This window comes from Aegilops tauschii, chromosome 3 (genome assembly GCF_002575655.3).
Source record: "Aegilops tauschii subsp. strangulata cultivar AL8/78 chromosome 3, Aet v6.0, whole genome shotgun sequence".
In the NCBI taxonomy this organism is placed as follows: Eukaryota; Viridiplantae; Streptophyta; class Magnoliopsida; order Poales; family Poaceae; genus Aegilops; species Aegilops tauschii.
In genome coordinates, this window is record NC_053037.3 from 63,792,035 (window position 1) to 63,864,123 (window position 72,089).

Genomic DNA, 72,089 nt, shown 5'->3' on the forward strand with positions numbered 1-72,089 from the left:
GACGGACTCCATCTGAGCTACGTCGCGACGTGGCCCAATATATGGGGCGCGCACACCCACTCTGCTTCAATGATGAAGTAATGGAGCATGAATTCCCAGAAGGGCTTAAACCCATGAATATCGAATCATACGATGGAACAACCGATCCCGCTGTGTGGATAGAGGATTTTATTCTCCACATCCATATGGCCCACGGTGATGACCTCCATGCCATCAAATACCTACCATTAAAACTTAAAGGACCAGCTCGGTACTGGCTAAACAGTCTGCCAGAAAATTCTATTGGCAGCTGGGAGGACTTGGAAAATGCCTTTCGCGACAATTTCCAAGGCACATATGTCCGGCCACCAGATGCCGACGACTTAAGTCATATTGTCCAGCAGCCCGGAGAGTCATCCAGGGAGCTCTGGACTAGGTTCTTAGTTAAAAAGAACCAGATCGTCGACTGTCTGGACGCGGAAGCCCTAGCGGCCTTCAAACACAGCGTCCAGGACGAATGCTCGCCCGCCTTCTCGGTCAAGAAAAACTAAAATCCATGCCCGCCCTTACTTCTCTGATGACCCGCTTTTGCGTGGGGGAAGACAGCTGGCTCACTCGTAGAAGCAGCTGTGTCAGCGACCCGGGTACTTCCGAAGTCCGAGACGGCAATGGCAAGCCACGACGCAGCAGGCACAAACATAATGAAAAAACGTACGACACAGCGGTCAACGCTGGGTTCAGCGGTCCCCAACCCGGTCAGCGAAAGAAGCCATTCAAGGCAAACAGAGATGAACCATCTACTTTAGACAAGATACTGGATCGGCCCTGCCAGATTCACGACCACCCCGATAAGCCAGCTAATCACACCAACAGAAGTTGTTGGGTCTTCAAGCAAGCCGGCAAGCTTAACGCCGAACACAAGGGGAAGAAGCCGCCCGGTGATAGCAACGACAAGGGGACTCGCCGACCACATACTAGGGGTTAGAAGCAATTTCCCCCCAAAGTAAAAATAGTGAACATGGTATTCACGACACATAACTCTACAAGGGAGTAGGAGGAGCACTCTCTCCGGACTAGGAGTCATACTACGGCAACCTCAGCCGAATTACAAAGCGGTCTTATTAAACCGCATACCCTGTCGGCCATTAAGCCACCAGTCTCCATTCAACAGGATCGACCAGATTCGGAGCGGGACTAGCAGTTCGGCTTCCGCCATCCACCTTGTATACCTGCGAAATCTGTACCGCGCATACATAACTATGCACTTAACATACCTTGGGCATCGGCGGAAGCACAATATGGACGAGCCCGCAAGTGCTCCCATAACCTCTGTTTTTTATATAACTACTCTTTCTTTTTCATTATTCTTTACCTTAGTTGGCTCAAAGGATGGCCATTTATCGGACTCCATCGGGGTTCGGGCTCGCACATTCATCCAAGGGCCATTCCCATCAAAGGAGTCCCCTAACCGAGGACAGGCAACGTAGACGTGCAATAGGAGGTCCAAAATAACTTTTTCTAGACCGCACTCTATATTTCGAGCCTGTAAGGTGCCTTTTTCCTCAGCCTCCGACCCTGGCATGTCAAATAGCCGGGGTCGTGGCGTTTTTATAAACATAACGATTGGCATATCACTCAGGTCCCAGTTAACATAATTGGTATCCGGTATTCGCTTCTTCCTAAAGAACTGAATTTTGCTCTTTTGGTTGTTTCACACACCTCGGCATAACTTGCCAGGGGCTTCGGATAAGAACAAATGAGTTGCCAACAAAGTCCAAACAGCTCTATAGCGTACTTCGGCGTCGCGAGTTTGGCCTTATATGCATCAGCTCCGAATCATGTCTTGGGTCAATAGTTGGGTTGCCCGGCTCCTGTGCTTGCTACCTTACGTTCCGCTCTACCGGCTAAGGTAGTAAAGGGAGTACTACTGCGATTATGCTTCCGGTTAATCTGGTCAAGCACCTCAGTAGAGAAAGCCGAAAACTGACTGTCATGATGCGGCGAGACCTGGTCAACCACTTGATGGCTTATCGGGATCTATCGCGATTCCCTCCGTATTATACGAAGGACCTTTTTCTTTAGGTCACATATGCAACACACCATATTTGGAATAAGCTGCGTGCATACCAGGGGCTATATCGTAGAGCCACCATAAAACTCCTATGGCTAAGTGAAAGTGTTAATGCCCTATAGTCCAATTGCCTGGTTCGCCGCATTGACACCTCCTTAATGGACCAAGACGTTGGGTTAAGAGTGATCAAATGCTTTTCCGAACACCCCCATAATTCTTTCGCGGGGGCTGAAGTCGACGACTGGAAATCTTTCAGATTATGCAAAAATGGCCACACAGGAGGAATAAAAGTTTTCAGGCTAACTAAAAACAAAACTAGCCTTATCACAATACACTCGAATATTACATCTTTCGAGCATTGACCCTCAAGAGGGCACCTTCTAGGACATCCTCGAAATAGTGCTCTGGCGCGTGATGATCCTTGCCCTTGGGTGGATTCTTCGCTGCAACATCGGCGGCCTTCATATTCGCCCAGTATGTCTTGACACGGGCAAAGGACATCTGTGCACCTTCAATGCACGTTGATCGCTTCACAGCATCGATACGCGGCACCGCGTCAGCAAGTCACTGCACCAAACCAAAATAACTATCCGGAACTGGCTTGGTTGGCCACAGCCGGACCACGACGTCCTTCATGGCTGCACCGGACAGCCTATGAAGCTCGGCCCATTGGGTCATCCGTTCGTTTAGCAAAGGGGGGTGCTTCGACGCACCGAATTGCAGCCAGAAAACCTTCTCCGTTGCATATCTTTCTTGCGCTTGGTAAAACTGCACCGCATCAGCAGCACTCTTCGGCAAGTATAATAACGCGTCTAACTCCACACTTGGTTAAGGGGGGCATAATTCGGACCGCCGAACTTAGTTTGCAATAAGAAGGGCTTAACAGCCGCGATCTCCCCAGCTTGTCGGGTCTCCTCTCGGGCCGCTCTAGACTCAGACCACACTTCTTTTGCCTCTCGTAAGGCCTTATCAAGATCAGCCGCTTTTACTTTGTTATCCTTCTCGAGGAATTCGCAGCGGCTAGCGGCACTTTCCAGTTCACGCGTCATCTTGGAAATTTTCTCCTCGTCTTGACGTCGAGCAGCCTGTTCGGACTTCAATTTGGCCGATGCCTTTTTGGCAGCCGCATTACTAACCCGGGCATGTTCCTTGGCCCGGAATAGTTCCGCCCGAAGAATTTCCACAGCGGCAGCACCATCTGCAGTTATGCACATGTCAGCATACACTCCTTCACGTCCCGCTTATATCATAAGCAAGTGCGTATAATGAACCCCCAAAATAGATACCTTGTGACTCATCAAGACGCCTGTTAATAAGCGCGATGTCGTCACCCGCCATACCAAGCTTCCTTTCAAGCTCAGCGACTTCTGTAGTCCGGGCGGTCACTGAGGGGGAAATTGCCAGTGTTCCAACTTAATCACGTTATTCCCTGAGCATGTGTCTTTTTGATCCTCTGATCAACCCATTGGGAAGCCAATTCGAGTCTCAGGGGCTACTACCTATATACAGGTGCATTTTGCAAATAAAACACAGTCGAAAATATTACATCACAAACCTCGAAGCCTCTTAACAGGCTCGTGAAGGCTTCATGCAATCCGCTCTTCGTGGACAGAACCCTCTAAACAATCGTACCCATCAAGGTACGGTGTTCCCTCTGAGACGGATGCTTGTCGCAGCATGATCGTCAACATGTCCGGTGCTTCCAGATCTTCGGAAGTCGCCGCGGGAACACGGCATCCCTTTGAAGGAACCCGTTCACTCTTCCCTACGATCATCTCTGGCTGTACACCGGACAGTCCGGGGGCTTCATTGTTGGCCCCCGAACCCTGGGCGACTTGGGCATCACCTCCGGGTGATACCTTCTTCATCCCCCGCACTGCTCGCCGATCGGGAGAGACCCTCCGAGACGATACTTCACAGTCGTCCGCCTTATTGAGCGGAGAAGTTGGTGGAGGTGTTTCGCTCTCCATCATCTCCAGAAGAAGGTCCCCCGAGGAGGAAGATTATTGAAGAGGACGGTGTACCGAACTACAAAATATATTCCCAATGTTACCTTGGTAGCGGGAAAGGAACGAGATATGTTTAGGAATTCCCTTGTTCAACTTACGGCTTGGCCAGGGGCTCATCCTCATTATGGAACTATGTGACAATGTCGTCTATCAAGCTTGAGCCGGCTGATGATGGCATCTTGCCTCGCTTGGGAGCCTTTTCCTCCCGATTTTTGGAGGCGGCCCTTTTCTTACCTTGGGGAGAAGTTGCCTTGACTTCTCCCTCACTTTTTTCTTCGGACGATGGAATTTTGATTCCCCTGGACGCTGTGCCTAGTTTACCCTCAGGGTGGGAGCCGCTTCGTGCCTCCCCACTTTCTGCTCTGTCCTCCTCTACATGCATCTGGAATGGTGCCGGGGCCAGCATTCTTTTTAGTACGGAATCTGCTGAGCCTTCGGGGAGGGGGCCGAACACCTGATTCGCTCCGCTTTCTTTATCTAGCCCTGGGAAAAGGCAGTTTTGGTTTGTAAACATATTGTAGCATACTCAACTACAAAGTATTCGGGAGATAAGCGCTTACCGGGGTATCCGGATGGTTGCAGTCAAGGCCGATGTCCTCGGTGGTGTCCGGCCACTGTTTCCGTTTCCCGAAGAACAACTTCCACATTCCTTCGTGCGTCGTGCCGAAGAAGTGCTGAAGCGTTCGTCGTCCTTCCGGATTAAACTCCCACATATGGAGAGGCCGTCGCTGGCACGGCAGTATCCGGCGAACTAGCATTACTTGGACCACGTTGATGAGATCGATGTCCTTCTCAAGGAGACTTCGGATGCGGCTCTGCAGAGTCCGCACTTCGTGAATTGATCCCCAGTCTAGCCCCGTATTAATCCACGACACAAGCTGAGTCAGAGGGCTAGACCGAAACACAGGCGCGGTGGCCCACTTGGAACCCCGGGGCTTGGTGATGTAGAACCACTCCCGCTGCCATAAATTTGAAGATTCTGTAAAGGATCCTTTAAGCCAAGGGGCATTAGTAAGCTTGCTCACTGTGGCACCACCACACTCCGCCTGTCTCCCCTCGATCACCTGCTGCTTCGCATTGAAGGTCTTGATCCATAAGCCGAAGTGTGGAGGGATTCGGAGGAAGGCTTCGCACATGACGATAAATGACGATATGAGAAGGAAGGAGTTCGGGGCTAGATCGTGGAAATATAACCCGTAATAGAACATGAGCCCCCGAACAAAGGGATTAAGAGAAAACCCTGAACCTCGGAAGAAGTGGGAGATAAACACGACCCTCTTGCCGGATCAAGGGGTGGGAATAACCTGCCCTTCAGTAGGGAGTCGGTGGAGGATTTCCGCAGTCAGATATCTTGCCGCCCGGAGCTTCGCAATATCCTCCTCTGTGACAGAAGAGGCACCCACTGACCTCGAAGGCTGGAACCGGACATGATCGAGGTTCGTGGTAATTGAAACCCGGTGTTGGAGCTCGAGGTGGGAAAGGTTGAAGAAGGAGGAAGCGTGGAGGAAAAGGGGCGGATCTGTACCCCTCTATAAAGGTTGTGAATAACAAAATGCCTCCTCTCGAGCTTTAAAGCTTGCCTATTCCCAAGGAATCATACCAAAGAGACAGTTGGGTTACCCAGTCCATGTTGATAAGAATCCCGTAATAAGGGGGACACGATCTCTGCTTCGATAAGACGTACCAATGAAAACCACGCCTCGAAACATGGAGCGGCAGGACAAGGAACGGTTTGAAACAAAGACCGGGCAAGCATGGTATCGCGTGGCCGAAAGTTGTCAGCAGATTGGACTCGTGAAATATTATATTCTCTACGACTGTATATGTGGTATGTATGTTGCAGATCCGGACACATCTCTCTTCCGGAGACTGTCTTGAGGTTCGGGAAGGAGGAACCTGCCTTGCAATGCCGAAGACAATATGCGCCGGACACCTCGTCATTGAAGCCTGGTTCAGGGGCTACTGAGGGAGTCCTGGACTAAGGGGTCCTCGGGCGTCTGGCCTGTTAGCCATGGGCCGGACTGATGGGCTGTGAAGATATGAAGACCAAAGACTCCACCCGTGTCCGGATGGGACTCTCCTTGGCATGGAAGGCAAGCTTGGCGATCAATATGTAGATTCCCTTCTCTATAACCGACTTTGTGTAACCCTAGATCCCTCCGGTGTCTATATAAACCGGAGGGTTAGGTCTATAGGACCGAACACTCATTACCATATTCATATAGGCCATACTTCTAGGGTTTAGCCATTACGATCTCGTGGTAGATCAACTCTAATAATACTCATATTCATCAAGATCAATCAAGCAGGAAGTAGGGTATTACCTCCATAGAGAGGGCCCGAACCTGGGTAAACATTGTGTCCCCCGCCTCCTGTTACCATCAATCCTTACGCACAGTTCGGGAGCCCCTACCCGAGATCCGCCGGTTTTGACACCGACAGAGGGGCCTGTGAAAGAAAAGACTAAAAAATGGTAAAAAGGAAAAGGAAAAGTATGTGTGGGAGCCGTATGATGGACCACAATCAAGTTACACCTCCATCTATGCCCATGGTATTTTGAGTGCGTAGTTATGTATGCGCGGTACATACGCCGCCATTTGGTCGGGACTGAGACGGAGGCCGAATTGCTAGTCGAGCTCCTGACGAGCTGGACTGTCCTGCTCCAGAGTAGTCTGGACTCGTCTGACAGTGTCTTGGAGCTTGGCCGCCGAATTAAGGTTCTGTTTGATAAGGCTGCTCTGTACTTCCGCTGCCAGGGCCGCGGTGTGCTCCTCGGTACGGAGGGAGCGCTCCGTGTTTCCATTGACTGTTATGACACGGCGTGGTCCGGGCATCTTGAGTTTGAGATAAGCATAGTGTGGCACCGCATTGAATCGAGAAAATGCAGTTCATCCGAGCAGTGCGTGATAGCCACTGCGGAAGGGGACGATGTCGAAGATTAAGTCTTCGCTTCGGAAGTTGTCCATGGATCCGAAGACAACTTCCAATGTGATTGAACCCGTGCAGCGGGCCTCTACACCTGGTATTACTCCTTTAAAGGTAGTTTTTGTGGGATTGATCCTTGATGGATCGATGCCCATTTTGCGGACTGTATCCTGATAGAGCAGGTTGAGGCTGCTGCCACCATCCATGAGGACTCGCGTAAGGTGGAATCCATCAGTGATTGGGTCAAGGACCAGTGCGGCTGAACTGCCATGACGGATACTGGTCGGATGGTCCCTGCGATCAAAGGTGATCGGGCAGGACGACCATGGGTTGAATTTTAGGGCGACTGGCTCTATCGCATAGATGTCCCTGAGCGCACGTTTGCTCTCCATCTTGGGGATATGGGTGATGTATATCATGTTCAACGTTTTAACCTGGGGGACTTCTTCTATCCCCCTGTGTTCAGTGGACGGGGCTCCTCGTCGTCGTTCTCACTTTGCGACCCCCTCTTATTATCGTCGGCATTTAACTTGCCGGCCTATTTAAAGACCCAACAACTCCGGTGGTTATGATTGGCTGGTTCATCAGGGGTGCCATGGATCTGATATGGACGATCGAGTATGTGGTCCAAGCTGGAAGAGCCTGGATTGTTCCTTTTGTATGGCTTCTTCCGCTGACCGGACTTGGAGCCACTGAATCCGGCGTTGACCGTCGTGTCGTCCGTATTGTCACCATTGTTTCGACACTTATGCATGTTGTGTCGGGGATTTCTATTGCTATTCTTGGCTTCAGTGGTGCCAGGTTCGCTTGCATTATTATTGCTACGGGCTAGCCAACTATCTTCGCCCGCCATGGACTTCGACTTTTCTTGGCCGAGGTGTTGGGCGAGCCATTCGTCGTGGATGCCATGCTTAAAGGCTGCTAGGGCTTCGGCATCTGGACAGTCAATGATCTGGTTCTTTTTCGATAGGAACCTAGTCCAGAATTTCCCGGCTGACTCTCCAAGCTGTTGAACTATGTGACTTAGGTCATCGGCATCTGTCGGCATTCTGGGAACGGGGGTCCCCAGACTTGCCTGCCTGCGGCCCACGGCGTGGCTCCAAAAGCGGGCCCGTATGGCCCATCTTCACCAACAAGCAGTCAAGACCCTCGCGAGGCGGACGACACAAGACCTCCTCGGGAGCGGCCTCACCAAGCTGGCTCACGAGGGGCGGAGAGATCAAGACAAGGCAAACCTTGCGAGGTTCTCATGATGTGAGCCATGATGACAAAGACCAGGCGGGCGCCAGCGCGCACAGTGTCCTTGCTTCCTCTTTGGTACTAAGGAGGCAAGCGCAGGCGAGGAGTTCCGAGGCATCAGGCAAAGGTCTCCATATCGGTGCAACGAGACCAAGACCAGCAGGATGGCAAGATGGAGGTCACCGTGGAGCCCAAGACGGCGTCACCACCAGAGCCTTTGGCAGGCGAAGACTACTTTTGTCAGGATAAGTTGTACTAGTTGTCCCCTTCCAAATTGACCGTTGTTGGCTCCCTTCCCGCTCAATATTTGGGAAGAGGACCAGGGCCTCTATAAATAGGGTTAGCCACCACGATAGAGGGCATCGGATCCTCACCTACGAGAACTCACCTGGAGCGATCCTCACACCCACCAAGCACAAGAACACCTCACCTCAGGAGGTTGTTCTTCCCCTTGTACTGTTCATCCTCAACCCAAGAGGCAATCCACCACCACCACACTGGAGTAGGGTATTACACCACAACGGTGGCCCGAACCAGTATAAATCTTGTGTCTCTTGTGTTGAGAGTTCGTCGTGCTTAGCCCAGAAATCGTGAAGCGTGTGAGGGAGTGATCGGTAAGGGGGAGATCTTCGCGTGCACCCCAGTGTTTGAACCTTAAGGGTTTTGCCGGAACCCGAAATTCGACGGCATCTGGAGGTCGGACGTATGTGCCTTGGAAGTTGTCGCGGAAGGCGTCTTCCAATTCCTCCCAGCTGCCAATTGAGCTTACAGGCAGGCTGTTCAACCAGTGCCGAGCTGGTCCCTTGAGTTTTAGAGGGAGGTATTTGATGGCATGAAGATCATCCACTACAAAAAAAATACACATCCGTGATATTTTGGGCCGAACGAATTTTTTTGTCATACTTATGACACTTCTATGACGATAATTGTGACAAAACGCGGTATGATCATAGATGTGGTGGGGTCCTACTTCTATGACAAAAAATCATGACAGAAAATGGGCTTTTCGTCCTGGGCGAGCCGGAGACGCGGCTGCATGACATTCTTTGGGCCGTCCATGACGAAAAAACCATGGTAGAAGCGAGGGCGAGGAAAATATCGGGGTGTTCCCTCTTACGGTGGATGGTCGGGGCCGAGCGATGCAAGTTTCTCTCATACACGCACGCGCGTGGGTGCGAGGCGTTGGGCTCTAACTGAATCTGAGCGATTGCACTGCATGCTACGCGTTACTGAATCCGAGTGATCGATCGATGGCTGTTAACTGAACCCGATCAAGCGATTCCTTTGCTACTGCTGCTAACTGAAGCCGATCGATGCTGCCTATGGATGAACAGTGAGTGTTGCTGGGGGATTTGGATGAACAGTTCCCGGTGGGGGTGGATGAATAGGACCCCGTGGTGTTGCCTCTGGATGAACAGGACCCCGATCGATCGAGCCGGTTGGGGCTGGATGAACAGGACCCCGTGGAGGGCAGGATGAACAGGACCACCCTGTGGAGGGCAGGATGAACAGTAGACGGTGGAGGGCTGGATGAACAGTAGCCCATGGAGGGGTGGTTGAACAGGAGCCTGTGGAGAGGGATGGTTGAATGGTAGCCGGTGGAGTAGCGCGCAGTGGAGGCTGGATGAACAGGAGCCCGTGGATGAACAGTCGAAGGTGGAGGCTGGAGGAGGTCGACGGTGGATGAATAGTAGCCCGTGGAGGCTGGAGGGGGTTGACGGTGGAGATGAACAATATCCCGTGGTGTCCCGTTTTGCGGTACGCCTCACCCCTCCCGATGAACAAGACCCACGTTTCGACCGTAGCGCTCGAACACAAGTCCGTTTCCTCCGTTTTGTGGTACGCCACACACCTCCTGATCAACAGGACACCCGTTTCGACCGTAGGAGGTCCGTTTCCTCCGTTTTGCAGTACGCCAGACCCCTCCCGATGAACAGGATCCCGTTTCGAACGTGGCCGTTCGAACACAAGGCCGTTTCCTCCGTTCTGCGGTACTCCAGGCCTCGTTTCCATCGGCTGTTCCGTCCAAGCCCTCCCGATGAACACGACGACGCATTCCATTACGACCCAGCCGGTTGGCTCCCCATGAACACGACGACGACGTTGTTTCTCCGTTCTGACCCAGCCATGTACACGAGCCCTGGCCGTACGTATGCATGAGTAGGCGTTCGAGACCCTGCCCGTATGTAGGTACGTGGTCGTATTTTCTTTCTTGCACACTGGACATTGTATGTACGTGTACATGCTACGTGCGTGCCTCTACTATGACACGTGCGCGCCTCTACATCGACTAGTATGTACATACACGTTCGCGACTAGAATGACAACGCTACATACGCTTCGACCAAGTGGGTCCCGACTGCCAGGCACTTCCTTGCGTGCGAAGATGTAGCTGGTGGGTCCCAGCAGTCAGGGGGGCGAATCATTTTTTTGCCCGGACGCACTTCCTTGCATGTGAAGATGTAGCTGGTGGGTCCCAGCAGTCAGGAGAAAATGTTTTTTTCGTGAAATACGGTGGCCCGTCCGGTGGTCCCCACTGTCAGGTGGAGGAATAATTATTTTGCGCGTAATAAGGAGGCACTTCCTTGCTGCGGTCGTGGACCCAGCTGTCAGCCTCTCCACGTACAGTACTCTTCAGATGGAAGTCGTTCCTTGACCACGTGGACCACGCCGCGCCGAGAGCACCAAGGCGGTGGACGAAGGCGAGCCCTAGGAAGGGGACAACGCGGAGCCGGGGAAGACGCGGCAGTGGAAGCCCGCGCGGAGAGGAGTACGAGGGTTCACTGGTTCGGCTGCGGTGTGAGGCTGCCGTTGCCGCAGGGCCTGGCGAGCGGTGAGAATAGTAGGGGGCGGTGAGGCCTCCACGGTAGCACAGCCGGCCACGGGAGGCAGGAGCATGCGGCACGACGGGCGCTGCTTTGGGCGGCTGGAGCAAGAAGACCAGAGGTTGAAGAAGCACTACGACCGTTGGATGGACATCGTACGGTCACTGGAGGTAGAATCGTTCATATTGACTAAGTTGACAAAGAACTCCGTCCCTGTCAACTTAGTAGGCCCACAAGTCAGCCTCCCACCAAGGTGGGTCCCAACTAGCAGGGGGAGTATTCATTTTTTTGTGCGTAATAAGGCGGCACCTCCGGTGGGTCTGAGCTGACAGCGGGGGGAACGTTTTTTCACGAAATACGGTGGCCCATCCGGTGGGTCCCAGCAGTCAGGGGAAACGTTTTTTCGCCAAATACGGTGGCCCGTCCGGTGGGTCCCTGCTATCAGGTGGAGGAATAATTATTTTCCGCATAATAAGGAGGCACTTCCTTGCGGCTGCCGTGGAAGCTGTCAGCCTCTCCACGTACAGTACTCTTCCGATGGAAGTCTTTCCTTGAACACGTTGACCACGCCGCGCCGAGAGCACCAGATCGGTGGACAACGGCGAGGCCTAGGAAGGGGACGACGCGGAGCCGGGGAAGACGTGGCAGTGGATGCCCATGCGTAGAGGAGTATGAGGGTTCACTGGTTCGCTGCGGTGTGAGGCTGCCGTCGCCGCAGAATAACAGGGGGTGTGGGTGAGTAGAGGGATGGCCTAACCAGCGGTGGATGTAGTATGGGGCGGTGAGGCCTCCGCCGCATCGTAGCCGGCCACGGGAGGAAGGAGCACGAGGCACGACCGGCGCTGGTTTGGGCGGCTGGAGCAAGAAGAGCAGAGGTTGAAGAAGCACTACGTACGGCCGTTGGATGGACATCGTACGGTCACTGGAGCTAGAATCGTGCATATTGACTAAGTTGACAAAGCCCTCCGTCCCCGTCAACTTAGTAGGCCCACAAGTTAGCCTGCCACTGTACTGGGTCCTAGCTAGCAGGGGGAGTATTCATTTTTTTGTGCATAATAAGGACGCACTTCCTTGCGTGCGAAGATATAGCTGGTGGGTCCGAGCTGTCAGCGACGGTAACATTTTTTCGCGAAATACAGAGGCCCTTTCGGTGGGTCCTAGATGCCAGGTGGAGGAATCATTATTTTGCGCGTAATAAGGAGGCATTTCCTTGCGTGCGGCCGTGGACCCAGCTGTCAGCCTCTCGACGTACAGTCCACTTCAGATGCATGTCGGCCCTTGACCACGTTGACCAGGCCGCGCCGAGAGCACCAGGGCGGTGGACGACGGCGAGGCCTAGGAAGGGAACAGCACGGAGGCAGGGAAGACTCGGTAGTTGTTTCCCACGCGGAGGGGAGTACGACTGTACGAGGGTTTACTGGTTCGTCTGCCGTCACTGGAGAATAACAGCAGCTGTGGGTGAGTAGAGGGATGGCTAGGCCAGCGATGGGAGTATAGTGGGGCGGTGAGGCCTGCGCGGCAGCACAGCCGGCCGCGGGGAGGAGGGAGCAGGCAGTCCCGCCGGCGCTTGTTTGAGCGGCTGGAGCAGGAAGAGCAAATATTCAAGAAGCACGACAACCGTTGGATGGACATCCAACAGTCACTGCTTGTGCGTCAACCTTTTTTTAGGAAAGCCTCAAATCTGTGGAAAACAGCATACTACCCATCTACCATTATTTCTAATAATTTACAGCCCATTTGCTAATTCTTAAGGTTTTTTTGGAGCCCATATTCTTTTTGTTAGCATTACAGCCCATATTGTGGCCACGGTTAAAAAATTATACGAAATTTTGCATATTTCGGTGCGGTCCGAACTGTTTTTAATCCCCAAATTTCGAGTCATGTTCATACTGATTTTAAAAATAAATGTATATCAATATAAAATCCAAAATATTGTCCACGCATAAAAATTAATGCAATTTAAAATCTCGAAATGAAAAAAAGAAATTTGAAACTAATTGCCGGTTTGATGTGTTTTAAAAATGTACAGCCCATTTCTCATTACTGATAGGCCATTTTCTCGTCTAGCCGAATGAAGCTCTCCTTGTCTTGAAAGATTTGCAGCCCAACAGGCCTGATAAAGCGACTTACTTGGCAAATCACAAAAAAACTGGGCTAGCAATTTTCAGAAAGGAAAAAAACTACTGGGCTGGTCTGTGGTAAACATAAAAGAGAAGGTTGTCTAGACAAGCCAGAGTGCCCCGCACAGCCCAGTTGACACCCTGCTTCCGTCTCAAAAACAAATTATATAAATGCCACTCCAATTATGGCGATTCATAAAAATGCCACTCCAATTTCCAAACTTTGAAAAATGCCACTGCAATTTTTGCAAACTTTGGAAAACGCCACTGCAATTTGCAAACTTTGAAAAACGCCACTCCAGACTTCGAAAAATGCCACTAGAAATGGCATGAAATGGCATTTTTAAAAGTTTGGAAATTGCAGTGGCATTTCTCAGAAACACCAGATTTGGAGTGGCATTTATCAAATTAACCCAAAACAAAAAAACTGGGCGAGCTGCTGGGTCCCTGGTGTCAGCCGCTCGTTGTGCAATTCTCTCGTTTATTGACTACGTTGACAATGGCATGGGACACAGATGTCAGAAATCCATTAGGAGGAGCCATTTTTTATTGGCTTGAAATAAGTAGACACTTGCTTGCGTACTACCATGCCCTTGGCGGGTCCCAGCTGTCATCCTCTCCACGTACAATCGTCTCCTGATTGTGTACACGTCAACTTGGTAGGCCCACAAGTCAGCCTCTAAACCCGTGGAGGACAAATACAACCCATTTAAAAAATAACAGCCCATTCCATACGTTCAAATGGAAAGTTCAACATTCAGAGCAAAGTAACAGGTCTGAACCACATATAGAGTACTGAACTTCCACGTTGACAACCATCATAGCCAAGTTTACTATCTACTCCCACTAATACTCTAGTAGCGTACAAGTACGAACTTACTGTTAGCTAACTAGACGATGCCGACCGCCATCTGCGGTACACGCTAAACGCCGGCACCGGCGTCCTCCGCCTCGCCTCGGACTTCCAGAGGTGCGATAGGGCGCGTTGCTCGCGCGCGTTGGCCCTATCCATGCCGGCGTGGTCCACCGAAGCTTCGGCTTCTAAGCGGGAAACCCACTTGACGAGCTGGTAGTAAAAATCGACGTCGTGAACGTGTGCGTGCCCGACAGCCTCCAGGGCTATTTGCCGGGCGCCGGCCTCCACGTAGTCGGCCCAGTTGCGGGCGCTCTGCTCGCGACTCAGAGCGTCGGTGCGCTGCTGCTCCATGTCCCGCTGGCGGCGCAAATCCGTGATACGCTGCTCCTCCGCCAAGTGGTCACGCTCCAACAACTCCTGCTCCTCCGCCAGGCGGTCGCTCTCCAACAAGTCCTCGATCTCCGCATTGCCATCTAAAGACCGATAGAATGCCTCCTCCCTCCGTCTGCCTTCCGGTGAAAAACTGAACACTACTTCCGGCGATGACCGCCTCCGGCCTCGCCTATCGCGGACGGGCGGGGGCATGGCGGATGTGGCGAGAGTGAGGATAAGTGGCGAGCGACGTCGGGCCGGTGGGGGATTATGAGGATAGGGTGAGTTGGGTCATGGTGCCACCATAGAAGGCCGGGAAACAGTACTTATAGGCGGAAGGTAGCGCGACGGTCATCGGAATTCAATGCATAATTAAGCAGGCATGGCTTAGCGCGCCAGCTTGCCGTAGAAAACTAGATAAACTAAAATTCTGACTGTGCCGTCCCGTCCCATCCCGTCCGTGCTGGGTCGCACGCTGGCATGACGGTCAAACGAGTGCACTCGAATTATCTCCCTCCTTGTCAATAATGATTCCACGGATTTAAAAGGCCCGCAACAATTAAAGCGCATCTTTTTTCGCATCAGCTAGCTGCCTTAATTACGGTCGGCTGCATGCAGGCACTCAAAATCGCTCGCAGCCAGTACGCGGAGCAGCATGTAATGAGTCGCAGCCGAGGGCATTAGTTGATGAACTTTAGCTGGGAGATAAGGCATTTGCGAACGTTTTCGCTGACAGTTTCTTCAGATTCGCATGGCATTTTCTTCAGAGCAGCTTGTCAGTTTCTTCAGAGGTAGGCATTTTTATTCAAAAAACTGCCACTTCGGATCTTGCATCGCAACTAAAACTGCCAGGAGCGCATTAGTAGGCTAGCTAGTGATCAATCAGTAACTTGTAAACACTGAGCGAACAGATATAAGGAACTGTTAATGCATCTCAATGATTCACAGATCATATACAAATATGTAGCTCCAAAAGCAAAGATCAGCCAGAACTAAAACCAACTAGTACGATTCCCATACATAAGATCAACATGTTAATGCATCTCAATGATTCACAGATCATATACAAATATGTAGCTCCAAATGCAAAGATCTAGAAAAAACATAAGTTCTTCCTACTAACATTGATGCTTCTCTTGGCCAACATTCAGTACAGACTGAAAGACAAATTTGTTTGTGAAGTCTACAATTCCTCTTGCAAACGTAAGTGGTTTCACCAACAGCTGGAACCATGAGACTGAACCACACATGATGGAGGAACATCCACTACAATATGATTTTGTCTTCTCTCGATCACACGGCGAGACTATTTTCGGAATACAAACTTTAACTTAGGCAAAATGATGCCCATTGTATAATCAGACCAAAGCAATGAAGCACCTAGTGTTGGCCAATAAATAGTACAATACTACTTTTCTGCAGTCCATGAAGTGACTATCCAATCTTTCTGTGTCTATTTTCAAATGGCACTGCATGCAGTGACTATACTATTCTCTTGTGCGGTTCAACCAAAATTGCGGTCACTTTGTGTGTTTGCCAAATAGCAATGGGCAGACATATCTGTCTGCACAAATATCAAGCAGCTAGTAAACATATACCCCACCTTGTATTTTTTGGTTTAAACATGTCTGGACAATTTGATACAGTCATGTTTTGCACTGGACAATTTGATACAGTCATGTTTTGCCCTGGACAATTTCATACTGAATTGATTTGCTTGTTCAGAGAAGAAATATAGCGCGTATTCTTCATCATACCAAGGATATCCATGTTCGCAGTGATGGAAGAGGTGAAATCGATACAACCGAAATTGAGCATCCAATCATTGAATCATGTCCTGCACCTCCAATGTAGGTCCACCCTGCCAATAAATTCACATGCAAACCACTAGTATTACTATCTAATGACAGTACAAAAAGAGTAGCAAGATAGTAGCAAACCATGTACCTTCTTAATGAACAGCTCATAGTGCCACCAATTGGATATAAAGGTTTGGAAGAAAACATGGTCCTAATGTTGAACCAGATGGACTTTTTGTGTAGTTCCACTAAAATCGAGCATCCCTGTTTGCATAGATATTGAAAGTGTGATTACTATAGAAGTGGCACTAGTTGAAGCATAGACTCACAAATATAAGCATTCTAATTTATTAATGGGAAAAGGTAGCAAGACTGTTTCTAACCACCTGTTTGAAGGAATAAATAAGGCAACAACGGCTGATGTCAGAAAGGCATATATAGTTCTTTCTGAAAGAATGATCGATTCCTGACCTTTCCTCTTCTTTTAAGCATATTTTGTGCAGTTCAACTAACATAAAATGCCAACACCGCCTTGACAATTCAGTGACACTGTAACAAAAGGAAATGACTTAACATTACATCATGATGTCACGTAGAGCGCCCCCTAGAACCAGACTGATGTACTTCTGATGTATCTCTAACCCCAATCCTCCTTCTCTAATCTTGTTTTTGTAACTGTTTATTTCTACTATACGTAATGAAAAGCAGTGGCCCTGCCTTTTCGTCAAAAAAAATTATCGGTGGCATTAGAGTGAGTGCGGCATTAGTTAAATGTGGCATCACTTTAGCAGTAGCATTGCTTGACTTGACTGCTGGCGTTATACTAACAGCAAAAAAGTGATAATAAGGATGTGTTTGGTTTAAGGGACATGCTAGGCCCATTTGGACAGTGGGCGCACCAGTATGATGTACCTCCACGGACGCATAGAGTGGTGAGGGAGGTATGGTTGCCGAGAGCACAAATATCCAGGCAGCATATGTGGATTACGTCCCATTTTTGTTCTCTTTAGCCACCTTTTTCCTATGTGAGGACAACAAACCGATCAACCTGGTCATTCTCTATTGCGTTGTCATGCCTTTCTACCCTTCTTCAACCAAGAGACACGAGACTCGTTCCTTAGCTACTGATTTTCCCCTTTTCAACCAAGATGCGGGTTTGATGCCTACTCTCTTGGACAGTACAGTCTCCCTTCCTTTCCTTATTCAACCCAGACATGGATTAGTCTGCATGAAGTAGGGTTTCCTTTAATAGTGCAAATTAAGGTTTTCGTCTGCGTGACCAGCAGAGTAGAGGACAGGAAATTGGGAAGATGGTGGAGTGGAAAAAGATCCACATGCAGCAACGTGGCAGATGGGGTAATAGAACAAGGGTATGGTTCGAAAAGAGGTAGCATACCTGAGGGTCGGCGGGAACTGGCTTCGCTCGTGGTCGTCATCCTCCGCACGCACTACGGCAGCGAGCTTGGGGACGGAGGCCATCCCGCGCGGGCGCTAGGTCTGAGAGGACGGCCTTGTCGTTAGTGCGTGACCTCGCTCGCCGACGACGAGTGCGTCAATGTTGCACGTCCTTTTCTTCCCCGGCGGATCTGTGACCACCGGTGAGGAGGGAGAGGGAGGCCGTCTTTTTTAGATCTGGAGAGAGGGTGATAGTGTGAGAAGCAAGTGGGAAGCCCTTAGCAAGAAAGCTCTGAAGCTCCAGCCTATATATCTTTTTTATACTACTAGTACTAGAGGTGGAGTAGTGGTAGAGTAGTTTATATTTTCTCTGCAAACAGTACCAGTTAGTCGTGCTTCAAAACTGAACGGCACGCCATTAAAAAAATAAAGTCGAGAAATAATGCGGCACTTCGGGCCAACGTGGCCAGATCACATTTTGCACGAGAAATTACACACCATGTTTCGTTGACATGTGGTCCCGTTCCAACATGTCAGTGAGACGACGGCGAGTCCTTTTGTACAATTTCCGAAAGGACGTGTAGGCCGGGGCGCCTCTTCGTGTACCGTGGCAAACTGGCAACCGTCCATCGACTCTTCGCCTTCCCTCTCAATTTGGAACTGCTGTCACACGCTCTTCCTCCCTCCTCTATTTGCCTTCACCCTTCCTTCTATCATTGTTCGATCGTCTTCTCCATGGAGGGAACAAGCCGGAAAGGACCCCGTTATTCTTGCTCCGATCTGAAAGATGACGTGGTGGGGGAACTCATTGATCGGTGCGACGTCATCACCTCGGCTAGCATGGCAGGTTCGTTCAAGCCCATTCTCGACTCAACTAATAACATCATTACAAGGAACTCAAGGGTCCAGGAGCGGTTTGATCTCCCTTATCTTCTTCGCTATAAGCCTGTTCGCATGGGCGCGGACGACGGAGGCCTCGCCTTGTGCAAGTTGATGTCGGTTGATAATGATACGTGTGATGTCAAGATGCCATCGCTTAAGGGTAAGGCCTGGGCTGGCGCAAATGGAGATTGGGTTGTTTATATTGGGTACAATTGCGAGTGGGAACTTGTGAATGTGTACACTCGTCAGCGGATTCCACTTCCAAAAATCTCAGAGTGCCATGAGGTTGAGCACACAGATGATCTACGTACGTTCAAATACGATCATGGTGACTGTCGTCTACTGAAGATAGCAATTTTTCGAGTTCCCAACCGCTCTTGGAATTACAAGAACTATGAAGTTGTTGCTATCTTCGACAAGCTTGTTGCCATCCTTACTCATTCCACGGTTCGTCGTCCATGGATATTGCTCAAAAATCACTTTCTGCACACGGATGAGTACTGTGATGCAATTGAATACGAGGATCTTGTGTTTGCTGCCACCACTCGTGGCACTGTTTTTGCATGGGATCCTCATAGTTTCGGTACGTTTGTCTTCCACCGTAATTATAATTGTTTCATCCACATGCATGCGAGTTAGCAAGTTTCCCTTTACTAATTAACCTTCTTCTTGTGTTTCCAAGGTCCTGTGAACATTCCACCACCTATACTTGAAAAAATTTATAAGCAAGGGGGAGATGACAATGGTGAAGATCATGAGCATGAGGAGGAGCAGAACTTATATACTCAGTGGCGCCTGGCAACTAATTCCGATGGATCACCTCTTCTTGTCTGTATACAGTGCACTCAGATTGTTACTACTGAGGAAGCAGGTGTTGTCTCCCATGGTCGCCCTCTCCGGACCTATTCCAACACCCGTTGCATGGTATTCAGGATGGATTCTAGTGTGCTAGCTCCAACACCTTCTCCCTGGTTCAGTATTGATAGTCTTGGAGAAAACCCGCTCTTCCTTGGACCAAACTATCCAATGATGGTGAAAGGCGATCCAACTGCTATTGACACGTTAGTACTACCATTTATGAGAAGCAACTGTATCTATACCTCAGCCATTTCAGTGGTCCCTACCCTGGTCCTGATATATGCCACTTCAGCCTGGATGATCAGTCCTGCGTTGCTCTCGATATTGACAATAGCTGGCCCTTCCCAGAGCACCTATGGTTCAAAGCAAGTGTTTCCAACGCCGAGGATTGGTTGAGTTGAAGTTCATTTCATTGCTTGTTATTTGTTGTGTGATGAAAACTTTAGTATTTGCTAGAATGTTTTGTTGGAAATAATCTATAATCCAACATGTATCCTCGTTGTCGTTGTGTGTTGATGACTTGTTGTATGTAATAAATGGTACATTTGCAAATGCATGTCATAGACTCAATTTATGAATGGTTTTCGAGTCACTTCTTGGAGTGTGAATACCGTAGTAGTATAGCCAGCATCCGGTTAGTATATGATGTTGCCACATCGCATAGAGCCAACCTAATATTGGAGTATGCTAGCCCTCCACCGGCGCGCCGCTTCAAATGGCAGAGGAAGTGAGAGGTCGCGTCACCTTGTGTACAGATCTGAGATGCCACCTGTACCTGATGAATGGCTCCAAGTTCGACCACCGTGATGCTAGGTGCGAGCCAAGGAACACTGTTGGAGAGCCCCCCTCATAATTTTCCTACATCGGTCGTTTGATTCATAGGATAGAATGTTATAGGATTTTTTCCTATGTAATCATGTTTTAATTGGCAATCTAGCATCCACTCCAACTTTTGTTTCACTTCCTTTGTTCCTACGAAGAGAGTACTTGCTCTAAATGATGTGCCGCTGCAAGAGCCGCCTATATTAATTAACCATGCTCTAAAAAGGTGGACCATCTTTGGCTATAGTAGTACTGTACTAGGTTAGTAGGTGACCTTGCGCTTGGCTCTTCTCCTCTTCCGGAAGTCAAACAATAATGATGGTACTACAGTAGTACTTCTGGCAATCTAACACCAAATGAACTGCTGCACGTCCACCGCTTGTAAGCAAAAGTTTCTCCTTGTGCTGCGAGCCACCGCGCACGCGTTGGCGGGGGAGAAGGTGTAGTAAGCAAGCTTCTCGTCGTTCTGCGAGTTGACGGGACACATCAAAGTTATTTATTAGTACTCTCTTGTCATTGAGTACATGCACTATTCACGTGCCATCGAGGAGAAAAAATATTGCGTAGTACTAGGTGCCATCGAAGTGCACGACTCACTTACGCACTGCATATCTCCATTTTCTTGCATGACACGCCACCTTGATGCTAGATGTCCCGCGTGTCATGGAGGCATATAGTATGATTTTGTAAAATGGAGGCATATAGATGTCCCGCGTGTCGGAAAAAGGATGAACAAAGCTCATGTCTTAAACGAAAGAGTGGAAGAACATAGATTCCCGACGACCGAGAAGGAGAAACAAACCTCGGGGTGGAGCGTCTGCACTCATAATATTTTATATTATTCAGTGATATAAAATCAACCAAATCTCTCCACATTCCTATACCATTCTATAGTATGAGAATAACTTTGAACGTAAGCCATTGATTCACTCTATTCAATGGTTATAGTTGGAAAATCCAAACAAAACCAAGCATTGGATCAACTATTTTTTCGAGACCAACTCTTTTAGCACTTACCGCCTACCCACCTAGCCCACCTATATACCCGCTCACGTGTGATGACCACAGGAGCTATCCACTCAGATTGTATGTTAAAAAAATAAAGGTCGATAACTAATGCGGCACCTCGGGCCAACGCGGCCAGATCGAATTTTGCACAAGAAATTACACACCATGTTTCGTTGACATGTGGTCCCGTTCCAACATGTCAGTGAGACGACGGCGAGTCCTTTTGTACAATTTCTGAAAGGACGTGTAGGCCGGGGCGCCTCTTCGTGTACCGTGGCAAACTGGCAACCATCCACCGACTCTTCGCCTTTCCCTCTCGATTTGGAACTACTGTCGCACGCTCTTCCTCCCTCCTCCATTTGCCTTCACCCTTCCTTCTGCCATTGTTCGATTGTCTTCACCATGGAGGGAACAAGCCAGAAACGACCCCGTTATTCTTGCCCTGATATGAAAGATGACGTGGTGGGGGAACTCATTGATCGGTGTGACGTCATCACCTCGGCTAGCATGGCAGGTTCGTTCAAGAACATTCTCGACTCAACTAAAAACATTATTACAAGGAACCCAAGGGTCCATGAGCAGTTTGATCTCCCCTATCTTCTTCGCCGTGACCCTGCTGACTGGCGCGGGGATGAGGGAAGCCTCGCCTTGTGCAAGTTGATGCCGCTTGATAATGATACGTATGATGTTAAGATGCCATCGCTTGAGGGCAAGGCTTGGGCAGGCGCAAATGGAGATTGGGTTGTTTATATTGGGTACAATTGCAAGTGGGAACTTGTGAATGTGTACACTCGTCAGCGGATTCCACTTCCAAAAATCTCCGAGTGCCCTAAGGTTGAGCACACAGATGATCTATGTACGTTCAAATATGATCATGGTGACTGTCGTCTATGGAAGATAGCAATTTCTCGAGTTCCCAACCGCTCTTGGAATTTCAAGAACTATCAAGTTGTTGCTATCTTCGACAAGTTTGTTGCCGTCCTTCGTGGTTCGACTGGATGGATATTGCTCAAAAATCAGTTTCTATACACGGATGTGTACTGTGATGCAATTGAATACGAGGGTCTTGTGTTTGCTGCCACCACTCGTGGCACTGTTTTTGCATGGGATCCTCGTAGTTTCGGTACGTTTGTCTTCCAGCGTAATTATAATTGTTTCATCCACATGCATGCGAGTTAGCAAGTTTCCCTTCTCTACTAATTAACCTTCTTCTTGTGTTTCCAAGGTCCTGTGAACATTCCACCACCTATACTTGAAAAATTTTATAACCAAGGGGGAGATGACGATGGTAATGCTCATGAGCATGAGGACGAGCAGGGCCCATATGCTCACTGGCGGCTGGCAACTAATTCCAATGGATCACCACTTCTTGTCTGTATACAGCCCACTGCTGATGTTACTACTGAGGGAGCAGGTGTTGTCTCCCATGGTCGCACTCTCCGGACCTATTCCAACACCCGTTGCATGGTATTCGGGATGGATACTAGTGTGCTAGCGCCAACACCTTCTCCCTTGTACAGTATTGATAGTCTTGGAGCAAACTTGCTCTTCCTTGGACAAAACTATCCAATGATGGTGAAAGGCGATCCAACTGCTGTTGACACAACGTTACTACCATTTATGAGAAGCAACTGTATCTATACGTCAGACATTGCGGTGGTTCCCTACCCTGGTCGTGATATAGTAGGCCGCTTCAGCCTGGATGATCAGTCCTGCGTTGGTCTCGAGATTGACAGTAGCTGGCTCTTCCCAAAGAATCGCTTGTGGTTCAAAGCAAGCATTTCCAACGCCGAGGATTGGTTGAGTTGAAGTTCATTTCATTGCTTGTCATTTGTTGTGTGATGAAAACTTTAGTATTTATAATGTATCCTCGTTGTCGTTTTGGGTTGATGACCAATTGTATGTAATAAAATGATATGCCTGTGATAAACTTACTAAATTTATGAATGGATTTCGAGTCGCTTCTCCGAGTGGGTGCTGCGACGAGGCAAAAAAATATTTTCCGAATACATAATTGTACGTGCAATGCAACAGGTTATCGGATAAGGCCAATCAACAATAGTACACTAAATGTACTAGCTTCACATGCTGCACTATCTCTACGTCTACGTACGTAACACAACAAGTTTTAAACTTGAGACCAGCCACCCATCCTCACAAAGAACACTTTTTAAACCTAGCACAGACTCCAGGAAATTTGGCCACAGTGTGAGGTGGGCCATACGTTAATGTGTTCGCTGTACGTAACCAGCACCTCGAATCCTCGATACTACTACTATAAGTAGTAGGAGTAGTAGGGTGGCATGGGCCAGAACAAGCATTCACATCCAGGAGTACGGCACACGCCACCAGCACGACTTCCATCTGACACCATATTTGTTGGAGTCTGTGCTACAGCAATCTCTTCAACCTTGTCGTTTCTCTAACTCAGCCATCGCGCGGCGGGCGAGGTGGGGGTTTGCCGATAGTCGGTTTCCTCAACCGTGGTCCCACTTGTAAAGCCAACTCCAACGCATGACCCCAAATGGACCTCCATTTTGCCCGGATTCTGTCCATTTGGGTAGGGCAATGGGGTCGTGTCCGGGCCATTTCTCGGATGCGGTGGCCGTGCGCCAAACGCGCGGACGCATCCCGGTCGCGTACATTTTTCTTTGCAAACACATATCTTTTTTTCATCATTGATTTTTTGGTACAAGGAAATACATCACCAAAATTTTGACTAGAAAAACAAGAACCACAAGAATACATTTTAGAAGATATCCAACTTCCATAACTGCTCCTGTAAGTTGGATTAGTGCCTTCTCGATACATTCATTGTTGATCTGCGGAGGCTCGATCCTGTGTGCTTCTTTCTTCTTCTAGTGTAAAGAAGTAGACGTGTCTAGCCTCTATTCTATCAACAAGTGCACTAGTCTCATCTCTAGCCTCTATGCTAGCTAAAAGTGCTAGAACACCTACTAAATTGCGCTCTATCAATATATCGTTGTACTCTTCTTCCCAATACCAAAACTTGCATCCATTCTACACAATAAAATTTTAAGTTTGCACAACTAGTTTATCCGAGAGCACAACCGAAGATTTGATCGAGTTCTTCCTCCTTTTGCTGACACGTGGGACATCCAGCATCCAGGTCGTGTCATGCAAGAAAATAGAGTGGTAGTTGAAGCCACGTGATGTGCATCTTGGGTTAAACTGTAAATAGAATCTTACTACTCTTGAGTAACTCCAAAAGCGGCCACCGAAGATCTTTATTGGAATTGTTTTTCATCACCAGCACGTCGAGGTGAAAGATGTGCGGGTTCAGTGGGTCCTCTTGCATTTTCACTGACATGTGGGACCGCATATGAGCAAACTGACGATGGGCTCCGCGCGCCTGCTGGTTGGCTGACAAGAGAGATAGAGGAGGGCTGAGCACGGACTCCAGGAAATTTGTTCTACGTAACCAGCACCTCGATATAGTGGGGTGGCATGGGCCATAACTAGCATTCATGTCTAGCAGTACGACACACGCCACCCACACGAGTCCCATCCGACACCAATTTTCTTGGAGTCCGTGCTACAGCCATCTCTTCTCCCTCCTGTTTTCTCAGCCATCGCGCGGTGGGTGGGGTGGGGGTTTGCCGATAGTCGGTTTTCTCAACTGCGGTCCCACTTGTAAGTGAAAATGCAACACAGCACGCATTGCCACTTGAGCGGCGTGCCGGACCAACCGTGTGGGGGTGCGACGCGAACACGGCAGGCTTTTCCTTTTGAACTTGTAACTTGTAAAATTTGGTTCTGCTCCATGGCGCGACCGATAGATAGAAATAACGATTTTCCCTAGAGTAATGAGAAGTTTGGTTCTGGCGCGGTTCATGCATGGACTACGTAGGAAAATTATGAAGTTGATGCGAAAGGTAAGATAATTACTAGTAGTACCATATACTACTACATGGATTTGACGGAAAGATAAAGATACATACGGATCCATCAAAGACATCCTCACGCCCTAGTGCACCGGGTCACCAACGGACGTGTGAGGAGCAGCGGCATTGGCGGCAAGCTCAACGTGCTTCTGAACAATGCCGTCCAAGGTTACCTTGCGGTCCAAGAAGGCCAGCGTCCTATCGTGCTCCTCTTGCATGTAGTAGTCCATGTGGATGATTTGCGCGTAGACGTGGGTGATTATGTCGATGGTGTCTTGCTGCGCCAGGCGCTGCGTGGCGAGCGCGACCTCGAGGTGGACATTCTCCAGTGCGACAGCGGGCAGTCGCAGGGCCACCAGTGCGTCGAAGAGGTTGTCACCATAGAGGCTATTGAGGGTGGCAGGCATCATAGAGCCTGGGCGCGTGGGCTGGAGGCGTACGTCAAGGTCGTCCGCGAGCTTCTTGACGAGGAAGCCGACGAGGACCTCGTCGAACAAGGAGATGAAGATGTCGTCCAAGCGGCCCCTCGCCCTGGCGGCCTCAAGCACTACCTGGAGACGTTCCTCGGTGCCGGGCCAGCGTCGTGGACCATCTAGCACAGCCGGCTGATGCCCGCACTCATCACCTCCATGGGTCTAGCTTCTAGTCAACTGATCTTGCGATTGGAGTGATCACTCTTGCCCTTGGGTGCGTAGGTGCGTATGATTTTGTAGATTGGACTGGCGGGAGCCTTTCCTTTGGCTGTATGACAGGTTGGCCAGCCACCCGTTGGGCCCACGTGTCATACACCCAAAGGCAGGTATAGTAAGTCAATGAAGCTGCGTCCCCCTCCATGCCCGTGCATGCTTTCAATGACTTGAGACTACCAAACATCACATGGAGTGGTTAGTTCATTGCATGTAATCCTATTAAGTAGCAAAAAGACATTAAGTTATCTCGCCGATAGGAATAAAACAATACACCATGTATTTATTTACAGAGGGAGTAGTACATTTTTTGTGACATGCATTACTAGATATTGCTAGTCAAATACTAAATCCAGATGGAAGTGGTAGTACTACTAAATCCAGACGGTGGTGCTAGTACTAGTAGTAGTAGTACTACCAATGTACAACCCGTTGGTCAAATTATTACGTGCTGCTCCTCACAGTGAAGTGACAAGACCCTACGCCGGAGATGACACCTAAGTATAGGCGCCGTGTTCGGCATACCATAGTCAGCCTCACCGTCTGCAGTCACTATCATCATGGCTGTAGACCTAGCCTGCTTACAACTAGCCGTTTTCGACATAATTTCCCTTGCGTAGATGCCCGTGCATTGCACTGAACACCAAGATTGGGGGGTGGACGGCGCCGGCAGCGGCCATCGCACCTGATTTTTTCGTGGCCTTCTAGAAGTGGTGGGGAGGAGATAAGGCTGATTGTGAGAGACAAGGAGTTGTTTGTAAATAGGGAACAAGTGCGGGCATCTTTTTGCAAAACTGGAGAAGTTTGGTTTGTATGCGTCAGATCTAGATCTGACGGCTATTGGTGAAAGATGGCAGGCACAACATCATCACCAACTCAGGACCTGTTTGATTCGCAGGATTTTGAAAATGCAGGAATAGGACACGGCAATATTACAAGTTTCAAACTGATATTACAAATATTAGGAGTAATGCTGCACCTATGAAGAGGGAATTACTAGGAAGTTTACGTAAGAACTTTCGTTACTTTAGGTGGATGCAGCATTATCGTACAAACTAAAATCCACCGCCCTGACAAGTCACTAATGGGCAAATAAGTTTCCGAGTCTCTGGCCACTTGATGTTTCAAAAACAAATTCAGCTTCTGCGGAGACTTTGTCATTTAGGCTTAGACGCTTGCGGTGATCAACACGCCATTCATTGTTGCGCCAGAGAACGCCAAACCCCATTACCTTGAGTACACTTGCCTCCAAAACAAAGAACCTGGCCAATTTAATCTCAGATGTGCTGCCTCGGTAGTCGATCAAATCAATTTCTGTAAGATGGAGATAAGGGCATTCGATGAGATTGTTATAGTGCAGCACATTTTTCACTTCCGGGTCTTTTTTTATCTGCAAAAGAAGAGAAGATATTAGAGCAGCTGGCTGTATAAGATTGCCGTGTCATCAAGAGATACCAATATCATTCGCTCATACGATAGGGTTGGCTAGCTAGTGATATTTTTTCACTCTCTCTCTCTCTCTCTCGCTTTCTCTTTCCTCTCATTTAGCTAGGAGTACGTGAAGAGCTTGGGCATTTGTTGCCTTCCACTATGTGGCCGATGCCATAATACGCATCGATGTCAAATCAAAAGATTTTGGCACCGCTCTCGCGATGTGAGAGAGTTGGCACCGCTGTGCACATAGACCCACATGTATAAACAAATCAATCAAACCAACTACACCAGCCTCTCACTCTCCCAAACAAGTGTTTTTTTTATTGCCTCAGTCCTCTCTCTCTCCCACGCAAGTGTATTTTCATTGCGTGAATTAATTTGGCACCGGAGGAAAGTAGGTGATACAGATTGGGGCACCAGGTGAGCAATGGAGGGGCATCCATGCCAAATGCATCACAAGTGAATTTGGCACGTATTTTGGCCTACATAGTGGAGGGCCGTTATAGCCCACTTTTGTACTACCTCTTATTTAGTATAACATTTGACCATATATTTATGTAAGAAAATGCCAATGCATCTCACTAAAAATTACACCATTTGAAATTATGTTCTAATACGAATCCAACGATATAGTTCTTAGTGACATGCATTAACATTTTGTCAGTTAAATCTATGGTCAAATTTTGATACTACAAAATAGGAAGAGTAAACCAGGACGGAGGTAGTACTTGCTCTTAGGGTAACCATAGAGTTACTTGAATAGTCTAAGTTACTTTCCACTATGACTACCCTAGGCTACTATAGTAGTACAACAACAAAACGATGCAGGTGATCACGTGAGAAAAAATACTAAAAACATTTCTTTCGGTGCAGTGCGTAGATGCAGTTTTGAACACTACACTTGTCATCGTAATTTGGGAAAATTACGAAAAATTTAAGCTATGTTGTGATTACCGTTTACTAATAGGAAATAAGTTTCACCTCGATGAGTAGCTTCTCCGTGCACAGAAAGCATGTAAGGAATCCAAAAACTTGATCCAGATTGGGGCCGATAGATTTTATTGCCAAGATCTTCACTGTGCGCATAGACTGGGTCCAGCTTGTGGGAATCATTTTTTGGAAGACGGTCGTAAATACATCAAGAAGAAATTTAAAAATGTGAATTTCAAGAAGATGGAGAAGAAGATGAGTGATGTACCTGAACGATTAAAGATCCAATAAAGAGTTCGAAGCGTCAATGACCCTGATTTTTGTTGGACCTTCTAGATCCGATACAAGCAATCTCTCAAGGAAAGGCGCATTCTCAATGACCATAACGTGGAACAGCTGGAGTGATCTCTTCCCAATTGATGTCTTGTTGTGGGGCCAGCAAGACACATAAATCCATCGGAGATTCGTCGAGGCGATGTGGAGGCTAATGAACCCGTGGATCTGCTCAAGACGAAGGTACTCGAGCGCAGTACAGCTGCAGAGCAGGTGCTCCATAGCCTTCTTCGAGATGAGAACCTCGAAGAGGTCGAGCTGCTTGAGTTGACGGAGAAGAAGGGCGGGCGTGGCATTAATCTGGGGAAGATAGCAGGAGCTGAAGATGGCGCGGCGCAGTGTTGGCACGAGGCGGAGCGCGAACGGCGGCAGAGAGCGAAATCGTCCAGCTTCAAAGCTGAGCTCCTCGAGCTGATCTAGGGCGGGGGATAAGAACCACTCGTCGAACGTGGATTGGACCTTGCAGTTGGAACTAAACATGCGGATGCCAAGTCATCTGGCTGGCCCAGGGTGCGATGAAAGGATCTTGGAGACTGTGGCCATGCGTTTGCAATCCCCGTCGCAGAGGCAGCTGTCGACAGTGAGATTGAGGGGGACGCAGCCCAGAGGGGGCGCCACCGCCGGGAGAGCAGGGCGGTCCGCACGGCAGATTTGGTGGGGAGGACGCCGATGATGATGAGCAGCATGTCATCGGGGAGGCTGCTGATGAAGTCCAGGCTCGCCGGATGCGGTTTTGGCTCGAGCCGCCTCTGCTTGGTGGCTGCCTCGCCGTCCATCTCAACCGGCGACGACGCCGGTGTACACGTGTGCTGGTGTGTGTTGTGTGCTGGGTGTGCGCGAGTGCGTCCTTCTGTGCATGCCGCCGCGCAGTGGTGAATTGTGCACGAGTGTGTCCTCCACGCGGAAGAAGTGTGTCCTCAATGTGCCCTCAATTTACTAGCATGCGGGGTGCTACCCCGAGTGGTTTCAACTTTGTTTACTTCACCGCGTGTCAGATGGACCTCTAGTTTACTTATTTTCACCCACTGCCACATGGGCCAGCACACGAAGATACAGAACACGAGCTGACAAGGCAGCATGTGGACTGGTTGACCGGTCAACTAAACAATATACGGAGCTATACGCTGACACAGTGAGCATATAATCCGTCGGTATAGAGTGTTCGTGTGAGAGGGGAGGCCCGTGCGAGATAGCAGAGAGAGAGAGAGAGAGAGAGAGAGAAAGAGGTACTCCCTCCGTTCGATAATGTAGTTCCAACATTTTTCTAAAAGTCAAACTTTTGAAACTTTGACCAAGTTTATAAAGAAATTACTTATATCTACAACACCAAAGATAAATGATAGTATGAAGTAAGTACATGTTGTGATGAATCTAATGATCTTTCCATATGTAAATGTTTTTCTCCACATATACCTGGTCAAACTTTTCTGAGGTTTGACTTTTCAAAACATCCATATTCTTATGGACGTGAGAGAGTCCCTAACTAGAGAGAGAGAGAGAGAGAGAGTGAAATAGAAAGAGTGAGTGAAAAAAGTGTGTGTGCGTGTGTGAATGAGACAAGGACAACACTCGATAAAAGTCGAGAAAAAACGTGTGTGTCTTATACAAACATATGACACATGCATCTTCGACAACGGAAGCAAGGTGAGGAGATAGTGTGTGGTTGTTTGCAACCGAGAGAGCAAGACCCCTAGCACGTGGCCAAGAGGGGTCTGACAAACAAGGGAGAGAGGTCGAGAGAGACGTACGGAGAAAATGCAGACATGGGGAGGAGAGAGTGTATGTTTGTCATAGAGAGATCCCCTAGAGATCGTGATGGGACTACATGGGTGGGAGATCGAGTGACAAGGTGTGTGCGCGATAGAAGATACCCCAAGAGATATCGAGATAGACGTATGGATGGAAGGAGACAATATGTGTGTTTCTGATGGCTAGTGAGAGATAATCATACTTATGGGGGGGAGCGCTTGCGCCTATGATGGAGTGAGGGATTATGGTACTTATTAGGGGGGTGCATGTCACATAGAGAGAGAACAAGGGCGGAGAGTGTTGGATGGGTCTATATGTATAGCGTGAGTGAGACATGTGTATGTGTGAACCGGGGAGATATAAAGTTTGAGAGAGATTGAGGAGCCCCGATAAGGCTGAGTGGTGCGTCAGATAGCTGAGAGGGGGAAAGAGATATTCCATCCGCTCGATAGCTGAGAGGGGGAAAGAGATATTCCATCCGCCCCGATAAAACATGTGTAATTTTTTTAGAAGTCAAACTTTGGAAACTTTGATCAGGTTTACACAAATGTTATTTATATCTTCAATACAAAAGATACATCATACAAAACTACATCTCATGGTGAATCTAATGGTATATGTTTGCCGCTCTAGATGTAATTGTTTTTCTCCACGTACATGGTCAAACTTTGTGATGTTTGACTTTTCAATAAATCAATATGCTATGGACCGAGGTGAGTGCCTAAGTCGAGAGGGATCAAGTGCGTGTGAAGGAGAATGAGTAAGTGTGCAAAAATAGTATGTGTGTGAAAGAGAAAGTGACAACAAACGATAAATTAGAGAGAGTGTGTGTTTTTTCGTTTCTTAGGCGAACATATCACGCATGCATCTCCGAGATAGAAAAGCGAGGCGAGGAGATACACGAAGATAGCTAGTGTGTGATTGTTTGCAACGGAGAGAGACACCCCTATAGCACATGTCCAATAGAGGTCTGGCCAACAAGGAACAAAGGTCGAGAGGGACACATGGAGAACATGGACGCATGGGGAGGGCGAGAGGGTGTGTTTGTGATAGAGAGACCCCCTTGAGATCGTGAGGGGACTATATGGGTGGGAGATCGAGGGAGGTGCGTGCGCGATAGAAAGATGCCCCGAGAGAAATCGAGATAGACCATGCACATGTTTGTGATGGAGACTAAGATTAGCTAGTCATATACATATAGGGGGGACTGCGTGTGCCTACAATTGAGTGAGAGACCATCATACTTGGCTAGCTAGGCATGAGATTGTGTGTGTGTGCGTGTGAGATGGAGAGAGAACGAGGGAGAGAGATAGAGTTTTAGATGGGCCTATCGAGTGCGAGTGAGATATGCATGTGTATGTGTGACCCAGGTAGATGGAGAGTTTGAGAGAGAGGAGGAAGAGCTCCGAGACGACAGAGTGGTGCGTGAGAGAGTTACGGGCAACGAGCCAAGGAATTTGTGTGCGTACGATGAGTGCACCCAAGATATCAAGCTTGGACTAGAGAATCATACACAGTGTGCGAGAGAGACCTATAGATGGAGTATATATGCATGCGAACTAGAAAGACCCCCCTGCACACACACAAAGAGAGAGAGAGAGAGAGATGGAGAGAAAGAGAGAGGACCAACAAGGTTTGTGTGTTGGATGCGTGCGACAGAATTGAAGATTGTCGGTGAGAGAGAAAGAGAGGCAGGAGTCCGGGAGAGGGGGAGGTCGCGTTTTATGCATCAAAGACTGATATAAACCATGTTTCGATATAAACTTGCATTCAAATATTTAAATTGGAGAAAATGTTGTCTGCAATCCACACATGAACGGATATATGCGTATATCAAACAAGTTCATTAATTTGACTTTCAACATGTTCATGGAGTATTATAATACTGTACAACATGCTATTCGATTAAGGTGTTCAATTTTGGATTTAGTTCACTATTTTGACCTTGTGAACGAGTTATTTCATTGAATCGAGATATTTCATTTTGGGTTTGATTCCCGTTTTTGAGTGGGTCAACTATTTGTCATATAGTAAATCGCTAGCAACGATCATGTAAAAACACATTACTCCCGAGCATCATCTCTCCATCTAAAAAAGAAGTGGCAAGCTAATATTTCTAAATTTGATTCGAATCGACTTGGTAAGGTAGACATGGATGCTCGTTCTCCCAAATTTTGAATGAACCGTTAAACATCCTCTGCTCGGTGGAATTCACCCGAGCAAATAAATGGGAGACGCGAAATTACCGTCCTATGTGGGAGACGCATTAATTGGCCCGTTGTGCATCGAGGGTAGGTTCGTAACTTCATCCAAGCGCGCCTTCTCCTCGACCGAAATGACATGTGCCGAATAATTCATAAACCATGGTCGGCAAAACACGCTCTCCTCGCCCGAAATAGCTCGCGGCCACTATTTCAAAACACGCTCTCCTCGCCCGAAATCGCTCGCGCCCACTATATTTCAAAACACGCCCTCCTCGCCCGAAATTGCTCCCGCCCACTATTTGGGGAGAAGCAAAGTTACTCTACTATCCCCGACCCTCAGTACACAGACCCAAGCCAAGAAGCCTAAAGGCAGGGGTAGAACTGTAACTCCCCCCCACATTTCAGACAAATGCGTCCGTAAAACATGGTTCCACTCCCCTCCCAATCCCCCCCCCCATTCATACCTCATGAGCGCCAAATCACCTTCACCCCGGAAGCTCCCTTCTCCCGAGCTGCAAAACCTCATCCCCTCCTCCATGGCGCCCCCACCTCACCAATTTCAAAGCCTCCCTCCTCCATAATGCCGGAGACGCTGTCCATTTGCCGTCGTGCACTGGGCCGTGTGCCTCTTACTCCGTGCTGCTAGAGCTGCCTCGACGACGGCCGCGTGAACCGTACTGGAGCCGATTCACCCCCGCCGTTGTTCACGGCGCCGGAGCGGCTCCAACTTCGGATCCGTCCAGAGTCCCGGCGCTGCTTCCCCGTAGCCGTCGACTGTCGCGACATCGCTGTTTCCCTGCCGCCAGTGGCCACCGCAACCGCGTCGGCCTCACCGACTCGGCAGCTGGACCTGCCTACTTCACCATGCCGCCAGATAGGTCGCACCCTCATCTCAAATCACTTTATTTAGGCGTCAGTTGTCTGAATTTTTATTCTGGGCCAATCGATTCCCAATGGGAAGCAGCACCCCTTGAGCCAGCGGAGCTCCTAGGCTACCGATTGGCTGGTGTCTAACATGAGGGTGCCGGGCCACAAGTTCGCCGTGGAAGCAGCGCTTAGATGGCTATCTTAGAGTTGCGTGGGTTCAAGGTACTGCCGCCACCGGATCTGGATGACGTGGAGTCTTTGTGGATTGGCCAGGGGGCGGCGCAACCACGGCAGTGCGGTGGGGCGGGGAGCGGGGTTTTGGCCGGGGCCATGGATGGCGGAGGCAAGCTGCTCTGCCGTTGGTCGCTGGCTCTTCGGGGAAGATTCCTAACAGTGTCAGCCGGGAGGCACAAGATGGCCATCAAGCCATCCGGCGTAGATCGGACAGTACCAAAATAAAATAAAATCGTGTGACCCCAATTTAGTCTCCGTCAATAGACGTGTGACCACTCTCGTACCTTGCTATTGATCTCTTAGTGTATTTCTTCAGATCAAAGAGATTTGTCGTTCTTAACATTATGCGTTATCTACATCTTCAGCCACACCGTCTTCCGACTCACCGCAGCTGCTCCAACAAGGGAAGCATACACCAGAAGGGAGCTATAGTCCCCACTCAACAGTTCCCTGCATCGAATGCGCGTGCCCAACATGGACAGTCACAACAACTGCAGGGCCATCGACAAGTCAGCGCATGATGCTCACTCCTATGGATGGCGGCCAGATAGGTTGTACCCTCATCTTACTTGTGTGCAACATTTATGGCGTTGTTATTCATCTAAGCATGGAAAATAGATTATCACATTTCACTGGATATTCATGCTGATCTCTTAAGGGTCTTGTTCAGGAGTTAACGCTGTTCCATAGTTCAGCTAAGATACTTGTTCTTTAGGTAACGCTGTTCCATAGCTATCATCCATGGCAGACGGCAGACGGCAAAGCCAAGTATGGCGGACGGCAAAGGCCTTTGCCGTCTGCCGCGGACGGCAAAAGGCTCCGGCAAAGTAGGCTACGGTAAAGAGCTTCTTTGCCATCTGCTTTTTGAAGCGAACGGCAAAGGGGCCTTTGCCATCAGCGGCGGACGGCAAAGAAAGCCGACGGCAATAAATTCGCTGTTAGTCCATTAGGTGGCTAACGGCAGTCTTTGCCGTCCGTGGCTGACGGCAAAGAGCCTCAAGCCCTTGCCGTCTGCCACTGTAGGCAAACTGACAAAATGGGTCAGCTGCCACGAGCCTATATTGCCCCATTTAATTCTGTTTTTTCTTATATCAATTCATTTTCATAGAAAACAAACACAGACACACACACACACACACACACACACACACATATATATATATATATATATATATATATATATATGACCAATATAGCATATCCAACACATATTACCGATACTCATGAACACATATATATCCAACACATATCATACACATGTTACCAAGAGTAGCAAGTTTCACAAAGTCAAAACAAAAACTAAAGGCAAGCACTCCATATCTAAAATTACAAGAAATGACCTAAAACTATATATCTATTTTCATAAAAACTATCTTATTACTAAGATCTTCTCTGGATCTTCTTCTTTTCTTCCAACCTGCATAACAAAAACACTAAGAAAGAGAGAATGGGTTAGGAGTAGAAATGTAGCATTTCACTTGCTGAAATGCAATGCTGTAGGAGCCAGCACTTGAGATCAAGACAATCTTAAATTAGTGTAAATTTATGACCTTTTAACTCAGCATTTGTCTGCACGGCGTATCTACAAGACAAAAATAGTGTAGGGCTTTTAGAGCAGAATTATATCAGAAACAGTTAGCATACCATCACACTGATAAGAACCGCCAGCATGGCTGGTTTTTACCACTGAGCATTTGAGACAAATTGAATATTCCGTGTATATCCAATACAGAGACCCCTAAGACAAGTATTTACACAGGACCAAACTGAGAAAATAGACACAACAATGTGGAAAATGGAAAAAATCAGATAAGGAGTTACAAAGATAAACCAAGCTATATATTTTTTAGATTGTTCAAGATGTATTGGTGAGTAAAATATACTGCATTTAAATTGCGAGCACACAGGTGGAATGTGAAACCATATGTGTAGTTAATTAGATAAACCCCTCCTTTCATATCAAGCATGTACAGACATAAATTTCGCCTAACCAAAAAAGATCCATTTTATTCTTTCCCGCGGAGGATGAGGAGGCCGGATAAAATTCTCTGCGGAGCACAATATTAGAAGTGAATAGTACTATTGATCAACAGTTCTTTGTTGGTGGTAATCACAACAGCAAGAAGGGGATTGGAAGGGAAAAATATGTCTGCTAACTAGTTGGAGTACTTGCTGCCTGCCTGTCTACATTGTATCTCAGTTTGGTTGGCTAGCTGCTCTGTTTTTTTAGCGGAGCAGTTTTGCATTGTGCTGCTGCTCCATGTGCCAAGACCAATGACCAAATTCCTACAGTTTGGTCCATCCTACAGTTAACAAATCGGGCTACTCTTTCTGTATGAAGTGCCAAACCTGAAGATACTTGTATGGCATGCTCTTTGGCGTTATGAGGATGCCTTCGATATTATCACCCCCAAAGATTTTGATCCTCCCATCCCTGCAGTTTGAAGCGCAGTCACCATCAATTCAACAGGAGGTGGACATAACATGGACACCGAAAATGTGCTCAAGGGCTTGCTGGTATGTTCTATTGGCTCGACTCAAGCAATGATCTGAACTGCATTAAGGCTTCAAGCTTAAGAGTTGAATGCAGGATGGGCACACTACAAATGACCTACTTTAGATGCTTATTTGGATGTCTCGCTATATGACAAGAAATGGTTGTTGCTCGGATTCAGAGGGTGGTAACACAGGTTGACAGAGATATCAGCTTTGGTTTAACTTATTTTGAAGTGTAGGCAAAGTTAGAACGAGTGGAGGGAGGTTGGGGGCTTACAGCGTCCCCACGGCAAGCAGCTGCTGCACGGGGTCGAACGCCATGACGGAGGAGGCGTAGGGGATGCCGTAGTGGAGCGCGATCTGCGCCTCCAGCTAGGCCACATCACCGGCCGCCCCTCCTCCTCCTCCACTGCCTCCTTTCTCTCCCCCTCCTCCCTGTAGCAACATCCAGACAAACAGAATCTCTAACACGGCCACGGTCAGCACCGGAAGAAAACTCCGCCGACCAGCCCCGGTGAAGACGGTCTGATCGACCCCAAATCTGACAGGATAGAGCGGGAGAGGGGGTGGGGCGAGACCTGGTGCAGCTTCCTCTGCAAGAAGCGCTTCGCGAACATCGGGGACGGGGCGGTTCAATGCCTGCGGCAGCGGCGAGGAGAAGGCCGGATCCCCATACAAGTATCTTTGGATACGGCGAGGAGGAGGCCGGATCCGGAGTGTCCGGACCTCCCGCGGCCGGATCCGGGCGTGAGGCAGCATGGGGCGGTCGCGGCAACGCGGGGACGCGGGCGGGGCGCAAAGGAGCTTAGTGCGGGGCGGCGAGCTTGTGGGGAGGTGGCGGCGCGCGACATGGCGCAGGCGGCAGCGCGGGCGGCGGGGCTCCTGGGGTCCGGCGAGGAGGCGGTGCTCACTGGCGGGCAGACGCGAGGTGGCGCAGCGGCGCGGGGTCGAGGGAGGCCGCCGTATCTGCTCGCGCGAGGGAGAGGGAGAGACGAGCGGGAGAGAGAGAGGGGTGGGGCGGAGAGAGAGAGGGGATAGAGATAGAGGAGATGGGGGCAACGGTTTTTTTTACTCGCAGAAAAAAGATAGCCCCACCTCTTTGCCCTCTGCCAGCAGATGGCAAAGAATCTTTGTCGTCTGCCAGCAGATGGCAAAGAGGGGGGTGGACCATTGCAATGTACTGGCATCTCTTTGCCGTCCGCTGGCAGATGGCAAAGCTTCTTTGCCGTCTGCCAGGAGACGGCAACGAAATGACAGATGGCAAAGACCTTCTTTACCGTCTGCCGGTTCTTTGCCGTCTGCTGTTTGGTAGCTGATGGCAAAGACCTTCTTTGCCGTCAGCTAGCAGACGGCAAAATCCCTGATTCCAGTAGTGCATCAGCCAATGCTATCCCACAGGCTGGTAATTATAGTATTATACCACTTCTAGTATTACCTATGTTGTTCTTTAATACTTTTGTGTGCCATCTAGTTAATCTCGAGTACAAACGATACATATTCTGTAGCTTTCATCGGTGTTCTCCCTTTAGTTTTTGAGACCTGTTGCTGCTAGTTAACCCCAGTCCTACTATTTATGTCGTCTCCTACAGGCACTCATTACATAAATCTAACTACTAGTTGTCTTCCATGCATGTCAGATATAATTGCACACACTGATATATCCACAAGAACCTCATGGAGCAATGTAAAGGCCAATAAACTTGATGTCAATGATACCCAATATGATGGAACATGTAAAGGCAATTCTTCAGAAGACTTGCACAAAGATGTTGAATCCTCTTCAACCCACAAGGTCCTTGCTCTATCGCAATGCCATCTCCTTAATTTGGACATCGTGCTTCTGAATATCTTATGCATTGTTATTCATCAGTATGTACTTCATCTGTCTACCATACCATGTTTTTTTACATTGAAGTGATGTTCTAGTGCTCTATTGCAATGCCATCTTAGTTTCCCAATCATACACGTGTATGTTGCCTTAATTTTTTCTGTACGTATTCTGCTAGCATACAGTTTTACATTCAACTAGTGTTTTTTTACTGTGGTGTACTGTCGTATCCCTAGCTCTTACACCATACTCCCTCCGTCCGGATTACATGTTGCCGAAATGGATAAAAAAGGATGAATCTAGAACTGAAATACGCCTAGACCCATCCACTTTATTCCGGATGGGGGGAATACATGTCAATATGTCATGCCTTTCTATTCTTCAGTACCTATTCCATTTCTCTGCTGTAGCATGTTTTATAATTGAAGCACATTCTTCTATACAAGGCATGCAAGGGGAAGAAGACTATGTTAGAATCTGAAGGGTTACAAACCAGGTCTTTGCAAAAGATCCAAACGCCAGGAGATAATAAACCAACTCCAGTTTTTATAGATACTGCTCCAGCACAGAGAAACCCAACTCCTACTGATAATAAGCAGATTCCAGTGGCCAAAGAACTAGTCCGCTCCAGTCCAGCAAAAATATGTCAACTCCATTCTAAGAAGCGTGTGCGTATCCTTGCATCATGAAATTTTATAGCATGCTGATCATATTTCCTACATGTTTCTTACCCATCTCTCTTTTAGAAAATAAGCTTAATGGATAGAAGAATTTCTGCACTGGTATCGTCTCTGAGGAAAGATTCTTGCAGGAATTCTCTATACTCCAATGCAGATGTAAGTACCTGTTGTATATCACTATATTTTTACATCAGCATGTATTTTGTTAATCGGCGTGAATCCAACCTTTCTCTGATATAAATTTAGTTGTAGCAAAATGTATGATTAAAGGCCACAATGTTGATTTTTGTAAGGAAAACTGCCTGGTAGTTTTGCGTCCTGAGCTGCATGAGTGTACTATCTCATATCAGTGGGTTTGATTACTTTGGTTCTGCAGTGGGTTTTCTGTGTTTTTTTACTATGTTGTCCTATCGTATCCCTAGCTCTTACATCATACTCCCTCCGTCTGGATTACATGTCGCAGAAATGGATAAAACTGGATGTATCTAGAACTAAAATACGCCTAGAGCCATCCATTTATTTCCGGATGGAGGGAATACATGTCAATATTTCATGCCTTTCTATTCTTCAGTACCTATTCCATCTCTGCTGTAGCATGTTTTATAATTGAAGCACCATTCTTCTATATAAGGCATGCAAGGGGAAGACGGCTATGTTAGAATCTGAAGGGTTACAAACCAGGTCTTTGCAAAAGATCCAAACGCCAGGAGATAATAAACCAACTCCATTTTTCATAGATACTGCTCCAGCACAGAGAAACCCAACTCCCACTGATAATAAGCAGATTCCAGTGGCCAAAGAACTAGTCCGCTCCAGTCCAGCAAAAGAATGTCAACTCTATTCTAAGAAGCGTGTGCGTATCCTCGCATCATGAAATTTTATAGCATTCTGATCATATTTTCTAGATGTTTCTTACCCATCTATGTTTTAGAAAATAAGGTTAAATGATAGAAGATTTCCTTCATTGGCATTGTATTCAAGGAAAATATCTTGCGAGAATTCTCTGTGCTCCAGTGCTGATGTAAGTACCTGTTGTATATCACTAAATTTTTACATCAGCATGTATTTTGTTAATCGGCGTGAATCCAACCTTTGTGTGATCTAAAATTAGTTGTAGCACAATGTCAAAGGCGCCAATGTTGATTTTTGTAAAGAAAACTACCTGGTAGTTTTGCATACTGAGTTGTATGAGTGTACTATCTCATATCATGCACATTAGTGAATTGTAGTGCTGCTCTGGTTGCCCATTCATTCATTGTGTCAATGTTGCTTTCGTATTACCTTACCTGGCTGATGATAGCTGTGCCATATTGTGTTAATTTGGTGTTGGCTAGTTGCCCAAACGTTCGTTGTGCCAATGTTGCTTTCCTATTATCTGACTTGGCCAATGATAGCAATGCTAGTGTCTTAATTTCGTGCAGGCTGCTGAAGATAAGAAGACAAACTCTGAAAACAGCAAGGCAACCCCATTGTGTCTTTCCAATAAATCTAGGCCAGGTAATATGCCAATAACTCATGATTAATCTGTTTGGTTCCCCTCCTAATTTATGTTATGATGCAGTGGTCGAGACACTCTCCACTATCAATAATACAAGCCTGCCAAAATCGTCATCTGAATCTATTCAGTATCCTCTGTCTCGAATGCATCGGAAAAAATGCATGTTTGTGAACCAATTAATGGCTGAAGGAATGATGGAAATGGTGGAGGAATCAGAGGTGCAGAGTCGTGCGACACAACAACTAATCAATGTTTTCAGAGACAGTGTAGCAAAGCAGCAAGAACTTGCCCACAGGCTTATGGGCGTCATCCGTGCTGAGGTTGCAGGTTGTGTTGTTGTAGATCGTTAGGTTCTGTTCATTTATTTGCACTCGCATCAATCTTTGATTGCCGAGTGGATGTAATTTCCTGTAATATATGCTGGATGTGCAACGTTTTTCCCTGTATGTCGTACCTTTGCTTGATCGGTTTTGGTCCTGTGCATAATTGCTCATCGTAATGGGCTCAAATTATCTAATTTGGCCTAAAGACAAGTACGAACTTTAGTGGGCCCATTAATTTAATGGGCCGTTACCAGGCCGAAAGTTAATGGTCGGCCCTCTTAACTCCCGGGTCGTTAACAGGCTAACATCGAAGCGGGCAACAGGTGGGCCAAATTGATTTCACGGGCCGTTACTAAGTTCGGGCTACATATGGCCCAACTATACTGTGGGCCTTTAGCAGGCCGAAAGAGACAGCGGGCTTGTACTGGACCAGGAAGAGCATGGGCCCCTAAGAGGCCGAAAGTCAGGTCATATTGTAAATGGCCCAACTGTGTTGTGGGCCTTTAGCAGGCCGAAAGAGACAGCGGGCTTGTACTGGACCAGGAAGAGCATGGGCCCCTAAGAGGCCGAAAGTCAGGTCATATTGTAAATGGCCCAACTGTGTTGTGGGCCTTTAGCAGGCCGAAAGAGAAACCGGGCTGGTATTTGACCATGAAGGGCATGGGCCGTTAAAAGGCCAAAACTCAGGTCCGACTACAAATGGCCCAACTCATTTATGGTCTATTAACAGGCTGAAAGGCACACATGGCCGGGAATTGGCCCAACACTTAAATGGGTCGCTAAAAGGCCAAAACACGGGTCCGACTACAAATGGCCCAACAGATATATGGGCCGTCACCAGGCTGAAAGACACACTGGGCCGGAAATTGGCCCAACACTTAAATGGGTCGCTAAAACGCCGAAACTCAGGTCCGACTACAAATGGCCCAACTGATTTATGGGCCGTCAACAGGCTGAAAGACACACCGGGCCGGAAATTAGCCCAATATTTAAATGGGTCGCTAAAAGGCCGAAAGATGTACATCGTGAATGGGACGTTAACAGGCCGAAATCTCATCGGGCCGATATTGAGCCCAAATATATAGCGGGCTGTTAATGGGCTCGAACTGACGATGGGCTGCAATGGTGTCAAATCTTTAACGGGCCGTTGACGGGCCGAATTGGCACATCTCGTATGGGCCGTGGGCTTAAATGGACCTGACACAAGTAGGCCTTATATGGGCTGGCCTGCTATTTTTTACTGGGCCGGCCTTTTTCACCGGAATGGGCCACTGTTGGGCCGTTCCACGTGTCGACCTATCATAGGCGCCTCCTGTCCAATGAGTGGATGACATCTGTCCCAACGGTGAGGCAACACGTGTTTCCTCCGGCCAATGATGATTTTACACGTGGAAAATCCCCATTGGTCCGGGCTGTTAACGGGTTATCGGATCCAAAACCGGACCCGATAGCTTAACGGCGTTCCGTTACGGTGGATGCCACGTGTCGGTCACCCTTGACGAAAGCACTTCTGTGACGCGCGATTTATCGTCATGGAAGTGGACACTTCCGTGATGATAATTTTGCTAATGTCGTGGAACACTTCTACGACAGCACAGGTATGACTATCTTGATTCTGTCATAAATTTGTCATGGACGTACATGCATGACAGAAAATGTGACCTACTGTGACAAACACGTATCATCACGGAAGTGTATTTTTTTTGTCGTGATCACCGCGGGCCATATGAATATGGAGGAGAAAATCCTCAATCCATACCGCGGGATCTGTTGTTCCATCATAGGATTCGATATTCACGGGTTTAAACCCTTCTGGGAATTCGTGCTCCATTACTTCATCAGTGAAGCAGAGGGGGTATGCGGCGCCTCTATATCGGGCCAAGTCGCGACGTAGCTCGGATGGAGTCCGTCTGCGGTTTTCGGCCCGGACGTGATTATGCTTGTCACGTCCGGCTAGATAGCTATCGTCGCGCGTCGGGGCACGCCCCCGCGATCCGTAGATCGATCTGGTCTGGCCTGCTCTACTGTCCAGGTCTTGCCGCAAGTCATATGTATATCCCCGAGCTGTTATATCTCTACCTTTATAGCGAAGTAGTATGGGCTGGTGTTGGGCTTGAGTTGTCGTTTTGTCCCGGCGACGAGGTGGGCGGTCAGCCGCATTACACGCTGATGGCGCGGGCTCGAGGGCCTCGTCGTCAAATTGGGGTAGCAGTTTGCACTTCAGGTAACTTTTGGTTGGGCGCTCAAGGCCGTATTCCTCGACTGCCAGGACATTAGTCCATCTATCGTTGAGTAGATCTTGATCAGCTTCAAGCTGCTGCTGCTTTTTCCTTAGGCTCCTTGCAGTGGCAATTCGCCGATGCTTAAAGCGCTCCTGCTCGAGAGGTTTCTCAGGCACGATAAAATCCTCATTGCCGAGGCTCGCCTCATCCTCGGAGAGAGGGAGATAATTACTGTCCTCCGAGTCTTCATTTTCAGCCTGTTCATCGGGGCTAACTTGCCCATCTTCCCGGTCGTCCTGTTCAGAGGTCGGCTCGACGGGTTCTTCTTTGTCTTCGGCATCGTCCGGAGTGTTGTTGCCTCCTGTGCCGCTATTGCTGTCTCTTGCACGGCGTGATTTAGAGCGGCGTCGCTGGCGTCGGTGCTTTGGCTGTGTCTCACGAGGTTTATCCTCGACTGGATCTTCTTTATCATCGCCGCTACCCTCTTTGGGTGTGTCCACCATGTACACGTCATACGAAAAGGTGGTCGTCCAGCATCCGGTAAACGGCGGGTTTTCGGCTTGCTCTTCTCCGGCATCGTCGTCCATACCGTCGATGTCCTCGGAGCCGTAGTCAAGCATGTCAGTTAAGTCCTCGATAGTGGCTATGAAGTGGGTGGTGGGTCGGACGTAAAATTCCCTGCTCTCAGCCCCTAGTCCGGGCTGGGCATAGTTCGGATATTGCTCCTCTGTAATGACGAGGGATCGCATCAAGTTCATAGCCTTGCTTAAAGGCGAGGTTTGACCAGGGAGAAGGAAACCCATGGAGTACGGCCGGAGGAAAACTCCTTGGCTGGGCTCACACGATGCTGACTCCGAGGGTTCAGAGCCAGTGTCTGGAGAAGGGTCCGGCTTCATGATGGTTGTGAGCGACACTACTTCCTCCGGTTCTCCCGTGCTTGGCTTAGTGGCCGCAGACAGTCCGGCGGACTCAGTAGTCCCATCTTCGGACATGGCGATGCGCTCCGGATCTAAAGCCAGAGCGGAGGTTGGGGTCGTGAACCCTTGGAAGATCAAGTCTCCTGGGATATCAACGACATAATCCAGATTTCCAAAACTAATCTGGTGACCTGGGGCGTAGCTGTCGGTCTGCTCTAGATGGCCAAGCGAGTTGACCCACAGTGCGAAGCCGCCGAATACGAAGAGCTGGCCGGGGAGAAAATCTTTCCGCGGGGCAGCATTGTTGTAGATGATTGATGGCGCCATCGAACCTTCTGGTGACGACACAGCGGAACTCTCAATGAAAGCACCAATGTCGGTGTCAAAACCGGCGAATCTCGGGTAGGGGGTCCCAAACTGTGCGTTTGGGGTCGATGGTAACAGGAGACGGGGGACACGATGTTTACCCAGGTTTGGGCCCTCTTGATGGAGGTAATACCCTACTTCCTGATTGATTGATCTTGATGAATATGTGGATTACAAGAGTTGATCTACCACGAGATCGTAATGGCTAAACCCTAGAAGTCTAGCTTGTATGATTAAGATTACGACTATGATTGCCTCTACGGACTAAACCCTCCGGTTTATATAGACACCGGAGGGGACTAGGGTTGTACAAAGTCGGTTTACAGAGGAAGGAATCTACATATCCGAATGCCAAGCTTGCCATCCACGCAAAAGAGAGTCCTATCCGGACACGGGAAGAAGTCTTCTGTCTTGTATCTTCATAGCCCATCAGTCTGGCCCATGTTACACAGCCCAGACGCCCGAGGACCCCTTAATCCAGGACTCCCTCAGCGTCCTTGAGCGCTTACTCCACTTCGGTCCCCCGCTCCTCGTACTGACGGTGGAGGACCTGTTCGGACTTTAACTCCGCGGCCACTTTATCAGCAGCCGCTTTGTTTATCCTTGCCTGCTCCTTGGCTTGGGCAAGTTCACCCCTGAGAGTCTTGACCGCAATAGCACTACCTGCAACCATACACATAGCAGCGCCTGAGCTTCAACTTAGAGTCTGCATATCAATACAAGCATGAATGTGACATTCGAAACATACCTTGCGCTTCATCAAACCTCTTGTTGATGCAGACGAGATCCTCATCGGCCAGCCCCAGCTTCCGCTTGAGCTCGGATACTTCGGCGGCCTGGGCAGTTGCCGCTAACAGTGAAGCATGTTTGTCAAAATAGAAAAGTACATTATCTCCCGCGAAAATTATCGATCCTCTGTTCGGCATTTTTTCCAAAGGCGGAACAGAGTCTCAGGGGCTACTATCTATATACAGGCATATTTTTCATATGAAAAGCGGCCAAGACCATTACATCGCCTACCTCGAAGCCTGTTAGCAGGCTAGTGAAGGCTTCGTTCAGTCCGCTCTTGGCGGACTAAACCTTCTCAACCACTACACCCATCAGGGTGCGGTGCTCCTCCACAATGGAAGCACGTTGCAGTGCCTCCATCAGTGTGTTCGGCGCCTCCAGATTAACGGAGGTCGCCGCTGGAGTTGGAGCTCCGCCCTCCCTTGAAGGGGATCGCTCATTCGGTTCCGCAGCTGTTTGGGTTTCCAGAACGGGGTTCGGCTGGGGGCCGAGCTAATCAAGGCCCCCGCCATCAGTCTCCATGGGGGTTGCACCCCCCATGTTCTCAGCAGCCAAGGCATTTCCCTCTGGCGCCGTTTTGGTGGCCTCCCGTACCACTCCGTGGCCCGGAGAGGCCCTTCGGGACAACACTTTGGTGTCGTCCATGGCGGTTGGCGGGGAGGCTCGCGGAGGTGAATCGCTCTCCATCATCCCTGGATCCAAAGAATTCCCCTCCGATGATTGTTGGGGGACATCACGGGCCAGACTACACCATTCAATGTGTTAAGACCATAATCATCAAGACTGAATTTATGTAAGCCATCCTCGGATACTTACGATGTGGCGAGGGGCTTCGACCTGCGGCGCCACTCGGGGATGGCTTCGGCGTCCGAATCCGAGCCGTCTGGGAGGGATATTTCCCCCTTTTGGACGCCTCCACCTCTGGGTCTTCGGAGGCCGCCCTCTTCTTCTTCCTCCCCTTCAGGGAAGGATTGCTTTCTGCCTCCTCCTGCTCTTCATCTTCATCCTCCTCGTGGGAGGAGTGAGTTTCGGACTCTCCGGATACTGCGTCTAAAGTACCTTTGCGACGGAGACCATCTTTAGTCTCCTTGTTCTTCTTCTTGGCCTTTTTCTCCGGCGCCTGATAGGGCGCCGGGACCAGCATCCTCATTAGTAGAGGATCAGCTGGGTTTTCGGGCAGTGGAGATGAACATCTGATCCGCTCCGCCTCCTTCTTCCAGCCCTGTTTAGAGGATGGAATTCTTAATACACTCCTTTTATTTATAAACTAAGTTATGTTCAGAAATTGAACACTTACCGGAGTGGCTGGATGATTGCAGTCGAGGCCGATGTCCTCGAACGTCTTCGGCCATGACTTCTGAGCTTTGAAGAGCAGCTTCCAGATCTCTTTGTGTGTTGTGCCAAAGAATCGCTGCAGGGTCCGTGGCCCTTCCGGATTGAACTCCCACATACGGAGAGACCATCGCTGATAGGGTAGAGTTCAGCAGACGAGCATCACCTGGATCACGTTAGTGAGGCTGGTGCCCTGTTCTATGATATTTTTGATGCGCTTTTGTAGCATCAGTGCCTCGTCGAATGATCCCCAGTCCAGACCCTTGTTGGTCCATGACGCAAGCCGCAGCGGGGGTCCGGTTCTAAATGCAGAAGTGGCCGCCCACTTGGTGCCGCGGGGCTCGGTGATGTAAAACCACTCCTGCTGCCATATCTTGATGGTCTCCACGGAGGCCCCTTTGGGCCAGGTAACTTTGGGGAGCTTGCTCACCATGGCACCACCACAATCCGCCTGCTGCCCGTCGACCACCTTCGGCTTCACATTGAAGCTCTTGAGCCACAGGCCAAAGTGTGGGAGGAATGCCTCACACATGACGATAAACGCCGAGATGTGGAGGAAGGAGTTCGGAGCTAGATCATGAAAATCTAGCCCGTAATAGAACATGAGACCGCGAACAAAGGAGTGGAGAGGAATCCCTGGTCAGCGGAGGAAGTGGGGGATGAATACCACTCTTTCGCCAGGCTCCGGAGTGGGGATGACCTGCTTCGGGGCCAGGAGCCTGTGCGTGATCTCCGCAGTTAAATACCCCGCCTCCCGGAGCTCCTTGATGTTCTTCTCTGTAACGGAGGAAGCCACCCACTTGCCTTGTGACGGTTTCATCCCCGTAACAGAGGCAGCCGTTTTTATCCGTGAGAGTTTGGCAGTCGTCGGCTTCATCCCCCACGTAGATACTACGGGGGTGTTCGGAATAACACATGACCACACTTGACCCAACGTCTTGGTCCGGAAAGGAGGTGTCAGTGCGGTGAACCAGGCAATCCGACTATGCAGCTTTATCACTCTCACTTAGCCATAGGAGTTTTTGACAATGGAACTGTAAGATAGCCCCTGGTGCGTATGCGGCTATCCGTACTTGGATGCCTTATGCGTGTGAATGGAAGAGAGCCAGTCCTTTGTGTAATACGGAAGAAATCACTAGGGATTTAGTAAGTCACCGAGTTGCTGACCAGCTCTCGCCGCATCATGACAGTCAGTTTTCTGCTTTCTCTATTGTGGTGTTTGACCGGGCGAACCAGAAACACAATCGCAGTAGTTCTCCCTTTACTACCTTTGCCAAACAAGCGGAATGTAAGGTAGTAAACACAGGAGCCGGGCAACCCAACTTGTCGGGGTAAATGACCACGGGTAGCCTAACCGACTACCCCTGGCTCTTCAGAAAATTTATCAGGCCTTTGGGCCTTCAAGCACTCCAAGCATTTGGGCCGCCTTCCCCGGCCGGCTAGCACTAAAGCCGACTCCCGGAAGGCGACCCAGCCTCACCGACTCCAAGAAGCCGGCCAAGATCACAACCACTCCTACATAACGACGACTTGACGGGGCATGGCCACAGTGCGGCCCACGACCCCCTAAGCCCGAGGCGGGCATGGCTACAGGAGGCCATACGGGGGGATGTCTTCCGTGCGGCCCGGCACTGTAGCCACGCCAGCTACGACGTCATCCACGACCCACTCCTGTACGGCCCAAGGACTGCGGGCCCCTTCAGTCAGAGAGAGGCGTGAAGGCGGCCCGGCTCTTCCTAGTCGGCCAAGAGTATAGCCGGCCTCCAGAAGACGGCCACTCCCTTCCTCGAAGCAGGAGCCCCATTAAGGAGACAAGACAGGGTGAGGCTACAGTGATAGCCCCCGAAGCGGCCCACTGTAGCCATGCTCACCTCGACAAAGCCCTCATCATCAGAGGTGCGGCTATAGTAAGCAGCCGCCGACAAAACCCTAGGCGGTGGGGCCGGCCTGTCGACCAGGTAGCCGGCAGCCGGCGGGACCCACCAACCAGCGGGACCCAGCAGCCGGCGGAGAAGCCGGCGAGCGTAGACACTGACGCCTGGGACCAGATCCCAGTCGGATTACCATTGTACCCCCGGAGCACCCATGCAAAGGGTTGGCACCTCTGCATGTTTGGCTTCCAAGCATAGCACACACATACACACCATAGATAGAGAGAAGGAAGAGCTAGCCTTGTTCTTCTTCTCCCTTGATCCTAACAGCTCTAGGAGCGATTGTAGCTACTCCTTATCGATCTAGTGATCATGCGGAGACCCCGCAGAGCAGGACTAGAGGTGTTATCTCCTCGGAGAGCCCCGAACCTGGGTAAGATTCGCCGGCGTGCATGTCTTCGCCTCATCCCGTTTCCAGGCACCGGCGACGTTTTATTGGCTCCCACAATGATAAGCCATCCCTTGGCATATGTCGCACCAACCACCCGACATTTGGCGCCCACCGTGGGGCCAGGTGCACCGTCGTCCGGAGACCTGTTCTGGACGGGAACCCTCTTCCTTCCCCGCGAGCGCAGCCAGCCTGCTGCGCCTGATGGCGTTTGCCCCGACGCGCTGCAAGGCGTCGACGACGCCTGCGCAGCGAGCCGCCTCGCCGATCTGCTCGGCGAGACTCGCATCTCCGACGAGCCTGCGTCTGACGCAGGCACCGACTACCCCGAGAGCTGCCTCGTCAGCCTCCTCGACCAACTTCACGTCTCCAGCGAGCCTGCTGCGGACATGGAGTCGGTCGGCTCCACCGACCCGATGCTCGTCGACTCCGACACCGCGTCGCTCGACGCCTACCCCTCCGACGTGGTGGTCTTCGACGACCCCCTCCCTCGAGCTGACAGCGGCAGCAGCGCTGTCACCGAAGTGCTGGTCATCAGCCACGTCTCCAACTTGGGCGAGAACGCCCGCGACGCTCAACAAGCGGCGATGCACCACCTCTCCGTCCCCTCCTGGCCGACGCCGACGCCGAGACCCTCGAGGCACGCCGCCTTGCCCTCATCGCGGAGAGCAAGAAGATAGCCTCGATGAGACGCCTCACCGAGGCCCACCAGCGCGAAGTCGACCGCGCCGCCTTCGGGACACCGCCGCCTAGCGGCCCGAGCCGAGCCGGCTTCGTCCACAAGCGCGGCGCAGCCGTTGCCAGCATGCTGGGCGCAGATCGCCCCGTCTACGCCACCCCGCTCGAGAATCTGCGAGCCGCTCAGGCGGCCGCAGAGGAGCTCAATGGGCTGGGAGCCGATGAGCTCCCCTACATGACAAGACGAATCCAGCAGCTGATCGACGCGGCAGCCGAACGGCACGAAGCCGGCGCCCGAGCTGATAGCCATCCCCCGCGCCGGGAGCACGCTGCGACGTCCCGCTCGCCGACTGCGAGCGGTGCGTACCAGAAGAAAGACAAGGAGCCGGCTGCCAGCCGCAGCCGGACTCGCATTACTATCGAGCGCGACGCGGATGGCCGCCCTTGAGCTATAGAGCACCAGGGAAACCTGCCTCCTCCCCCGCCTCGAAGCGAAAGACGCCTCACTCCACCGCCTGTCGCCCATCCGACTCTTGGCGACCGACTCGGCCGCCGAGAAGGAGTCGGCGAGAATGACGCCCGCCACAGGATCGACCGCCTGGCTCGATCCTTGGCGTTAGAAGAAGAAGACGATGTCGGCCCGCCATGCTTTGGCCCCCGCATCCAAGACGAGCCCTTTCCCAAAGGGTTCTCGCTTCCCAGAGACACGCCCAAGTACAACGGCTCAGTGAAGCCGGAAGATTGGCTCATCGACTACTCGACAGCCGTCAGCATCGCCAACGGCAATCGGCGCGTTGCCGTCAAGTACGTCCCCTTGATGCTGCAAGGGACGGCGCGCACGTGGCTCAACAGCCTCAAGCCATACAGCATCAACAGCTGTCTGGACTTCACCGAGGTTTTCGTCCGCAACTTCACCAGCACCTACAAGCGGCCTCCCAAGCCTTGCCAGCACTCCCTCTGCGTCCAAGGGCCCAACGAGTCGACCCACGACTACCTCACGTGATGGGCCGAGCTCCGCAACTCCTGCGAGGGAGTACACGAGGTCCAGGCCATCGAGTACTTCACTGCCGGGTGCCGAGAGGGCACCCTCCTCAAGCACCGACTCCTCTGCGATGAGCCGGCTACCCTCGATTAGTTAATGATCACCGCCGACAAGTATGCCACTGTCGACTCCTCCATGAAGGCCGAGCTCCGAGTGGACGCCTCAGGGAAGGTAGTTGCTCCGGCTCCCAAGATGCCGGCTGGCGACCCAAACCGGCGCTCCTACCAGAACGACCACAAGCGCAAGGGCCCCATGCCGACTTCCTCCAGTCGGCAGGTGGCCACCATTGAAGACGAGCAGCCCGAAGAGCGGCCCGCTCCCAAGAAGAAGGGTGGCCGGCCGCCTTGGCAGCCGTCCTTCTCCTACGAACAAGCACTCGATGCTCCCTGCAAGTTCCACAGCGGCGCGAAGCCGTCCAACCATACAACACGGAAATGCCACTGGCTCACCCGCATCACCAAGGGCGAAGGGATGGTGCCGCCTGCGCCTCCCGGCCCGCCGCCTCCAGCTCCCCAGCAGCCGGCGGCCCGGCCGGCAGTCGGCGCCATCCAAGACGAGTTCCCCGAAGCGCACGACGCCTACGTCGTCTTCACAAGCCAAGTCGACGACAAGCGCAGCCGACGCCGGCAACACCAAGAAGTAAACGCAGTCGCCTCTAGCACCGCCGAATTCATGCACTTGTCGGAAAAGCCCATCAGCTGGAGCCAGGCCGACCACCCAGAGGTGATGCCTTCGCCTGGCTCCTATGCTATGGTCTTGGACGTCACCCTTGCGACGGAGAGGCGAGCCGCCAGATTTTCCCGCGTCCTGATAGACGGCGGAAGTCGTATCAACATACTGTACCGCAACACCATGGACAAGCTGAACGTCAAAGCAAAGCAGCTCATGCCGAGCCGCACTGTCTTCCATGGAATCGTATCCGGCCTATCTTGCTCCCCAATCGGCAAGATCAAAATGGATGTTCTCTTCGGAGACAAAGATCACTTTCGCCGGGAAGCGATATGGTTCGAGGTGGTGGATTTGGAGAGCCCCTATCATGCACTACTTGGCCGACCTGCTTTGGCCAAGTTCATGGTTGTGCCCCACTATGCCTACCTGAAGATGAAGATGCCGAGCTCGAAGGGGATCATCACGGTAGCCGGCGACTACAAGAAGTCCATCGAGTGTGCCATGGCCAGCAGCCGGCTGGCCGAGTCCCTCGTGGTGGCAGAAGAGAAGAAGATGTTGGAACGGGTTGTGGCCATGGCCGGCAAGCAGCCGACCTTGTCCCCCACCCCCAAGGACTGTGATGCGCAAGGCTCCTTCCAGCCTGCCAAAGAGACGAAGAAGATACCTCTAGACCCGGAGCACCCGGAGAGGTTCGCCGTGATTGGGGCGAACTTGGACAGTAAATAGGAAGGCGAGCTCGCCGACTTCCTCCGTGAGAATCGAGACATCTTTGCATGGTCCCCAAAGGACATGCCAGGTGTCCCGAAGGATTTCACCGAGCACAAATTACATGTCCGAGCTGATGCGAAGCCGGTCAGGCAACCCCTCCGCCGACTATCAGAAGAGAAGCGAAGAATCGTGGGAGAAGAGATAGCCCGGCTCCTTGCAGCCGGCTTCATCATGGAAGTGTTCTTCCAGAATGGCTCGCCAATCCAGTTCTGGTTTTGAAGAAGAATAACAAGTGGCGCATGTGTATAGACTACACAAGTTTGAACAAGGCCTGCCCAAAGGATCCGTTTGCTTTGCCACGGATTGACCAAGTGATAGACTCCACAGCCGGATGCGAGCTGTTGTGTTTTTTGGATGCATACTCAGGGTATCATCAGATCAAGTTGGACCCGGCTGACCGCCTGAAGACTGCCTTCATCACACCCTTTGGAGCTTTCTGCTACCTGACAATGACATTCGGCTTGAGAAACGCCGGTGCCACTTTTCAGCGTTGCATGCAGAAATGTCTCTTGAAACAACTCGGTAGAAATGCCCACGTCTACGTAGACGACATTGTGGTGAAGACAGAGAAGCGTGGTACCTTGCTGGAAGACCTGAAGGAAACATTCGCCAACTTGCGCCGATTCCAGATCAAGCTCAACCCCGAGAAGTGCGTGTTCGGAGTGCGAGCCGGCCAGCTGCTAGGCTTCCTGGTCTCCGAACGCGGCATTGAGTGCAACCCTGTCAAGATCAAAGCCATCGAAAGGATGGAGATTCCCACCAAGCTGCGAGATGTGCAGAAGTTCACTGGCTGCTTAGCCTCCCTGAACCGTTTTATCAGCCGACTAGGAGAGAAGGCTCTCCCCCTGTACCGACTCATGAAGAAGTCCACTCACTTTGAGTGGAATGATCAAGCCGACCAAGCCTTCCATGAGTTGAAGAAAATGTTGACCACTCCGCCTGTCCTGGCTGCGCCGACTGAGAAGGAGCCCATGCTCCTCTACATCGCCACGACAAGCCGAGTCGTCAACACTGTTGTTGTGGTCCAGCGCCCGGAGGAAGGCCGAGCCCAGCTGGTCCAGAGGCCGGTCTACTATCTCAGCGAAGTACTGTCTAGCTCGAAGCAAAACTACCCGCATGTCGGAGTAATTGGCCACGGGTAGCCTAACCGACTACCCCTGGCTCTTCAGAAAATTTATCAGGCCTTTGGCCTTCAAGCACTCCAAGCATTTGGGCCGCCTTCCCCGGCCGGCTACCACTAAAGCCGACTCCCGGAAGGCGACCTAGCCTCACCGACTCCAAGAAGCCGGCCAGAAGGACGCCGACTTCTAGAAGCCGGCCAAGACCACAACCGCTCCTACATAACGACGACCTGACGGGGCATGGCCACAGTGCGGCCCACGACCCCCGAAGCCCGAGGCAGGCATGGCTACAGGAGGCCGTACGGGAGGGATGTCTCCCGTACGGCCCGGCACTGTAGCCACGCTAGCCGCAACGTCATCCACGACCCCCTCCTGTACGGCCCAAGGACCGCGGGCCCCTTCAGCCAGAGAGAGGCGTGAAGGCGGCCCGGCTTTTTCTAGTCGGCCAGGAGCATAGCCGGCCTCCAGAAGCCGGCAACTCCCTTCCTCGAAGCAGGAGCCCCATTAAGGAGACAAGACGAGGTGAGGCTACGGTGATAGCCCCCGATGCGGATCACTGTAGCCACGCTTACCTCGACAAAGCCCTCATCATCAGAGGCACGGCTATAGTAAGCAGCCGCCTACAAGACCCTAGGCGGTGGGGCCGGCCTGTCGACCAAGTAGCCGGCAGCCGGCGGGACCCACCAGCCGGCGGTACCCAGCAGCCGGCGGAGAAGCCGGTAGACGTAGACACTGACGGCTGGGGCCAGTTCCCAATCGGATTACCATTGTACCCCCGGGGGGTAGGCCTATATAAACCCCCCGGAGCACCCATGCAAAGGGTTGGCATCTCTGCATGTTTGGCTTCCAAGCATAACACACGCACACATACACCATAGATAGAGAGAGGCAAGAGCTAGCCTTGTTCTTCCTCTCCCTTGATCCCAACAGCTCCAGGAGCGATTGTAGCTACTCTTTATCGATCTAGTGATCATGCGGAGACCCCGCAGAGCAGGACTAGGGGTGTTATCTCCGCGGAGAGCCCCGAACCTGGGTAAGATTCGCCGGCGTGCATGTCTTCGCCTCATCCCGTTTCCAGGCACCGGCGACGTTTTATTGGCTCCCACAATGATAAGCCATCCCTTGGCATATGTCGCACCAACCACCCGACATTTGGCGCCCACCGTGGGGCCAGGTGCACCGTTGTCCGGAGACCTGTTCTGGACTGGAACCCTCTTCCTTCCCCGCGAGCGCAGCCAGCCTGCTGCGCCCGATGGCGTTTGCCCCGACGCGCTGCAAGGCGTCGACGACGCCTGCGCAGCGAGCTGCATCGCCGATCTGCTCGGCGAGACTCGCATCTCCGACGAGCCTGCGTCCGACGCAGGCACCGATTACCCCGAGAGCCGCCTCGTCAGCCTCCTCGGCCAACTTCACGTCTCCAGCGAGCCCGCTGCGCACATGGAGTCTGTCGGCTCCACCGACCCGATGCTCATCGACTCCGACACCACGTCACTCGACGCCTACCCCTCCGACGTGGTGGTCTTCGACGACCCACTCCCTCGAGCTGACAGCGGCAGCAGCGCTGTCACCGAAGTGCTGGTCATCAGCCACGTCTCCAACTCGGGCGGGAGCGCCCGCGATGTTCAGCAAGCGGCGATGCACGACCTCTCCATCCCCCTCCCAGCCGACGCCGACGCCGAGACCCTGGAGGCACGCCGTCTTGCCCTCATCGCGGAGAGCAAGAAGATAGCCTCGATGAGACGCCTCGCTGAGGCCCACCAGCGCGAAGTCGACCGCGCCGCCTTCGGGACGCCGCCGCCCAGCGGTCCGAGCCGAGCCGGCTTCGTCCAGAAGCGCGGCACAGCCGTTGCCAGCATGCTGGGCGCAGATCGCCCCGTCTACGCCACCCCGCTCGAGAATCTGCGAGCCGCTCAGGCGGCTGCAAAGGAGCTCAATGGGCTGGGGGCTGATGAGCTCCCCTACATGACAAGACGGATCCAGCAGCTGATCGACGCGGCTGCAGAACGGCACGAAGCCGGCGCCCGTGCTGATAGCCATCCCCTGCGCCGGGAGCACGCCGCGACGTCCCGCTCGCCGACTGCGAGTGGCACCCGCCAGAAGAGAGACAAGGAGCCGGCTGCCAGCCGCAGCCGGACTCGCATCACTATCGAGCGCGACGCGGATGGCCGCCCTCGGGCGGTCGAACACCAAGGAAACCTGCCGCCTGCCCCGCCTCGAAGAGAAAGACGCCTCACTCCGCCGCCCATCACGCATCCGACTCTTGGCGACCGACTCGGCCGCCGAGAAGGAGTCGGCGAGAGTGACGCCCGCCACAGGATCGACCGCCTTGCTCGGTCCTTGGCGTTAGAAGAAGAAGACGATGTCGGCCCGCCATGCTTTGGCCCCCGCATCCGCGACGAGCCCTTCCCCAAAGGGTTCTCGCTCCCCAGAGACACGCCCAAGTACAACGGCTCGGTGAAGCCAGAAGATTGGCTCATCGACTACTCCACAGCCGTCAGCATCGCCAACGGCAATCGGCGCGTCGCCGTGAAGTACGTCCCCTTGATGCTGCAGGGGACGGCGCGCACGTGGCTCAACAGCCTCAAGCCATACAGCATCAACAGCTGGCTGGACTTCATCGAGGTTTTCGTCCGCAACTTCACCAGCACCTACAAGCGGCCTCCCAAGCCTCGCCAGCTCTCCCTCTGCGTCCAAGGGCCCAACGAGTCGACCCGCGACTACCTCACGCGATGGGCCGAGCTTCGCAACTCCTGCGAGGGAGTGCACGAGGTCCAGGCCATCGAGTACTTCACTGCCGAGTGCCGAGAGGGCACCCTCCTCAAGCACCGACTCCTTTGCGATGAGCCGGCTACCCTCGATGAGTTGCTGATCACCGCCGACTCCTCCATGAAGACCGAGCTCCGAGTGGATGCCTCGGGGAAGGTAGTCGCTCCGGCTCCCAAGACGCTGGCTGGCGACCCAAACCGGCGCCCTACCAGAACGACCACAAGCGCAAGGGCCCCATGCCGACTTCCTCCAGTCGGCAGGTGGCCACAGTTGAAGACGAGCAGCCCGAGGAGCGGCCCGCTCCCAAGAAGAAGGGAGGCCGGCCGCCCTGGCAGCCGTCCTTCTCCTACGAGCAAGCACTCGATGCTCCCTGCAAGTTCTACAGCGGCGCGAAGCCGTTCAACCATACAACACGAAAATGCCACTGGCTCACCCGCATCACCAAGGGCGAAGGGATGGTGCCGCCTCCGCCTCCCGGCCCGCCGCCTCCAGCTCCCCAGCAGCCGGCGGCCCGGTCGGCAGTCGGCGCCATCCAAGACGAGTTCCCCGAAGCGCACGACGCCTACGTCGTCTTCACGAGTCAGGTCGACGACAAGCGCAGCCGACGCCGGCAACACCAAGAAGTAAATGCAGTCGCCTCTAGCACCGCCGAGTTCATGCACTGGTCGGAAAAGCCCATCAGCTGGAGCCAGGCCGACCACCCAGAGGTGATGCCTTTGCCTGGCTCCTATGCTATGGTCTTGGACGTCACCCTTGCGACGGAGAGGCGAGCTGCCAGATTTTCCCGCGTCCTAATAGACGGCGGAAGCAGTATCAACATACTGTACTGCGACACCATGGACAAGCTGAACATCAAAGCAAAGCAGCTCATGCCGAGCCGCACTGTCTTCCTTGGTATCGTACCCGGCCTATCTTGCTCTCCAATCGGCAAGATCAAAATGGATGTTCTCTTCGGAGACAAAGATCACTTCCGCCGGGAAGCAATATGGTTCGAGGTGGTGGACCTGGAGAGCCCCTATCATGCGCTACTTGGCCGACCTGCTTTGGCCAAGTTCATGGCTGTGCCCCATTATGCCTACCTGAAGATGAAGATGCCGAGCTCGAAGGGGATCATCACAGTAGCCGGCGACTACAAGAAGTCCATCGAGTGTGCCATGGCCAGCAGCCGGCTGGCCGAGTCCCTCGTGGTGGCCGAGGAGAAGAAGATGTTGGAGCGGGTTGTGGCCATGGCCGGCAAGCAGCCGGCCTTGTCCCCCAACCCCAAGGACTGTGATACGCAGGGCTCCTTCCAGCCTGCGAAAGACACAAAGAAGATACCCCTGGACCCGGAACACCCGGAGAGGTTCGCCGTAATCGGGGCGAACTTGGACAATAAATAGGAAGGCGAGCTCGCCGACTTCCTCCGTGAGAATCGAGACATCTTCGCATGGTCCCCAAAGGACATGCCGGGTGTCCCGAAGGATTTCGCCGAGCACAAGTTACATGTCCGAGCTGATGCGAAGCCGGTCAGGCAACCCCTCCGCCGACTATCAGAAGAGAAGCGAAGAATCATGGGAGAAGAGATAGCCCGGCTCCTTGCAGCCGGCTTCATCATGGAAGTGTTCTTTCCAGAATGGCTTGCCAATCCAGTTCTGGTTTTGAAGAAGAATAACAAGTGGCGCATGTGTATAGACTACACAAGTTTGAACAAGGCCTGCCCAAAGGATCCGTTTGCTTTGCCACGGATTGACCAAGTGATAGACTCCACAGCCGGATGCGAGCTGTTGTGTTTTTTGGATGCATACTCAGGGTATCATCAGATCAAGTTGGACCCGGCTGACCGCCTGAAGACTGCCTTCATCACACCCTTTGGAGCTTTCTGCTACCGAACAATGACATTCGGCTTGAGAAACGCCGGTGCCACTTTTCAGCGTTGCATGCAGAAATGTCTCTTGAAACAACTCGGCAGAAATGCCCACATCTACGTAGACGACATTGTGGTGAAGACAGAGAAGCGCGGTACCTTGCTGGAAGACCTGAAGGAAACATTTGCCAACTTGCGCCGATTCTAGATCAAGCTCAACCCCGAGAAGTGCGTGTTCGGAGTACCAGCCGGCCAGCTGCTAGGCTTCCTGGTCTCCGAACACGGCATTGAGTGCAACCCTGTCAAGATCAAAGCCATCGAGAGGATGGAGATTCCCACCAAGCTGCGAGATGTGCAGAAGTTCACTGGCTGCTTAGCCTCCCTGAACCATTTTATCAGCCGACTAGGAGAGAAGGCTCTCCCCCTGTACCGACTCATGAAGAAGTCCACTCACTTTGAGTGGAATGATCAAGCCGACCAAGCCTTCCATGAGTTGAAGAAAATGTTGACCACTCCGCCTGTCCTGGCCGCGCCGACTGAGAAGGAGCCCATGCTCCTCTACATCGCCGCGACAAGCCGAGTCGTCAGCACTGTCGTTGTGGTCCAGCGCCCGAAGGAAGGCCGAGCCTAGCTGGTCCAGAGGCTTGTCTACTATCTCAGCGATGTACTGTCCAGCTCAAAGCAAAACTACCCGCACTATCAGAAGATGTGCTATGGGGTGTACTTCGCCGCCAAGAAATTGAAGCCCTACTTCCAAGAGCACCCCATCACGGTTGTGTGCACTGCCCCGCTCGCCGAGATCATAGGCAGCCGGGATGCATCCGGCCGGGTGGCCAAATGGGCCATTGCCTTGGCGCCCTACACGATCTTCTATCAACCCCGCACCGCCATCAAGTCGCAAGCATTGGCCGACTTCCTCGTCGACTGGGCTGAGACCCAGTACTTACCGCCGGCTCCCGACTCCACCCATTGGCGGATGCACTTTGACGGGTCCAAGATGCGCACCGGCTTGGGAGCCGGCATCGTCCTCACCTCTCCCAAAGGCGACAAGCTCAAGTACACGCTGCAGATCCACTTCGCTGCCTCCAACAACGTGGCCGAGTACGAGGCGCTCGTACATGGGCTCCGGCTAGCCAAAGAACTCGGCATACGCCGGATCCTGTGCTACGACGACTCGGACTTAGTGGTCCAGGAATCATCTGGCGATTGGGACGCCAAGGACGCAAACATGGCAAGCTACCGATTCCTCGTCCAGCAGATGAGCGGATTCTTCGAAGGGTGCGAGTTCCTTCACGTGCCAAGGGCCGACAACGACCAAGCAGATGCCCTAGCACGGATCGGCTCCACCCGACAAGCCATACCGACGGGCGTCTCCCTCCAGCGCCTCCTCAAGCCGTCCATCAAGCCGTCTCCAGAGTCGGATTCCATCTTCGTACCGCCTGCGCTAGAAACAGCCGGATCCGGCTCAAGAAATCCCGCAGGCGGCACGGGTACTTCGACGACTGCCCCGGGGACTGACGTAGTCGCACCCGGCCCAGGGACTTCAGAACCCGGCCCGGGGACTGCAACGACACAAGAAGCGGTGGACGACTCCAAGGCAACACCCAACCCACCCAACCGAGTCATGGTGGCCACGTTAACAGCAGAAGAAGTCACAGCTCCCTCATGGGCCCAGCCCATCCTCAAGTTCCTAGTCAGCAGAGAGCTGCCGGCTGATGAGATCGCAGCAAGACTAGTGCAACGACGAGCCGCGGCATACACAATAATCAACAGGGAGCTTGTGAAGCGCAGCGTCACTGGAATCTTCCAGCGTTGCGTCGAGCTAGAAAAAGGAGTGGCAATCCTCAAAGACATCCACCAAGGCGAATGCGGCCATCACGCCGCCTCAAGATCCCTCGTGGCCAAGGCTTTCCGCCATGGGTTCTTCTGGCCGACTGCCTTGGAGGATGCTAAAGAAATAGTCAAGACCTGCAGAGGATGTCAAGTCTTCAGTTCCAAACAACACCTGCCGGCTTCTGCCCTCAAGACCATTCCCCTCACCTGGCCTTTTGCCGTCTGGGGACTGGACATGGTGGGAGAAGTTCACATCTACTCGTTGCTGTGGACAAGTTCACAAAGTGGATCGAAGCAAAGCCGATTAAGAAGATGAACGGGCCGACTAACGGTACATTCATCACCGACATCACTACTCGGTACGGCGTGCCGCACAGCATCATCACTGACAACGGCACGAACTTCGCCAAAGGCGCACTGGCACGTTTCTGCGCAACACAGGGCATCCGACTGGACTTAGCGTCCGTTGCCCACCCGTAGTCAAACGGCCAGGTCGAGCGAGCAAATGGACTTATCCTCTCCGGCATCAAGCCCCGATTGGTTGTACCACTGGAGCAATCGGCCGGCTGCTGGCTCGAAGAGCTGCCGGCTGTCCTCTGGAGTCTGCGCACTACACCCAACAAGTCAACCGGCTTCACTCCATTCTTCCTTGTGTACGGTGCCGAGGCTGTCATCCCAACAGACATCGAGTTCGACTCTCCTCGGATCACCATGTACACGGAGGAGGAAGCCAAAGAAGCAAGAGAAGACGGCGTCGACCTACTGGAAGAAGGCCGGCTGTTGGCCCTCAGCCGGTCCGCCATCTACCAGCAAGGCCTGCGCCGCTACTACAACCGCAAGGTCAAGCCAAGATCCTTCCAAGAGGGCGACCTTGTGCTCCGGCTGATCCAGCGAACAGCTGGCCAGCACAAGCTCTCGGCCCCTTGGGAAGGCCCCTTCGTCGTCAGCAAGGCACTCGGCAACGACTCCTACTACTTGATCGACGCGCAAAAGCCAAGAGCACGCAAGAGAGACGACTCCGGCAAGGAGTCGGAGCGACCATGGAACGCAAATCTCCTAAGACGATTTTACAGCTGAAAAGGAGTATGTACCACGCTACCCCCTTTTGTATTAAGTTACAAACCAACAGGCCCCCCGAACAGTACTCGGGGACTGCCTTTTATTTATCTATGAATGACGAGTGTCATATCCATGAATGTATTATTACATTTTGGAATCTTGTCCGGCACCGGGTCCGACTAGTCGGCCCGGGGACTGGCCGCCTTGAGCTATATTCCAAGTTCTTCCCGAGGTCAGCAAAGTAGTGCGCCGGCTCCCAAGTCCCCTCTTGTTGAAAGTCGCAGCTCAAAGAACTGACTGTCCGACTAGCAAGAGAGAAGACAGAAAGGACGCCCACACGAAAACGGCTAAGGAACAACTAACCTATATAGCAAAAAGGCGGCCTCCATATATGCCTACCGACTGTCACAGCAGCCGGCTGGCCGGCTTCCTAAAAAACTTAGCTTAAGTCCGGCAGAGCTAAAAGTACTTCCCCCTCCCCAATCGGCCAGGCACTCCCCGGCTACAGATCGCAGAGCAACTATTTGACTAGGGAGGCGGCAAGCAAGGGAGGGCGGCAAAGGAAAAAGCAGAAGGACAAAAAGCGAAAGTACAAAGGAAAAACCGATTGCATAACTTATATACATAAAGCCGCCTAAAGGCTGGCAACAGACTTGAGTTTCAATACACCCAGTGGGTGGAATTGTGCAGACTTAACCAAACATTGTTCAAAAGCAACAAGACAGGAAAACAAAAGAAAGAAGACTAAGGCGCGACTTGGAGGCCGAGCTGGTCGGTGAAGACAGCTCGCCGGCTGAAGGAGTGGCCGCCTAGTTGGTCCTGGCTTGACCGCCTCCCGCGGCAGGAGACGCACTCGCACGAGACGTAGTGCTGGAGGCGGGTCAGGCTGGCCGGCTTCTCCACCAGCCGGCTCGGCGCCTTCACCCTCCTCCTCCTCCTCGCCCTCGTCGCTGGAGTCGATCTCCTCCGCCGAGTCCTCGCCATGCGCCATTGTCGTCCACCTCGAGGGCGAAGACGTTGGTGTCGGTGTAGTCGGCGATCGCCGAAGCTCGCCGAATAATGGTCGGACACGCCGGCTCCAGCTCTGTGTCGGCTTGCTGCCGCCAGGTCGACAGCTGGTCCAGGTTCAGGCCGGGATACCAGGCCTTGACAAACTCTAGCGCCCGCCTGGCGCCAGAGCGAGCCGCTGACGCCTTCCAAGCCTCCAAGCGGCCGACGGCCACCTCCAGCCAGTCGGCGGTCCGACTGGGAGTGCGCGGGACCACTTGGCCGGGCCAGAGGGCGGCCAAGACCGCCGACCCGGCACGCTGAAGCCGGCGGAGCAGCCTGTGAGCCAGCTGGATACGAGCCTGGATTGCCAGGAGCTGCTCCTCCAGCGAGCGGCCGGCGGTTGGCGAGATCTCGAAGCCGGCTTGCCTCTTCGCCTGGCGACGGGCTTCGATGGCCTGGTTGGCGGCAGTGGAATAGCCGGGGAAGTACTCTGCGCGAAGAAGAAAAGGAAAGAAAAACACCAAAATCAGAAAAACAAGTCAAATGGCAGATGGCAAGAAAGGACGAAGGGGTAGATGACCTACCGTCAACCAGGTCCTCAATCTGGCCATAGCCGGAGACCAGAGTCTGCTTGACCTCTGCCCAGCCGGCCACCTCCGTCTCGAACTCGGCCTGGAGGGCGGCCTCGCGATCCTGCGCAGCCTTGTGGCCTTCCTCCTGGTCGGCCAGCTTCTTGACCAGGCGGTCGCGCTCCTGCACCAAGGCGGCGAGCTCCGCGTCCTTGGCACGAAGAGCAGTCTGGGACTCCCCCAGCTGTGCCCTCAGACTGGCGTTGGCCGCTGCAGAGATAGAAGAAAAAGAAGAACAATAAGGAGTGATCAAGGAAGATCCGAGCCGACTGCTCAGCAATCGGCCCGAATCTCGGGGACTACACCCAGTGGGTGCGCTGACGCGCCCCCACATGAGAAAAAGGTCAAGTCACATACCTTGGCTTTCCGTGAGATCGGCGGTCTTCTGAGTCAACTCCCGAGCCTGGGAGTTGAAGGCGGCCGCTCGGAGATTGTGGTAGTCCTGCAAGACGGACAGAAGACCGACGTGAGAACAAATGCAGCAAAAACAAAATCTCCAAGAAGTTCCAAGCCGCCTGCTCAGCAGCCGACTCGGAACTCGGGGACTACACCCAGTGGGTGCGCTGACGCGCCCCCACGAGAGAAATCAAGTTCAAAAAAAAGAGCAAGATGAGAATACTAACCCGGATGGCTGCCCGCGTGGCGAGGAATTCGTCGGTGAACTGCCTCAGCGCCGCGGCTTAGCTCTGCAGCCGGGTCCGGACGTCTTGCGCGGCGACGTTCGCCACGGCCGACCCTCCGCCCGGCGTCCACCCCGAGGTAGCGCTGGCCGCCTCCGCGTCTCAGGCCAACGAGCTGGAGCCCACGGCCGGCTGTGGCTCCGACGCAGCCTTCTGCGGTTCAGCCGCGGCCTTCCCCGCACGCCGGCTTGGCGGAACCCGGACCGCCACCTCATCCCCCGCGGCCGGCTCGCCCCCCGCCGACTGTGCGGGCGCAGGCTCAGGCTGGCGGCCTTGGGTCGTCCTAGTCGGAGGAGTCGGCCCCGGCGCCTCCCCCAAGATGACGACGTCGTCACCGCTTTCTCCCAGCCCCGGCTGGGAACCGCTAGGTCCCCCCGGCGAGGGATCCACGTCCCCGGGCGCCATGGTGCGCAGGGGGGTGACCATCAAGGCCTCCCCTGCCGCCGCTTCGGCCTCGGCCTCTGCCTGGGCCTTGGCTGCGGCCTCGGCGAGCGCCTTCGCCGCTTCCTCCTCCCGAGCCGCCTGGGCGGCGGCTGCCCTCCGTGCCTCCGCCTCCCGCGCTTCCTGCTCCTCCCGCGCCTCCCGCGCGTTCCTTTCTGTCGCCTCCAGGAGGGCGGCGCGGGGATCTATGCGGCGGGTGGTGCTCCCAGAGCCCCCTGGCGACTCAATGACGGAGCCGGCGTCCGCCCGCTCAGGTGATAGCGGAGCCCTGACCATTGAAAAAGAAGACGAAGACTCAAGAACCATCAAAGGAAAGAAAGAAGGACAGTACAAAGAAAGAGAGAACTTACGCCGTCACCGTCTGCGGCTGCTTCACCACTTTGCGGAAGCGAGCCGCCTTCGCGGCCGCCTCTTCCCACCTGGTGGCCGCCGCCCCACCCCTAGGCTTCTTCGTCCGGCTGCCGAACATGCCCTGGGTGGCGCGACGTTTCTGGCCTCTACCCCGAGCAGGCTGCGCGCCGGAAGAGCCCGCGCCGCGTCCGGAGGCCGGCTGGCGGGGCGGGACGGCTTCGGCTTCGTCCTCGTCTGGCCAGTCCTCGAAGGTAGCGGTAAACCCGGAGCCGCCTGCTTCGCCGCCGGCTTGGCCGCCAGCCGGCTCGGCGGCGTCCTCCATATGGACCGCCCCCAGGTCGGGGTCCCCCTGGTCGTGCTCGGTCCGGTCGGGGACGAAGCGGCGCTCCACGTCCGCTCCGCCGGCCGGCCGAAGCAGAGGATTCTGTCAAAAAGAGCGAGCCGACTAAGTTAGAGTCGGCCCAAAGGAACTCGGCGACAAAGCTGAGAGAGAGAAAGAGAAAAACAGAAGGGGAGCGTAACGTAGGCGGAGGATTGGCGCGGCTGTATGGCTCCTTGCCAAATTGCCAGTCATCGGAAAGCTGGCAATTGGCGAGGTAGTTCACCATGTCGGCGGCGTCAGGCCGCGACATCTCCTTGGTACACATCCGGCTCGGATCGAGCTGGGCGCTCATCTGACAGATCAGATGAGGCCGGCTCTGGAGCGGAAGGACCCGGCGCGTGAAGAACGCGGCCAGGAGGTCGGGCCCCGTCAGGCCCTCCGACTGGACCATCACCCGCAGGCGGGCGATGGCGGCGTTTCCTCCCTGCGACAGCGTCACCGCCCGGAAGGACCACTAGGGCAGCCTCCCCGCCGGCGGGCCGGCTACGTAAGCCGGCAGGTTGAGGTAGTCACCTCGGGGAGCGATGCTCCGCACGTAGAAGTATGACTTCTGCCACTTCTTCACCGATTGGATCAGCGTGATGACGGGGAAGGGGTTGTCGGCGCCTGATATCCGCGACGCGATGAAGGCGCCGGTCTGAGCCGGCACGCCCCTCACGCGCGTGCCCAGCTTCGACTGGAAGAACTCCATCCAGAGCTCGAGGGTGGGGAGGACGCCAAGATAGCCCTCGCACAGGGTGACGAAGGCCGACAGCAGCACCACCGCATTGGGGGTGAGGTGGTGCGGCTGGAGTTGATAGAAGTCCAACCAGGAGCGGAAGAAGGCGCTCACTGGCAGGCCGAAGCCGCACAGGAAGTGCGAGCGGAAGACCACCCGCTCGCCCTCCCGCGGCGCCGGCCCGACCTCCTTCTCCGGCGCGAGGCGGACCTCCACTTTGTCCGCGCTGGGCAGACGCCGGGTGTCGCGGAGGAAGTCGATGTGGTCGTTGTGAACGATGGAGCCATCCCAATCCCCGCCGAGCTGCTCTACATGGGGAGGCATAGCGGAAGCTAGCACGGCGGCGGAGGAGCGTGCGAAGGAAGAGCACGGTGGCGAGGCGCTGTCGCAAGAACGAGCAAGGCGAGAAGACGAAGGGAGTAGGAGGAGCGTGCGAGGGTCTGCCGCCCTCCACCTCCCCCTACTTATAGCCTCACGCGGCCGAAGAGGCCGGACGTGGGGAGAGACGTGGGATTAACTGCACCCACTCTCCCCACGTCTCGCGTTTATTACGCATAAGTGCGAGCCGAAACTGCCGCACGGAACGTGCGGGCGGTTTCGGGATACAAAGGATCCGCGCCTGGGCCGGGGCGCGGACTTGGCGGGCCCCTCCCTGCGGCGACGTCCCGTCACGCGCGTGGGCTGGCAGGCTTTCCGGCCACGTGGCACGCCACGGCCCGAGGCCGGCCCGCGGCCCGGTGCACGAGCCTGCGGGTTCCCGCCCCCCGACTCCAGAAGGATTCGACTAAAGGCGGCGCGCCTGCACCAAGGCTGGCTCCCAGCTGCCGGCTTGTCACGATAGGAAGCTGACCGAGCTTCTCGAACCCCACTCCACCTCGAAGCCCACTCAGCTTCGGGGACTACTGTCGGGGTAAATGACCACGGGTAGCCTAACCGACTACCCCTGGCTCTTCAGAAAATTTATCAGGCCTTTGGGCCTTCAAGCACTCCAAGCATTTGGGCCGCCTTCCCCGGCCAGCTAGCACTAAAGCCGACTCCCGGAAGGCGACCCAGCCTCACCGACTCCAAGAAGCCGGCCAAGAAGGATGCCGACTCCTAGAAGCCGGCCAAGATCACAACCACTCCTACATAACGACGACTTGACAGGGCATGGCCACAGTGCGGCCCACGACCCCCTAAGCCCGAGGAGGGCATGGCTACAGGAGGCCGTACGGGGGGGGGATGTCTCCCATACGGCCCGGCACTGTAGCCACGCCAGCTACGACGTCATCCACGACCCACTCCTGTACGGCCCAAGGACTGCGGGGCCCTTCAGTCAGAGAGAGGCGTGAAGGCGGCCTGGCTCTTCCTAGTCGGCCAAGAGTATAGCCGGCCTCCAGAAGCCGGCCACTCCCTTCCTCGAAGCAGGAGCCCCATTAAGGAGACGAGACGGGGTGAGGCTACAGTGATAGCCCCCGAAGCGGCCCACTGTAGCCATGCTCACCTCGACAAAGCCCTCATCATCAGAGGCGCGGCTACAGTAAGCAGCCGCCGACAAAACCCTAGGCGGTGGGGCCGGCCTGTCGACCAGGTAGCCGGCAGCCGGCGGGACCCACCAACCAGCGGGACCCAGCAGCCGGCGGAGAAGCCGGCGAGCGTAGACACTGACGGCTGGGACCAGATCCCAGTCGGATTACCATTATACCCCCGGGGGGTAGGCCTATATAAACCCCCCGGAGCACCCATGCAAAGGGTTGGCACCTCTGCATGTTTGGCTTCCAAGCATAGCACACACATACACACCATAGATAGAGAGAAGGAAGAGCTAGCCTTGTTCTTCTTCTCCCTTGATCCTAACAGCTCTAGGAGCGATTGTAGCTACTCCTTATCGATCTAGTGATCATGCGGAGACCCCGCAGAGCAAGACTAGGGGTGTTATCTCCTCGGAGAGCCCCGAACCTGGGTAAGATTCGCCGGCGTGCATTTCTTCGCCTCATCCCGTTTCCAGGCACCGGCGACGTTTTATTGGCTCCCACAATGATAAGCCATCCCTTGGCATATGTCGCACCAACCACCCGACACAACTATTGACCAAAGACATGATTCGGAGCCGATGCATATAATGCAGTATTCGGGACGCCAAAGTCTACCCTAAGATTGTTTGGGCTTTCGGTTTTATATATAGCTAAATAGAGCCCTTGGCGATTTAAATCGTGCCGGGCTGTATACGCCAATCCGACGTAAAGAGGGAAGACAGAATAAGAAATAAGCCAATACCGAACAAGATTGGGCGAATATGTTTCCATTATAGTCTGATTGATACGTCAAAACGTATTTTTACAAAAGATGCCATAAGCATCGGGGCTATTTTACATGCCGAGAACAAGGGAAAGTTGTATACAGGTCCTAAGAAGGAAAAGATGATCTTGAAGATCCTTTGGACACTCTGTCGCACGTCTGTGCCGCTTTTTCACCTTGGTGTATGGTCCTTTGAGAGGATCAACGATCGAGTATACATCAGGGGCCTGGAAAAGGGCCCTTGGTACCATCGAAACGTGGTGTGGTTTGTAAAGAACCTGAAAATTAAAAATAAGAAGAAAAAAGGGGAGAATATGAGGGTCCTGATAGGGTCGAGCCTTATTGAGGACCTTGTTTTTATTGTGCCTCCGTCTTTGCCCATGGTATCTTTAGTGCGTTGTTATGTACGGGTGGTACGTATGCCGCTATCAGGTTGGGACTTTGGCAGAGGCCGAATTGCTAATCTAGCTCTGGACGAACCAGACTGTCATTCTGCAGGTTAGACCGGATTCTTTTGACAGTGTCCGGGGGCTTGACTACCGATGTGGTATTCGGCTTGATAAGGCCACCCTGTACTTCGGCTGCAAGGGCCGCGGTATGCTCCTCAGTACGGAGAGAGAGTTCACTACAAAAAAATACACTTCCGTGATGATACGTGTTTGTCGCAGTAGGTAACATTTTCTGTCATGCATGTACATCCATGATGATTTTATGACAGAATCAAGATAGTCATACCTGTGCTGTCGTAGAAGTGGTCCATGACATTACGAAAATTATCATCATGGAAGTGTCCACTTCCATGACGATAAAACGCGCGTCATAGAAGTGCTTTCGTCAAGGGTGACCGACACATGGCATCGACCGTAACGGCTCGCCGTTAAGCTATTGGGTCCGGTTTTGGATCCGATAACCCGTTAACAGACCGGACCAATGGGGATTTTCCACATGTAAAATTCTCATTGGCCGGAGGAAACACGTGTTGGCTCACCGCTGGGACAGATGTCATCCACTCATTGGACAGGGAGGCGCCTATGATACATCGACACATGGCACAGCCCAAGAGAGGCCCATTCCGGTGAAAAGGCCGGGCCTGTCAAAATAAGCAGGCCGGCCCATTAGCGGCCTACTTGAGTCAGGCCCATTTACAAGTACGGCCCATACAAGTTACACAGAATCGGCCCATCAAAGGACCATTCTAGATTCGACAATTTCCAGCCCATCATCAATTTAAGCCCGTTAATGGCCTGCTATGTTTTTGGGCCCAATTGCGGCCCGAGCTTCTTTCTGCCTGTTAGCAGCCCATTGTCAGTTCCAACCCATTAACGGCCCGGAACATCTTTCGACCTTTTCTCGGCCCATTCAGCAGTTGGGCCAATTCTAGCCCGCTGTGACTTTAGGCATGTCCTCGCCCATTCGGTAAATGGGCCAACTCTTAGCCCATTTTGTCTCTCGGCCTGTTAGGGCCCGCACAACAGTTGGGCCTTTGAATTCAGGTCCATTAGGGGCCCACGTTCCGCAGGGCATCATTTCAGCCCAACACGACTTTCGGCCTGTTAAAAGCCTAGTTTGCAAATTGGGCCTCCTCTGGCCCATAACACTTTCGTCCTCTTACTGGCCCGTAAAGTAAAAGGTCCGAGACAAGATTGACATTTATTTCGGCCTGCTAAAGGCCCGCAGTCCATTTCCATTTATACGGCCCTATCAAGCTTTAGGCATGTTGACGGCCTGCTAAGAGCCGTTGTTACGGTGGGCCCATTTGGGATCCACTTAATATTATTTTGACCAGCCCAATTAAGGCCCGCTTTGACTGCACATGTTTGTTCGTCTGTATGGCGTCCAGGAAATGTTTCGGCGTGTTGGCCCCCGTTTCAACGATATAGCATTTTCAAGAATTATCCTACTCTATACTATCGCCTCTAAAAACATACACTATACAATAAAAAGCATAGAAATGTAGAATAATCCTACACTATACAATAAAGAAATTACAGCCGAATATACCCACTGGGCATTATAGTTCGGCACCAGTGATTATAAAGCGTACACAGACTATTTTGTACATGGAAAAACAGGACTAACAATAATGTTACACGTCATGAAGCATAAGCAGGTGATATTTTAAAAATTATAAAAAAGGTAGTCTGTGCAACCTGCATACAGAAATCTCTCTTAGCTCACCAGAGGAGCATGATGTTGGGGCCCAATCCAAAACACAGACAAGTTACAAATTTAGACTGCACGTTGCGTATAAGTAAGCAAGCAGTTGGCCATTCTATAGCTCAATTAAAGTCTTAGGGAGCGTAATGAATAGCAGAGGGATTCATACAAACCTACTACAGCAAGCAAAACTATGCAATCATTAGCCTAGTATAAACTAGATTGTGAGCCTCATGCAATAATAGTTGGTTAATAGACTTCAAAGCTTCAGGCACTTCGCCAGAGTAATTAAATGGTAAGGCCTTTAATTATGTCAACTAATAGTTATACAAGTACCCAACATCAGGCATCAGTGTTTGGGCATCTCATTAACTGAGGATAAATAAAGCAATTGAAAAGAGCAAATTAACTATGCCTGAAACAAACAAGGAATTGAACTGTTGTGTTGGATACAGTGACTTACCATAACTGGTGGCTCAGCGCAGCTCTACTTCTCTTGCAAGGCTCCTTCCTAACATCTTGTACTTGAAATCCTCAATCTTATCTTCATTGCACCCCCTCTGCAAGGTGACACAAACTAGTTACTCGTCTCCTTGGAAGATAAATATGCATACTTTCCAGTCTGTGAACAACACAAAAGGATGAGATTATAACAAAACAATACCGCATAATGAAACACACTGTTCAAGATATCTTCCGATATTCCGATAAATCGGCCGATTTATCGCTTACCGATGTCTGATCAATAAGATAAATTGGCCGATAAATCAGCCGATATGGCGATAAATCGGCCGATATGCCGATAAACTGGCCAATTTACCCCTTATCATGGGTTGACCGATAAGTTCCCAATAAGCGATATCCCCAACATTGATGAAACATGCCACGTCTCTTGCACTTGCACACAATGAAATGAGCATTTACTATGTCTGCACTATGTCAAAACTAGGCATACCTTCGAACTGGATCTCCAGGTACTCTTGGAGAGCCTACTTTAGTGTACAGCCAAACCTTTATGTCACCTATGAGTTAGACAAGGCCCCACTACAGCAGTCGTTAGTGTTTAAATCGTTGATAAGCTCTGTTAGAGTGTTAGGTCAAGAACAGCAAGTAATCAAACCAAACAGTCCTAGTATGGCTGGCTGATGCAAACAACAATTGAACAGATGTGTGAGCAAATCTTACATATCAAGAAAAGAAGCAAAGAAGGAGGCTTAAAGACCATCACTTGACTGACCAGATTTAAGGGGCATTTAAACATCATGTGCAACGTATGAACTAACGTAAACATTGCATATTCCAGATTCTACAATGGAATGCACATGTATTAGGTTATGCCATGTATGATGATGCCTAAATGTACACTATAGCAGGCAGGAGTGATTCATCATTGCACGCACAATTGAATTGTAGGTTAAGGGCCAATTCGATTCCGCCTTTTCACGGCTTATTGTCAAAATAAGCCATAAAAGATGTAAAGTAGTCATTTTTGAGTTATGGGCTTGGGCTTAACTTATTTCACTTTTGGAGGGGGTGTTTCGGGTAGAAGCTCACTAAAAATTCAAGGGAAGAGGAATAGTGAAATGACTCTGTTGTCTGCCTATATTACACTCAAAATGCAACTGCTCACGCCCGCGTCACACCTGACCCTCAAGTAAAAACAAACACGCAAGCGTTCATTGCCCTGCCCGCTTGCATCTCCTCTCCCCTTTCCCTCTACCTCAATCCCCTGCCTGCAGCCCTAGGGTTCCTCCAGCGAGTCGTCGCCTCTGGTCCCATCTGGCCTGGTCCTCGACGATGCTTTGTCCAGCTGGGCTACATGGCCGGCAGGTAGGGGCAAATCTCCCCGGCTGCTCGTCCCGCAGGCGCCGCCCCTCATTCTCATGGTCTCCAGCAGCTGCTCCACTATGGTCCGTCCACCGCACTACTCCAGCGGGCGCCGCACAACTACGGCTGATGCCACACTGTAGCAGAAGGCACCTTATTCCCCCTCCCCTCCTCCCAGGCTGTGGCCTTGAGGTGTTGTTGAAGGATGACCTCATCCAACAAGGTGAGGATCTCCTCTAATTTTTTTGCCAAATTTTTATTCTGATCCACTATACGATGAATTGCTATGAGCTACTTCTGCTGCTGCTATATGATGCATTGCTATGAGCTGCTCCTGCTGCTGCTATATGATGAATTGCTATGAGCTGCTGCTGCTATATGATGAATTGCTATGACCTGCTGCTGCTATATGATGAGTTGCTATAAGCTGCTCCTGCTGTTGATGTATGATGAATTGCTATGAGCTGCTCCTGCTGCTACTATATGATGAATTGCTATGAGCTGCTCCTGCTGCTGCTATATGATGAATTGCTATGAGCTGCTGCTGGTATATGATGAATTGCACACTGCTGCTGCTATATGATGAGTTGCTATGAGCTGCTGCTGCTGCTATATGATGCTTTCAGGTGGTGTTGCTATATGATAATAACCAGCCACTTGGACCTTCAAATTTCAATAAATATTTGTTCTTCATTTAAATGTGGGTCATGCGTTCTTCGTTTAAATTAGGCAATGGGATCTCTATGGAAGACATTGACCAAAGTAGATTGTGCCAAGTAGATGGTATCTTTGTATTTGCATTTTGAACAAATAGTGATGGTATGTTTTCCTATCATATTAATTACTGCACTGGGTTCAATTTGTGATGTTTGCAAGTCAAATTATTTTTCATATGGGCAGCAAAATGAAAAAATATAATGCAATCTAGAATTTTCACTGATCATACCCAAGATAAGCTGAAAAGGAAGGCAATGAAAAGAACTGGTTGGCTTATTACTTGGAGCTTATATTCATAGGTGCTTCTTTTCTTAGGATAACTTGTAGTAACTATCCCTAAGAAACTTGGCCAATAGAACTGACATAGAGAGAACATGTCACGATGATTGCAATGGAGAAGTGACCTACCATAGCACACTGTATAGGCTCACCGCTGCCTCTCCTTTTTTGCGATGTTCCATGAAATTGCCACATACATCTTGTACTTTTTCATTGTGTAAGCCTATCCACAAGTTGATATGGCTAATTTCAGACATCTCTACATGATAATACATTGCATATCCCTTGTGCATATTTAAACCACCTATTAATGATTGTGTGCGTAGCATAAACTAGCCATGACTCTATGTGCTGGACTAGCAGGCACTCTAAGGGAGCCTAATGTAGTGCACTGGAATTCCTACATGCCACCTACAATTTTGTGTAATGTACTGCCTCTATTCCTAAATATATGTCTTTGTAGAGATTCCAGTATGGACCACATACAGATGTATATAGATGCATTTTCGAGTGTAGATTCACTCATTTTGCTCCGTATGTAGCCTATAGTGGAATCTCTAGAAAGACTTATATTTAGGAACGGAGGTACG

The 72,089-nt window shown here is 51.7% G+C and overlaps 1 long non-coding RNA gene across 1 annotated transcript; it reads right to left on the reverse strand.

Annotated features, from left to right (window-relative positions):
- Positions 1–34,713: 34,713 nt before the first annotated feature.
- LOC120976469 (uncharacterized) lies at positions 34,714–37,034 on the reverse strand. The gene is made up of 2 exons (XR_005771993.3): positions 36,276–37,034; positions 34,714–35,936 (listed from the first exon to the last, which is right to left on the reverse strand). It is a non-coding gene; the product is annotated as an uncharacterized lncRNA (long non-coding RNA).
- Between the last annotated feature and the right edge of the window lie 35,055 nt (positions 37,035–72,089).